The 72,089-nt window shown below is 37.5% G+C and overlaps 2 protein-coding genes across 2 annotated transcripts in view; both read right to left on the bottom strand.

The window, feature by feature from the left end:
- The window catches only part of LOC106881998 (tektin-3), a 59,408-nt gene extending 50,700 nt beyond the window's left edge, over positions 1-8,708 (bottom strand). The window contains exon 1 of the mRNA XM_014932538.3: positions 8,628-8,708. The gene's annotated coding sequence lies outside the window, so the exon portion shown is untranslated. The remainder of the gene's footprint in view (positions 1-8,627) is intronic.
- Positions 8,709-26,603: 17,895 nt separating this feature from the next.
- LOC106881995 (exosome RNA helicase MTR4) lies at positions 26,604-58,844 on the bottom strand. Its single transcript, XM_089355067.1, has 26 exons — positions 58,698-58,844; positions 56,135-56,233; positions 55,256-55,325; positions 53,516-53,691; positions 51,319-51,493; positions 50,264-50,354; positions 50,006-50,130; positions 47,694-47,792; positions 47,485-47,593; positions 46,491-46,622; positions 45,194-45,273; positions 44,326-44,436; positions 42,942-43,043; positions 42,136-42,261; positions 40,158-40,308; positions 39,247-39,419; positions 38,678-38,749; positions 37,403-37,522; positions 37,047-37,157; positions 35,012-35,104; positions 34,302-34,397; positions 33,436-33,599; positions 31,764-31,926; positions 29,959-30,121; positions 28,214-28,318; positions 26,604-26,767 (listed from the first exon to the last, which is right to left on the bottom strand). Exons 1-26 carry the CDS (start codon positions 58,811-58,813, stop codon positions 26,715-26,717), a joined length of 3,075 nt encoding a protein of 1,024 aa, XP_089211193.1. The 5' UTR covers positions 58,814-58,844; the 3' UTR covers positions 26,604-26,714.
- Between the last annotated feature and the right edge of the window lie 13,245 nt (positions 58,845-72,089).

Here is a 72,089-nt window from a genome sequence, read left to right as displayed (position 1 = left end):
GAAAAACCTGGTGAGAGCTTGGTATGTATTTGTCCTCAGTCCTTCCAGTCTTTGTGCACAAAAGTACCATTTTTGTTACCAGTCAGAAAAACAGCAGAGAGGTTTTCACAATGGGCTTTGCTAATAACCAGATCTGTTCTATGTGTGTCTATAGCTGTTCAGCATAGCTCTGTTGATATCTCACAAATGCATGCAGATAGTTTCACTAGCCTTCACAGATTTCAGACAGATCTATCAAATGTTATTTCCATGCCTATAGAGTTTCCCTAAACAGGAATTATTCCTGGTAGCACAACCAGAGCAGAAATACACAGGGCCTGAAATTTGGTGGGAGGGGGCTAGTCAATTGCATTGACCCCCAATGCTCAATGGGTACTTATTTTATTGACCACAAAAAGAGGAACAGCAAAGTTGACCTTAGCAGAATTTGAACTCAGAATGTAAAGACACAAAATGCTGCCAAGCATTTTGTCCAGCATGTAAATGATTCAGCCAACTCACTGCCTTAATAATAATAATGGTTTTAAATCTTGGCACAAGATCAGCAATCTTGGGAAAGCTCATAAGCTTACTTTGACTTACTTATTTTGGCTTACTTATTTTATTGAACCTTAAAGGATGAAAGGAAAGTCACCTCAGAGAAATTTGAACTCAGATTATAATGAGTCAGGAGAAATATTGCTTAGCATTTTGTCTGAGACTCTAATGCTTCTGCCAATTTCCACCTTAATAATAATTTCAAATTTTCATGCAAAACCAGCAAATTCTAGGGAGTGGGTAAATAAGTTCATCAAACCTTGTGCTCAACTGGTATTTATTTTATTGACTCCAAAAGGAAAAGCAAAGTTGGCCTTGGTTGGCTTTCAATGCAGAATCTAAAGAGCCAGAAGAAATGCTGCCAAGCCATTTTACCAACATACAAACAACTCTACTGGCCCACCATCTTAATAATAATAATAATAATAATAATAATAATAATAATCATTTCTACTATAGGCACAATGCCTGAAATATTGGGGGAGGGGGACTAGTTGGTTACATTGACTCCAGTACTCAACTGATACTTCTGTTATTGACCCTAAAATGCTTAAAAGCAAAGTCAATTTTGGCAGAATGTGGACTCAGAATGTAAAGATAGACAAAGCATTATGTCCAGTATGCTAACAATTCTATCAGCTCACCATCTTAATAATAATAATAATAATAATAATAATAATAATAATAATAATAATAATAATAATAATCCTTTCTACTAAAGGTACAAACCCTGAAATTTTTTAGGAGAGAACTAGTCGATTACATCGACCCTAGTGTTTCACTGGTACTTAATTTATCAACTCCGAGAGGATGAAAGGCAAAATCAACCTCGGTGAAATTTGAACTCACCATGTAAAGACAGATTAAATACTGCTAAGCATTTTGCCTGATACGTTAACAATTCTGCCTGCTCTCAGCTTTAAATAATAATAATAATAAGAAGAAGAAGAAGAAGAAGAAGAAGATCGAAGCTATCAACACCTGGGTGGTTCATTCCTTAGATATGGAGCAGGGGTAATTGCATGGGCTGTAGATGAACTAAACAGCTTAGACAGAAAGACAAGGAAGTTGCTAACTAGATATGGGTCGTTCCACCCAAAAAGTGACACAGACAGACTGTATGTACCAAGAAAAAAAAAGGGGGGGGGGAAGAGGACTTATTGGATGTGAACACAGCATTAGAGCAGAAGAAACAACATAGCATGGTATGTAAAAAATGCCACGGAACCGCTATTATAAGAAGTAAGAGGGTCAGGCTTGTATAGGATGAAAGATTGCAAAGATAAAGCACTATACAAGAAATTGAAAACGAATGAAACTGAAAATAGGTGGGTAAAGAAAAGAATGCATGATCAATTTCATAGAGATTTTAAGACAGACAGAGAAAAAAGATGGCTGTAGATGACTAAAAGTGATTTAAAACCAGAAACGGAGGCTCTAATCTGTGCTGCCCAAGAGCAAGCACTAAGAACAAACTACATAAAATACAGAATAGACAGCACATCAGAAAGTGATAAGTGCAGAATCTGTGGACAAAACGGTGAAACCATATGACATACTACCAGCCAATGTACGCCACTAGTCCAGAAGGAATATAAGAGAAGCCATGACAATATAGCCAGGCTTGTCCATTGGACACTTCAACAAGTATAGACTTGACAGAGCAAAAAATTGGTATGACCACAAACCTGAAGGCATCACCGAAAATAGAAATGCAAAGATCCTATGGGATTTTATGATTCAGTGCGACCATGAGATAGAGAATAGGAAGCCAGACATAGTCTTAATTGAGAAATAAAACAAACTATGTTGGATCATAGATATAGCATACTCGGCTGACAACAAGGTATGCGATAAGGAAGAAAGAAAAGTTGAGAGATGTGACAGGTTAGCTTGGGAAGTTAAGCAGTTGTGGTCAATGAAAAAGGTAGCAGTAGTACCAATAATTGTTGGAGTCCTGGAAGCAGTGCGAGAAGTGTGTGGAACAAATAGGGGCTGCAATAAGGGTGGAGCAGAAAACAGCACTGCTTGGAACCGCTCGAATACTCCAGAAGGTGCTCGAAAAATAAGAGGTGTTACCTTACTTCACAGGTAGTGAACAGCTGACACTGTAGTACATCTCCAGTATTAGAAGCTGTGCAAAGGCAATAATAATAATAATATGATGTCATTCCATCAACATATGGACACTGGTTGCTCTCGTTCATACTTTACGTTTGTGCATATTCTCAAAAAATATAATAATAATAATAATAATAATAATAATATTTTTAAAAAAAGGGTTGACATAACTCTTCACGAAGGTAAATAGTCAAGACGAAGAGTGCGATTTTAGATGTTTTATTTTTTGAACAACATTTCGACAGAACGTCTGTCTTTCTCAAGTTCAAACCAAAAGGTGATTGAAAATTCAAAATTTCAGAAACCAAACGTAAACTATGAATGTGAGTAACCAGCGTCCATACGTTGATAGAATGACATCATCAGCTTTTGTCAGTTTTTTAATAAGCAGAAAGAAAGAAAGAAAAAGGAAGACAACAGAAAAAGAAAAGAAAAAGAGAGAAAGAAGAATATTCAATCAAACAGTTTTGTATAAATTTGATGATATTCTCCTGTCATCTTATCCTCCAGGGCATGATGTCAATAACCCGCAAACATATTTCTCCTCATACATTCTGAGAAGTGAAAGTGGGGTACATTCAGGATATTTTTTGAGAATGTGCACTTTCAAATCTTCTTCAAAATTGCAGCTGCTTGAAACGAAATGTTCAGCAAGTTCTGTTGAACTACTGTTCTTGTGCCTGACGTCGAATCTGTGCCCATTAAACCTTTTGTTTAATTGTTCTGTTGTACAGCCAACATAAATCAAGTTATGTTTCGTGCATTCTGCACCGTACACTAAATGGGAATCTTTGCAGGTTCCCCCTTCTGTATAAATCATAACATTTCTATTATGATTTTTGATGGTATTCACTTCACTCATGTTGTTGCACAATGAACAGGGCTTACCTCTCTTGCGGCTGTTCTTTAAGGTACAGCGTGTAGATACTCCAATGTTCGTTTTCTTGGAGTCAGATATAGAGGTCAATAATTCTTTTATGTTCTTATTCCGTCGAAAGGCTACAATGGGCGGCTGAGGAAATGTTTGTTTGAAACTGGGATATTTTTTCACCACATGTTGGTAACTTTCATGCAACACTTTTGAAATGCCAGCGAAACGTCGGTGCCAGTTAATCACTAAAGGAATTCTGTAATCTGTTGTATTTTGTTTGCTAAGATTAGGCGTGTAGGTTTTACTATCTTTGCTAATCTTGGCTATTTCACTTGCTATTTCCTTTAAACGTGATTCACTGTAACCTCGTTTAACATAATGACATACAAAAGCATTTGCATGTTTCCAGTAATCCCCTATGTCAGTGAAAATCCGTTTTATCCTCAAAAATTGGGATTTCGGATTTGACCGAATAAGATGATGTGGATGATTGGAGCGGTGGTGGAGATATATGTGGGATGACGTTGGCTTGCAAAATAACTCTGTCATTATTCTGCCTCCAGAAAACTTGACTTTCGTGTCCAAAAATTCAACGCTAGTTTTTGAAAAACTAGACGTAAATTTTATATTGGACTGTGATCCTTCCCAGACAAAAAATACGTCGTCAATGAACCGTAACCAGAGTATTGGTTCATGAAGGGATTTGAATGTCTTCAGTAACTTTGTCTCAAAATTTGTCATAAAGACATTAGCGAAATTAACTGCCATGGGGGTACCCATGGCGCAACCCTTCATCTGGTGGTAGAATCTTTGTCTAAACTGCATTGTGTTACTTTGTAACACAAACCTCAATAATCTACAGAGCAAATTTGTTGGAACACTTTTATTTGACCGCTTTTCAAAGGCATCCATGCATGCTTCTACCCCTTCATTGTGGTCAATATTAGGATATAAGGAGGAAACATCCATGGTTACCAAAAAGCAGTTCTCAAAACGGCCTCGGCGTTTAAAAAAATTATTGATTTTAGATACAAAATCAAAAGTGTCCCGATTATAGGAACTTGATCTTTTTGCGACGGGGAGTAGAAAGCCATCCAGCCATTCCGAAATTTTGGCCATACAGCATTCATATCCGCTGCAAATTGGGCGCTTTGGAGGAAATTTTTCGGACTTTTTGTGTATTTTGAAGAAGATTTGAAAGTGCACATTCTCAAAAAATATCCTGAATGTACCCCACTTTCACTTCTCAGAATGTATGAGGAGAAATATGTTTGCGGGTTATTGACATCACGCCCTGGAGGAATGAATAAGATGACAGGAGAATATCATCAAATTTATACAAAACTGTTTGATTGAATATTCTTCTTTCTCTCTTTTTCTTTTCTTTTTCTGTTGTCTTCCTTTTTCTTTCTTTCTTTCTGCTTATTAAAAAACTGACAAAAACTGATGATGTCATTCTATCAACGTATGGACGCTGGTTACTCACATTCATAGTTTACGTTTGGTTTCTGAAATTTTGAATTTTCAATCACCTTTTGGTTTGAACTTGAGAAAGACAGACGTTCTGTCGAAATGTTGTTCAAAAAATAAAACATCTAAAATCGCACTCTTCGTCTTGACTAATAATAATAATAATAATAATAATAATCCTTTTAAAAATAGGCACAAGTTTTGAAATTTTGGTAGGAGGCAGATAGTCTATTACATCAACCCTGGTGCTAAACTGGTACTTAATTTATTGACCCCAATAAATTAAGATGAAAGTCAACTTCAGCAGAATTTGAACTCAGAACATAGAGCTGGAAGAAATACTACAAAGCATTTTGTCTGGTATGCTAACAATTCTGCTAGATCACCAACTTAAAATTGATAATAATAATAATAATAATAATAATAATAATAATAATAATAATAATAATAATAATAATGATGATGATGATGATGATGAGGATGATGATGATGACGATGACGATGACGAAGACGAAGACGACGACAATGACGACGACGACGACGACGATGATGATTTCAAATTCTGCCACAAGAGCAGCCATTTGTGTGGGAGGGGATGAGTCAATTACATCAAGCCCAGTGTTTCACTGGTACTTAATTTAGTGACCCTAAAAGCATGAAAGGCAAAGTTGACCTCAGCAGAAATTGAACTCAGAACATAAAATTGGAAAAAATGCTGCTTATTATTTTGTCTGGCATGCTAAGAATTCTGCCAGCTCACTAGAACATAAAGACAGATGAAATGCTGCTAAGCATTTTGCCTGGCATGCTAATGATTCTGCCAGCTCACTGCCTTAATAATAATCCTTTCTGCTAAAGGTACAAGGCCTGAAATTTTGTGGGAGGGGACTAATTAATTATATTGACCCCAATACTCAACTGGTACTTAATTTATTGACCCTGAAAGGATGAAAAGCAAAGCTGACCTCAGCGGAAGTTGAACTCAGAACATAGCGACTGACAAAATACCACTAAGCATTTTGTCCAATGTGCTAACAATTTTGCCAGCTTGCCATCTTGATAATAATAATAATGATAAATGTTGCCACATTTGTGGATTTTGGAAACACTTGACATGTGTGAAATAGCTGAAAATGTGTGTGCACTGATTAAGAACAGCATACCTAATTGGAAAACATGTCTTTCCTGTAACAACCAGCACTTAGCTGAGGTAATAATCAAAAGAGATATTTTCCAAGGAGACTCTTGTTCACCTCTGTTATTTGTTATAGTTTTGATCCCACTTTCTGTAGTCCTACACAAAGTCAATGCACACTATGAGCTGAGAAAGAATGGACCTTGTCTCAACCACCTTCTCTTCATAGATGATTTAAAACTATTTGTAAAAACAGAGCCTGAAATGGAGAGGCTGATTGAGACTGTGCAAATGTGCAGCAAGGTTGTAGGAATAGCCTTCATTATCATGAAGTGTGCAGTGCTTACTTTGAAGCAGGGGAAGTGAGTAAATTGTAGGGGCATAGAATTGTCAAACGAGGAGAGAATGGAAGACCCAGATGATAATGGGTACAAGTACCTTGAGATCCTAGAGCTGGACAATATCTTGCATAAAGAAATGAAAGACAAGGTCATCACTGCATATTTTAAGTGCCTTAAACTTCTCTTAAAATCAAAATTCAACTCAAGGAACTGCCATCAACATATGGGTGGTTGCTGTAGTCCGCTATAGTGCACCCATCCTGAAATGGATACAAGCGGTGATTAACCAACTTGATCACATTACCCAAAAGACAATGACAATGTATGGTGCCCACCACCCTAAGACAAATATAAACAGGCTCTACATGAAGAGGGGCAAAGGTGTACATGAGTTGATTAGCATACAGGAGTGCATCAACAGTGAAAGAAGAAACATGACAGAATATTTGGTAAACAGCAAACAAGACCTGCTACAATATGCTGCTAATGCAGAAGGATTTAACAAAAATGGACTTAAGAGTGCTCATGAATTCAAATCAAGAACATCCAACAAGAGAGAAGAAACCCTACTCTGCATGGAATTATATGGTCAGTTCCACCGTAAAACCAACAAATTAAAAGACCAGGAAGCATCATGGAAGTGTCTTAATAAGGGTGACCTAAGAAAGGAATACTGAAAGCCTAATCATCACTATCCAGGACTAGGCATTGAATACTAACTCAGTGAAAAAGAATATATACCACAAGTGCAATGGCCCTCTGCAGAATGTGTGGGAAGAGGGTTGAAAATGTGACTCACATTGTTAGTGCTTGTGAAAGTCTGTGCAGAAAGAGTACAAGCATAGACATGATAAGGTAGCCCAAAACCTCCACTGGCTACTATGTTACCGGTGCTTGGTACCAATATACACTGGAAAAGGTAATGGACGAAAAGGGGAAGGCAAAAATCGTCTGGTACTTTGACTTCCAGACAGACAAGATATTAGAGCATCAAAGCCTGGATACAGTAAACTTTAAGAGGGACAAACAAGAGTGCCTAATAATTGATGTGGCAATGCCAGGAGATCAACATATCATCATGAAAGAAAGAAAAAAGGTTGATAAATATGGAGACCTGAGAATTGAGATTGCTAAGATGTGGCAACTATGAGAGTCAAACATAAAGGTTATCCCTATTGTCATCGGAGCATTGGGTTCAATACCACCCAATCTGAAAAAAACATCTGAAAACCTTAGAAATAACCTACAATCTAGGTGTATTGAAAATGTGGGCATTACTTGGAACTGCACACATATTGCATAAAGTACTGTCTGTCTGAGGTCCTTGTTGTGACTTGACAAACAGTACAAATGCCCGGTAGACACCATATTTTCAATCAACAACCTCACGATATTGTATACTGTGATATCTTTAATAATAATGATGATGATGATGATGATGATGGTGGTTTCAAATTTTGGCAGAAGGCCAGCAAGTTTGCAGATGGGGTAAGTCAATTACATCAATCCCAATGCTCAGCTGGTATTTATTTTATTGACTCCAAAAGGATGAAAGGCAAAGTTGTTTGACCGTAACCAGTTGAGCATGTCCCTTGGTGGCTGACGATATGTGCATCTCTGATCATGGGCAGAAGTAGTAGGGGAGCATCATAGCCATGTGTTGAGAGGAATTCTTTGGGATCTGAATAATTCACCTTTGGAAACATGGGTGCTTTGCTCAACATCCTTAAACAAACCTTATTCAGGGACCTTTTGAGCGAGATGGGCTACCCGACCTGAAGAAAATTCTAACTGGGCCCCACCTGCGAGGTCATGTGCTGTTTATCTTGATGTGAGATCACCATGTCACGCACATATGGTTGTGATGCATGTGCCTGGTGTACCCTTATCAGACGGGTAGTCATGATGGGTATACTGGGCTTCGTATATTTTACACCAGTGTCACTTTGATGGCATGCACTGCTCTCTCACTCAATAATAATAATAATAATAATAATAACATATAACAAATAAATAAATACAGTAAAAACTATGATGACAAAAATTAAGATGTTATGTCATTTAGAAATAAAAAAGCACAATAAATGTCAGTTAAAAAAATTTGGTAGAAATATTTTAAAAAATATATAATAAAAAAATCTGCTTTACTCACTACTTAGTTTCTTGATCTGGTCTCTTCTGTTAATTATATAATTGTCAACAAGCATAGAGCCTGTTGGCTTGCTATGGTCAGCTGGTGGCTATAGCAACCCTCTCCCCTCTACCCCAATCTCAGCCTCTCTTTTTGGCTCTCTTCCATTCTCTCACGTTCTTTTTTCTGCTCTCTCTCTCTCTCTTTCTCTGTCTCTCTCTCTCTATATATGTATGTGTGTGTGAGTGTGTGTGTGTATTATATTATATATTTTTTTCTCTCTCTCTTCTCTCTTTTTTCTCTTTCTGTCTCTCCTTCTCTCTTTCTCTGTCTGCATGCATGCATGTACGTATGTACGTATATATGCATATATATGTGTGTGTGTGTGTGAGTATATGTATGCATATATGTATGTGTATGTATATATGTCTGTTTGAGCCTGTATATATATATATATATATATATATATATATATATATATATATATATATATATATGTATATTTAGGATAAATATGATATAGATGTAACCCCGAAAAACTGGTTCACGAGTCAGCATCATTAGACTGTGGCTGGCGTAACAGAATAGGAGCTTTATTTGCATATTCAAAACGTTTCCCATGAACAAATTTAAAAGATATTTATGTATATATGCAGGGGTGGACCCAAGGATGGGGGAGGAACTGGGGGGCATGTGCTTCCTTCAAGAAAAGAAGTGTGCCCTTCTAAATAATGTTATTACGCCCTTTTCTCCTGGAATTGTATTCCCTTCTGACCTTGTGTCCTCACTTCAAAAAATTCCCGGGACCACACCTGATATGTATGCATGTATATATATATATATATATATATATATATATATATGTATGTATGTATGTATATATGAATATATGTATGTTTGTATGCATATATATATATATGCATACATACATACATGCATGCATACATACATACATACATACATACACACATGCATACATACAACACAAGATGCAATCCTTGGACCCAGCAGATCCTGTCAAACTGTCCTACCTATGACAGCCTGTAACAAACACTAAATGAGAGTAACGATGATGATAATGATTAATATCTCCCACCACAATACGTACCTGCCTCAGTTTCAGTGCTTAAGTCACTGGATCAGTCTTACTTATACTGTTGAACACAGAGCATATTCACTGACTTGCAAAGAAAGCACCAAAGCAAACAACTTTAATCAACAGGGAACTAGTTCAGATAAAATATTTATACTGCCTATCAATTAGGCTGTAAGATTATAAATTATAACTATACAAAACTTTTTAATCCTCACATGTGGCTATACTTATTCAAATATAGACAGACAGATAAAACTTGACGTGAGGTGGTTTTTTCATGTGTGTAATTGTATGTTTGGTGGGAAAACGAGGTGCAAGAAACATAATCCCTAGTGACGTATTTGTCCATCTTGTCTGTTTATATATATATATATATATATATATATATATATATATATATATATATATATATATATATATATATATATATAATAATATATTTTATTTCTTGTTTGATTCACTAGTCTGTTAAACAGCAGCATAGTCAAGATGGTATGTTTTCCTCTCTTACTCTTGTTTTTTGCAAATATCTTCAAAATGACTTTCGAAAATGAAATTCCATTATGCAGCTGAGGAGTACATTTTCATTGTAAATTCTATGTGGTGTTCTCACTACATGAATAAATGGAGCTTGTACGAAACGTACGTACTGCTATAACCTATTGAATTTTTATTGCTTATCTTCAAATATATATATATATATATATATATATAAGGAAAAAAATAAGTTCAAAAAAGAACAATTCAAACTTTTTGAGAGGTCCAAAAAGAGAGAAAGAATGATTTCTAATAAAGATTTGTCATATTCATAAGAAACAGCCAGAGCAAGTAATAAGAATATGAAAATAGTAGTTGAAAAATATCGTTATAGGTATAAATATACCATAAACAATTATAGAAAAATGGAGGAGAAAAAGATGTTGCATCAAAATTAGATTTAATACAAATTAGGATAACATCAGAGAGTATCTCATAAAACCAGATCTACTCATGCAGCAGAATTCGTTCTAGGGAAAGATAGTGCAAATAAACCTTCCCAGATTTCACTATCAGATGATACAGTCAAGGGAAGGATCAACAACTTGTCTCAAGACATCAAAGATTGACTACTCGACCAAGTAAGAGATTAACCTGTTTTTACCATCCAGTGTGATGTAATGACTGGCATCGCTCAGTGTTCTCAGCTACTGGTATATTCTCGTTTTGTCTCAGGCAACTGTGTAAAAGAGGAAATGTTGTTCTGTCGCCCTATTGATAGTTGTACAATAGCAGTAGCTATTTTTTGTGATGTATCAAACTTCTTTCAGGAAAACCAACTTTCGTGGGATTCACTGGTAGGGGTGTGCACTGATGGGGCTCCAGCTATGCTTGGTCTGCAGTCTGGATTCATTACTAGGGTGAAAGAAAAGAATTTATCTGTTGTAGGTACATACTGCATACTTAGTGTAATGTGAAGGTGGAAAAAGACGGAAGCAAAGAGAGAGTTGCAGTAGTCTTACCTGTCGATCTGGAAAAGGGTCGCTCACAACATCCATGTGCTCTGTCTGCCACCATACCGTCTAACATGTCTGCTCTCATATGCTGTCTGCCGCCAACTGACTGCTCGCTCCTCACTGACCCCGCATACCCATCGTGGCCCTTCTGGTGGGACCCACAGGCCCCAATTCCAACAGGACATACGTACTCCCTCACGTCCGGTCCTTCCCTACAACACAGCCTGGCTCATAACAACACATGTCCCCCCTCCCCACTGATCTGAAGATCATTCAATCAACCTGCTCCCATCCTCTCCTCAACCCTGACCACACGCCTTAACTTTCTCATAATCAGCCAACCATTGAGGAGGGCACCAATGCCTCCGCGACTACCGTGGGATTTCAGGACTGGCCTCAGTTCCTGGCATATTGCTGCTGGCTTCGTCTTCTTGTCTATTACTGTTGGCTCCATCCTTCTTTGCAGTAATAATCCTGCACACATCCAAAACATGACGTAGCATGCCATCTACAGACACATTGTTCCTTGAATTTACAGAGGTTATTGTCCCCTTTCTCCATTGTAATATGCACCGCAATTTTGTGGGTTTAACCCATGCTCTTTCTCTTCTGCAGGTTGCGGCAATGCGGTACATGGATGTCTCCACACGTACTTGAATATTGCCTTCTGTGGCACTGACTCCTCAGCCTGTCCTGACCTGGGCGACATATACCAAAAAAGACGGCCTTGACCTGTGAGATGTGGCCCCTCTCTGCTATGGTCTTGATGGTGCGATGATGCCTCTCCACAACCCCATTTCCACTTGGCTGGTATGGCACCCATGCTGGTTCCACGTTAAAAACACTCAGTACACTCTGTGGAGTGGTTGGTGTTTGGAAGGGTATCCAGCCATAAAAAACCTTACCAGAACAGACAATGGAGCCTGGCATGGGCCCTGACCGTACCAACTCTGGTCAAACACATGCCAGCAGAGAAAACGGACATTAAATCATGATGATGTTGATATGTGTGTTAGTTTACATCTCCATGTCTTGACATTGTGTGATAGTTGTAAATGAATATCACTCTCATACAGACAGCGTCATTCACTTCTAATATTCTGCAGGAACATGTCTGGTCATGGGAAAATATTATCTTGCTTGGAAACAGATTAGTGTTGGTGAGAAGAAGGGCATCCAGCTGTAGAAAATCTGTCTTAAATAAACTTCGTCTGACCCAAGCAAGCTTGGAAAAGTGGGTATTAGAACGATCATCTTGGTGGTGATGATGATGTTGATGATGATGATGATGTCCTGTTACATAAAACAGTGAGCTGTACAACAATGTTGTATCTTCTTATGGCTAGATGGACTGAATAATTGAAAGCTAAATGCTACAAACTTCTGACTATACTAGGTAGGTTGCCCTAACAACACAAAGATCAACAACTCAACAACTCTCCGAACATACATATGCAAGGACATGGGCACTTATTACTGAGTTAACTCTTCCCAGACAGCCTTGCTAGTCTGTTAGCAACTAAATATAATAACCTACCATATTTTCTTGTGTATCATCATCACCATCATCATCATCTTTGTCATTATCATCATTATCTTGTCCACTCTTTCCATGCTTGCATAGGTCAGGTCAGATGGAATTAATTCATTAAGGCAAATTTTCTACAGCTGGATGCCCTTCCTGTCACCAACCCTCACCTGTTTCCGAGCAAGGTCATATTTCCCCATAGCCAAACATGTTTTCGTGAGAGTCTGGAAATGAAGGACACCACTTATATGACAATGATGCTTGTTTACAATTATTGCACATCGTCAAGGCAAGGACACACACACACACACACACACACACACACACACACACACACACACACACATCTATATAATATGAAAAATTTAATGCAAACATCAGGGTCAAAATACAAGGTCACATTGTGCTCAAGTGTGAAAAGAAGATAAGAGATAATATTATTGATTATTGTGTACAAAAAGTGCAGGTCAAATTATATCGAAGGTCACATATACGTGACAAAGATTGTATGTGCTTGCATTTAAAATACTTTCAAGATATTTGTGAGAGCTGTGCAAGCCATGTACAGAGACGCTGTCAGTAAGGTGAGGGTTGGCAACGAGTACAGTGAAGAATTCCGGGTAGAGGTAGGAGTCCACCAAGATTCAGTCCTCAGCCCCCTCCTATTTATCATAGTCCTCCAGGCGATAACAGAGGAATTCAAGACAGGATGCCCTTGGGAGCTCCTCTATGCTGATGACCTTGCACTAATTGCTGAGTCACTATCAGAACTAGAGGAGAAGTTTCAGGTGTGGAAGCAAGGACTAGAATCGAAAGGGCTTAGAGTCAACCTAGCTAAAACCAAAGTCCTAATAAGTAGGAAAGTAGACAAAACACAAACCCCTTCAGGTAGATGGCCCTGTTCAATCTATAGAAAAGGAGTAGGTAGAAACTATATAAGATGTACCCAGTGCAAGCTATGGACACATAAGAGGTGCAGCAATATCAAAGGAAGGTTAACTAGGAAGTTAGTTTTTGTATGTGGCAGATGTTCAGGAGCAATAAACACTGAAAATGTGCAGAAAACGACTTTGGCCACATTCCAGGGAGAAAAACTAGACTTAGTTGATAGCTTCCGCTATCTATGTGACCAAGTGAGTAGTGGGGGTGGGTGCACTGAAAGTGTAGCTGCTAGAATAAGAATAGCCTGGGCAAAGTTCAGAGAGCTCTTACCTCTGCTGGTGACAAGGCGCCTCTCACTCAGAGTAAAAGGTAGACTGTATGACGCATGTGTACAAACAGCCATGCTACATGGCAGTGAAACATGGGCTGTGACTGCTGAGGACATGCGTAGGCTTGCAAGGAATGAAACCAGTATGCTCCAATGGATGTGTAATGTCAGTGTGCATACTAGATAGAGTGTAAGTACCTTGAGAGAAAAGTTGAACCTAAGAAGCATCAGTTGTGGTGTGCAATAGAGACGATTGCACTGGTATGGTCATGTGGCAAGAATGGATGAGGATAGCTGTGTGAAAAAGTGCCACACCCTAGCAGTTGAGGGAACCTGTGGAAGAGGTAGGCCCAGGAAGACCTGGGATGAGGTGGTGAGGCACGACCTCTGAACATTGGGCCTCACTGAAGCGATAACATCTGACCAAGACCTTTGGAAATATGCTGTGCGTGAGAAGACCCAGTAAGCTAAGTGAGACTTAAATCCAAGGCCTCTGCCAGGGGTGTAGCCAGCCCACTTATGCGTACCTTCCTTCATTGGACACTAAACTCGGCTTGCGAAGACCTGTTGGGGCAAGCGAAAGCGAAATCGTGATGGCACCTGTGCCCAGCATTGCCTTCCTGGTACTTATGCCAGTGGCACATGTAAAGACATTCAAGCGAAGTCGTTACCAGTGTTGCTGGACTGGCTTCTGTGCAGGTGACACGTAAAATACACCTTTTTGAGTGTGGCCATTGCCAATACCGCCTGACTGGCCTTCATCCTGGTGGTACATAAAAGCACCCACTACACTCTCAGAGTGGTTGGTGTTAGGAAGGGTATCCAGCTGTAGAAACTCTGCCAAATCAAATTGGAGCCTGGTGTAGCCATCTGGTTCACCAGTCCTCAGTCAAATCGTCCAACCCATGCTAGCATAGAAAGCAGATGTTAAACAATGATGATGATGATTGTTCCATCAAAAATCCACTCCCAAGGCTTTGATTGGCCTAGGGCTATAGCAGAAGACACTTGTCGAAAGTACCATACAGTGGGACTAAACCATGAAGCATGTGGTTGGGAAGCCAGCTTCTTACCACACAGTCACACACACACACACACACACATTAAAACAAAAAGGATTTAACTTTTTGTTTTGATACTTACTACTCTATTCTTTAGAGTGTGTGTTTTATTGACAATATATATATATATATATATATATATGTATATATATATATATATATATATATATATATATATATATATATATATATATATATATTGTCAGTAAAGTACATACTCTTAAGTATAGAGCAGTGTATATATATGTGTGTGTGTGTGTGTGTGTGAAGGTGCATGGCTCAGTGATTAGAGAGTCAAGCTTATGATCGTGAGGTTGTGAGTTTAATTCCAGGACCGGGCTGTGTGTTGTGTTCTTTGTTTCACGTTGCTCCAGTTAACTCAGCTGTAGAAATGAGTTGTGACATCACTGGTGCCAAGCTGTATTGGCCTTTGCTTTTCCCTTGGATAACATCAGTGGTGTGGAGAGGGGAGCCTAGTATGCAGGGCAACTGCTGGCCTTTCACCAACAACCTTACTCGGACTTGTACCTCAGAAGGTAACTTTCTAAGTGCAATCCCATAGTCATTTATGACCGAAGGGGGTCTTAAATATATATGTATATATATATATATATATGTAGTGAAACTACTATCGCCATTATAGACAAACAAACCATCTTCCACACTGTCATAAATATATTCAAGTTCGGGCGTAGTAGAGAACAGCCTACTGTATCCATCACGTGACTGATTATTATTTGAAGCGGCAACTGCTTCGTACCGTTCCTGCCAGAACGCAAACTGACCAATCACAGCCCTTAATAAGGTCACGTGATAGTGTTCTTCTAATGCCTTCTGTGGAGCCTACTTTCAGCTATAAATAGACTAAATTATACCCACCAAATCGTCGTGCCTCAGATCTCCTAGATCTGGCTGCCGGCCACACACGCGTAACACAGCCAGCCAGTTTCCAGCGACAACATCAACACCACTTCAACTACGAACTACAAAATTCGCCACCGACGTCGCCAACAGCGTCAACACGACACTACGTACTACCAGCATCGCCAACATCGTCAACATGATTTCTACATACACAAGCTAACCAAACTACCGCAGCACTTCTCTTCGATTCTGTTTGTGTGATTCATCTTCACCACGATAAATAATAGACAAGAACCCCAGCCTGCGAAGAACATCTGTATACAAGAACCCGGCTCGGCATGGAAGCCCTAACATCACAACGAGTGATCGCCCTGCCCCACACGCCTCAACTTCTTACATACAGACTCTTACTATTGTGTACTCTAAGAACTAGCAAATTCTTATATGTGTTACTGACTCTTTTTCTATCTGCTGTATCTCACGCATACACATGCATGTATCACTTACACACTCTTTTCTTTACACGACGGCCTGTCTTTTATTATGTTTTATTATGTCGCATACACTCACACACAGACATACATTTTAATGCTATAATAAATATTACTGTTATTCATCTTTATCGGTTGTGTTCTATCGTCTTCATTACTGGCATTTACAAATTCACTATGCTATCGAAGTATAACATATATATATCATTTGATATATTTTGTGTTCGACCGTGTGACGCGTTTAAGAAAGGAGCCCTGTTTTTCCATTCGTCACCATTTCTCCTTTTTGGTTCGCACGGTCGTTCTTACATATATATATATATATATATTGCTCTCCCTCTCTCTGACGGGGGTAACCATGTATCTCCTCTACAGCAAGATACTTGTTTCTGTCCCTCTGTCACACTCTAACTTCACATATTTTCACAGAAGGGTGGAAACAAGGGACATCATTTGCATGACAGTGGCCCTCATTTACAACTATCATACAATGTCTAGACAAGGAGATAGCAACATACACACAGTCATGCACTCAAATACACATATACGACTAGCTTCTTTCAGTTTCTGTCTGCCCAGTCCACTGTGTCCATATTCAATGCAATTATTTTTAGCTTTATTCATTATATCCTAATAAAATGCATGGTTACTGTGACTTTGAAGTTTTTAGCCAGCAGTAGTTCATCCAATAATGAAATATAAGAAATGTTTAGTTTCTTTAGTGAATATTAAGAGTGGTGGTTAGTAACACAGTTGGGAGGCATATGAAGTAGGACAGGGGTTGATTAAAGAAAGAAGTAGGGAAATAATAGAGGAGTTGTCAAATGTGCACAGAGACATGCAAATAACAATGTGTTGAGTAAGAAGTAATTCAATAGACCAATATGTAAATTTTTCAAACAATTGTGTATGTGCATGGCATAGAGTATATATTTGCGCCTTCAAATGAAGACATGAATAGGCAGGCTAATATAAAGAATGTACCTCTTGAATTATGTGTGTGTGTGTACACGCAGGTATGTGTGTGTGCATGCAAGTATGTGTGTGTGTGTGTATGTGTGTCTGTGCATGTGTGTATGTATATATATTTTTATAAGTGCTTATGTGTTCATATACATAGCCATATCATCGTTTAACATCCGCCTTCCATACTGGCATGGGTTGGATGATTTGACTGAGGACTGGTGAGCCAGATAGCTGCACTAGGCTCCAACCTCTGATCTGGCAAAGTTTCTACAGCTGGATGCCCTTCCTAACGCCAACCACTCTGAGAGTGTAGTGGGTGCTTTTACATGCCACCGGCACGAGGGCCAGTCAGGCAGTACTGGCAACGGCCACGCTCAAATGGTGTTTTTTTATAAATACACATGTAGAAATATACATATGTACCTATATATATATATATATATATATATATATATATATATATATATATATATATATATAATAATTTTTTTCCAGAGGATGTAGCAACCGTTACATGCCACCGGCACGAGGGCCAGTCAGGCAGTACTGGCAACGGCCACGCTCAAATGGTGTTTTTTTATAAATACACATGTAGAAATATACATATGTGCCTATATATATATATATATATATATATATATATATATATATACATATATATATATATATATATGAGGTGTTATTAAAACGTTCCCAGACTAGTTATGTTAAATAAAAAATAACTTATTTACCTAAGTTTTAATATCATCTCCTTCAAAATAGCCACCTTGTGCAGCAATACATCGTTTCCAGCATTTCTGCCACTTTTGGAATCTGGCCTGGAAGTCAGTTTCTGTAAGCAGTTGAGAATCTTCTGCAATTCACTCTGGATCTTGACAATGATGTTAAAATGGCGACCTTTCAACTATGTTTTCATCTTGGAGAGGACACGGAAGTCTGCAAATGCTAAATCTGGTGAATATGGTGGATGCAGAAGTGATACCATGTTGCTTTTGGCAAGAAACTCATGAGTGAGGAGAGCTCAGTGAAGAATTCAATTCTTTGCGCTCCACAGATCCAGTCGCTTTAGCCGTATATCCTCCCTCAAATGCTTCAAAACATCACAGTAGAATTCTCAATCAATGGTCTGGCCCTGGGGGACGAATTCTCAATGCACAATACCACATTTCTGGGGGTGACACTCATGGCAGGTCTTCCAAATTGTTCATCATCTTCCAGAGATGTTCTTCCATTTTTGAAGCCCCTGTGCCACTTGAAACATTGCATACGACCCATTACCTCATTACCATAAGCTTGCTGAAGCATGCTCAATGTCTCTGTAGCAGACTAAGTTTAATGCAAAATTTCATGTTGGCTCTTAGTTCCTGTCCATGACAAAATTGCAGACTACAACATACATACAATCACAAAAACACAAATTTCACAACTTGCGAAGTAAACACAGCGATGTCACTCACCACACTGCCTCTTGAAAGTCACTGCTAGCTCTCATTGTGCATGCAACCGTGTGCTGCCATCTGTTGGTGTGCTACAGAATTAGTCTGGGAACATTCCGATACCACCTCGTATATATATAGCCTTTCTTTTGACATCTCTCTATGAGGAAGAAAAATCTGATGTAACACCTGTGGCTTTGCATGCATTGATGTAGACATGGTTTCTGTGGCTGGAGGTCCTTCCTAATGCCAACAGTATGAACTGGATGCATTTTTTATGCCAACAGCACTCCTGAGGTCATCAAATAATTTGAAAAACACAAGAAGGAAAAATCCCTCTTGACTGAGTGGGGCAGGGAAGGGCTATATGAGATGGGGAACTGGTGTTGGGAGGTTAAAGTATGATAAAGAGTCAAGCACAGGTGTGTTGCTATACAGGAGATACATGGTTATCCAGCACTATATAAGGATGGGTTGGAATTGCTAGAAAGAAGATAGAGATAGTAGTGAAAACATGCCAGAGAATCTCAAGGTACAAGAAAGAGAGTTTAAGAAAGAATGCAGAGTGGATTGGGGAGAGGGGACGGTAATTTCATTAGAGTATCAAAGGAGATTAACAGATGATTAGAGATGGGTGTAGAGGTGAATGTAGTGTGTGATGAACAATGGTGGAGGTATGTTTGAGGGGGAAATATCAGTATGAAGGTTTGTTTGGTGAGGTGTAAGAGATAGAAGAGGTTCAGGAAGGATGATAGCTGAGAAAGCAGGGGAATGATGAGCAAGGTGATGTGCAGTAATGGAGATGGAGATAAGAGGTACGTAAGGGTGGCCATTGTAAGTGGGGTAACAACAGTGGACGGGGTCATCAATGATATTTATGAGAGTGCATAGAGAATGATAGCAAATATGAGAGACAAGGTATGGCAGGTCTAAGATGTAGCTCAGAAGAGGGAGAGATAACTGAAGGCAAAGACAAAAAGTGATCAATGGAAAATGATGATGTTAATAGAAAGTGGTTTTGAGGAAGGAGGCAACTGGTAATTCAAAACAAAGGGGACAGGGAAATGTACCAATTCTGCTTGCAAATAATTACAACAGCTGAGTGGTACCATTAGTTAGAAGTAGGATGGGTATTAGGAGGATGCAGTGTAAGCAATGCTTGATGGTGCAGAGCCTGGCATGTATAGGCCTTAACTAAATATTCTCAAGGCCTCATTTTCCCCATGGTGGAATAAGTCTCCTTGAGCACAGTGAATCACCAATCACCTTGGTCCTTTGTCATCTCCTCTGTGAGGCTCAACATTTTGAGATCAGCTTTTGCTACTCTAACTCTGTACATCTGAGGACGAAGGTGCATTTTGTGCCAGCGTATAATATGGAAGTAAGTCAAACTGTTATTCAATATTTACAATTCCAACTAAATATGTTGAGTTCTACTCTTACTCCTCCTGGTTGTAAATGTGTGTTTGTACATACATGTTTGTATAGAGTATATAACAGGAAATTTTGCTGAGATCCCATCTGCTAACCTTTTGATCCACTTATAGTAGAGTTTTGACCTAGCTTCCTATTGTTCTTATTGTGACCAACCTTGTCTTCTAAGATAACAAGAAATCTCTCAAAAGTTTTGCGAGACCTTTCCAACTTCTGTCATATTAAATTATTTTCTTGAACTTCAGACTACAATTTGTCAAGATTGGTAATGCAGCATTTATTTGCAATGTTTACATTTATATGTGTGTGTGTTTGTATACATATGTATGTGTGCCCTAGTATGGCCATAGCCTTAGGGCTGAAACATATAAAAGAATATATAAATATATATATATTCCTGTACTGCCACTTAACACTTCTATCATTCTCACCAGCCCCCACTTCATAGTGATATTTATCATCAACCACATTTCCACCTTTGTTCATCATTTACCACCTCTAACCATTTGCCACTCTCACGAAATTCAGTCATTCTTTCCTTCCCACTTGATCCATATTCTCTTATACTCACCTTCTTGTACTCTGAGAGTTTGCAAGCTACTTCTACTCACCCTTATATAATATGGGGTAGCCATGTATCTACTCCATGGCAGGACACCTGTGCATTTCCCTCCATCAGTTTTAGCTTAATACCTGACATGAAACCACCTTCCCATCTCTCAAATACACTCCTACACAGTCAATGGGGGTTTTCTTGTGAGTTAATTAGTGACCTCATTAGTGCCTGTGTCATTTAAAAAATATCTACTGTACACTATAAAGTGGTTAGTATGAGGAAGGGTATCCAGCTGCAGAAGCCACGCCATAGCTGACATGGAAATTCAACACAGTCCTGCTTGTGAGATCCTGTCAAACCATCCAAACCATGATAGCATGGGAAGCAGACATTAAATGATAATCATCATTTAACGTCCGCTTTCCATGCTAGCATGGGTTGGAAGATTTGACTGAGGACTGGTGAACCAGATGGCTACACCAGGCTCCAATCTGATTTGGCAGAGTTTCTATAGCTAGATGCCCTTCCTAATGCCAACCACTCCGAGAGTGTAGTGGGTGCTTTTACGTGCCACCGGCATGAAGGCCAGTCAGGCGGTACTGGCAACGGCCATGCTCGAAATGGTGTATTTTACATGCCACCTGCACAAGAGCCAGTCCAGCGGTACTGGCAACGAACTCGCTTGAATGTCTTTTCACGTGCCAGGAAGGCGACGTTGGTAATGGTCACGCTCAAATGGTGCTATTTACATGCCACCGGTACGAAAGCCAGACAGCTGCTTTGGCAATGATCACGCTCAGACGGTGCTCTTAGTGTGTGAAGTATTCATATATAAATGTATTCTAGTAAATCAATACCAATTTCCAAAGTGACCTTCCTTGTTTCATTATTAATCAAAATATTGCTTAGTTACTCAAAAGCAAACCATTCTATGATTGAAAACTGAACAAATGCCAAAACTATTCTAGCAGCAGCAAAACCAGTTGCAATACAACAGCAGCTCATATCAAGGTAGAGTTACAAATCTTCACCAAAGACTAACCAATTAACACCGCTAATGAAGGCATAGGGATGGCTGTGTAGTTAAGAAGTTTGTTTCCAAACCACATAAATTTTGTCTCAGTCCTACTGCATGGCATCATGGTCATTGTAAACTGAAAGAAACACATTGCATACACAAGAGGGTGCTGAAAAGTTCCTAGCTTTGGGTAAAAGAAAATACAGGAGGATCAGTTAATTATGATTTTATTGAACATATTCCCCTCTCAGTTTCACACTTATTGTAGTGGTCCTTCAGTTTTTCTAAGCCCTGTAAAAGAACTCGGAAGTTTGAGCCTCCAACTAGGCCTTTTGTGATACACTTAAAGCCAGGAACTTTACAGCACTCCCTCATATATATATATATATTGTGTATGTGTGTAATGTAGAGTGCTTATCTCAACCTCACACAATAGTTGTAAACAAGCATTGTCATACATTGTCCTTCATTTTCTATATTCCATGAATACATCTGGCCACGAAGAAATATTAACCTTACTTGGAAACAGGTGAAAGTTGGCAACAAAAAGAGCATTTGGCTATAGAAGATCTACTTCAATAAATATTTGAACTATATCACCACTGTACCGAAGCATATTGTAGCAACTGGAGATATCCATAAACTGTATCAGCTCCTGCACAGCCTATGACAAATAGTAGGCAAAGTATAGATAACAACACTATTAATGATGTTATCACTAATCTGGCACTTGCTGTTTTATGTGCAGTAGGGTACAGAAACAGTGATGTTTCTAATACTAAATGCCTTAAGGGATTTATTTATATTTCATACATTTTGGATTAGAATCCCATCAGGGTGGACTTAACCATTTACTTCTCAGAGTTAATAAAATACAGGTGTTTATCCATTCCATTATGAAATCCCACCAATCTACAACGTGATCTTGTGTCAAATCAAAGCAATCCGGCTGAGGTTGACTTTACTTTTCATCCTTTCAGGGTTGATAAAATAAGTACCAGCTGAGCACTAGGGTTGATATAATCGACTTCCCTCTTCCCTCAGAATTGCTAGCCTTGTGTCAAAAATTAAATTATTAAGGTAGCCAACTGGCAGAATCATTTGCATGCCAAAATGCTTAGCTTCACTTCTAGCTCTCTCATCCTTTTGGAGCTGATAATATAAAATATCAGTTGAGCACTGGAGTCAATTTAATTAACTAGTTCCACCCCACTAAAATTTGCTGGCCTTGTGCCAAAATTTGAAACTATTATCTATATAATAATCTGCTTGCCCATTATACTTTAGTTAGAGAGGTAGAATAAAAGTGAAGGGGGGAGAAATGTGAGTAGAGAAGAAAGAAGAGCAGAGTATAACAATAGACTAAGGCCAAATGAATCATGTGGTTAGTTGAAGGGAGAGGCAAAGGACAAGAGAAAAAGATGGTGAGAGAAAAGTGGGAGAGAGAAGTGTTAAGGATATGCTGTAGGGTGGGAAGGTGAAGAGAAAGAGAGAAATGTTAAAGACATGAAGAGGGGAATTACATAGTTAAAAGGTTTGTTGAAAAGGTAGAAAGAGAGAAACACAAACCACTTAGAGGAAAATTTTAAAATTATAAATATTATTGTGACTGGAAGTGAAATAACTTAACAAAATAAAAATAATCCTTTCTTTCTTAAATAGCTTCTCCACAGGTCCCACTAGTTATCATTAAAGCAACAAACTGGCAGAATCATTACAATGGAGGACAATGTACTTAGTGGCAGTTTTTCCAGCTCTTTACAATCTGAGTTCAAATGCTGCCATGGTCACCTTTGCTTTTCATCCCTTTGGGAGTCAATGTAATCAACTAGCCCCTCCCGCAAAATTTCAGGCCTTGTAGTTATAATAGAAATGATTATTATTAGGCAAATTAGCTAGTTAGAAAATCTCTATAAGAGATGAAAGCAGTAACTTTACTAAGAAGTAATGTTTATCACCACCTCATCATGACTGTTCCGTAGGAACCACCATGTTGAAGACTATATTTAATTATTAAGGTGGAATGCCATCAGAATTGTTACAGCATCAGGGAAAATGCTTTGTGGTATTTTTTCTAGACCTTAATGTTCTGAAATCAAATCCAACCAAAATCAACTTTGCCTTTCATCTTTTTCAGGATCAGTAAAATAAAGTACCAATCAAGGTGGTGAAACGGACTAATACCCTCAAAATTGCTGGTTTGTGCCTAAATTATAAACAATTACTTTTAATCCAAAATAATAATTCTTTACATTTGACAGTTATAGAGGATGTGTGTAACTGAATGAATCAATCCTAAAATACAATTAATGGAATAATGGACTGGTAGAATCCTTAGAATGACAGACAAAACAGCCTGTGGTATTTAGTTAGATCATTTTACATTTGAGTTCAAACCCTGCCAGCTGACCTCATCTTTCCTCCAAACAGTGTCAATAAAATAAAGTACCACTCAAATACTGGGATGGATATAACTGACTAAATCCTTCTCCAAAATGTGGCCTTGTGCCAGTGTTAGTAATCCTAGAGTGACAGAGTCAAGGATTAAACATCTAACAGCTTTTAGTTTTGTTCCTCTACTTATTTTGAGTTTAAATTTCAACTAGGTTTAACTCAGACTTTTATTTTAACAGTGCTTTATAGAATAAGACCTAAGCATGTTATGAGGAAGCATTCATTCCAGAGAACCACACCTCTACAAAATTTTTGTGCATGTGTGAATACTAAAAATAATTATTGGTTTCAAATTCTGGCACAAGGCCAGCAATTTGGGGGGAGGGGGGTGAAAGTCAGTTACATTAACCCCTGCTCAACTGGTACTTATTTTCTCGACCTGAAAAGGATGAAAGGCTAAATCAACCTTGCTGGAATTTGAACTCAGAACATAAAAAAGGGCAAAATGCTGCTAAGCATTTTGTCCAGTGTGCTAATGAGTCTGCCAGTTCACTACCTTTAATACTAGGAATAATGACTGATTACAGAAAATTGGTTGAAACAAGTCAAATTAAAATGCTGTGCAGGCATACTTAAACCTTGCGAGTGGATTTGGTAGTTGGAAACTATAAGAAATTTGTCATATATGTATGTGTCTCATCCTGACTTGTAAATGAATGCCACCATCATACAAATGGTGTTGTGCATTTCCAATTTCCCATAGAAATGTGTCCAACCATAGGGAAAAAATATTTTGTCAGGAAATAGATAGCGACTGGTGACAGGAAAGTCATTTTGTCATAGAAAATCTGCCTCAACTAATTCCATCTGACCATGCAAGTATGAAAAAGTGAAGGTTAAAATGATGATAATATACACATACATATGTATGTAAAGCTATGTACTAGGCACATACAAGTCAAATTTACCCATTTCCCTATAGATTGAAGAAAAAACAAAGACATTTTAATTTTTGACCCTTATTGAGGTCTCATCAAAGTTGTCTACATCACTTGACCATTCTCAGAGAAAAAGCAGCTAATCTGTTTATATACACATCAAATCTAGCAGCTCAAGCCAGTAGGCCTGTCAGTAGGGAACCCAATCCACACAGTAACAAGGTATGATGTATGTAAACCTTTGTAGAAGATATACTAAGTGGCAAATTTACTTATGTATCTGTGTTTGTGAGTATGCATGCTCACGCATGTACTGTGTGCTTGCTTCTATAAGTCACAATGTATGAACAGTGATGCTTTTGTCAATCCTTCTATAAACAAATCACCTGCGCACTTCATACCTTCAAAGATGTGAGAAATAAAAGGTTCCTTAATGCAAAACAGGTAAGGATTAGCTACAGGAAGAGCATCATACTGTATAACAATACTACAATAACATGTTCATCTAACCTATTCTAATATGGAAAAATGGATTTGAAAATGAACAAACGGGTAATGATTTGTTCTGTGTTCAAATCTAAGGATACTGAAAAAGCTGAAGTTTCTTAATCAAGGATATATCACAATCTTAATTGAGAGGAAATGCTCCACTAACCCTTCAATTTGCAATTTGAAGTCCTATTTATAAATATAATCAAATAAGAGAACAAGCCTAATGGCATTACTAATGATGTTTTTGTAAAGAATTCTGTACTAATGGCATCAATGTTTTTTATTAAATACAAAAATGCAATAGTCCTTCCCCATCTTTAATAACACAACTATCACTACCATCATCTGCCAAACTTAATGGAAAAGGTCTTTCATACTTTTAGTGGGAGCAACTGGCAAAATTAGAGATAATTGGCAACCAATAAATGCAAACTAACTCCTAATGAGTTAGTTGTAAATGAAGTAAATATGATATAAATAATGCAAAAGTGGGAGACGTATAACCAGAGTAATAACAAGATGGCAGACGTAGTGTTGATAATAATGACTCAGAGCTTAGGTTTGGTTAATAAATAATTTACAATTAGGTTATTAGTCAGTAAATGATTGAGAATTTTAGACTGGTGGCAGCGGTGATGGAGAGCAGAAAAAATAAAACACCAACTTTTCGTGAGTTATTTCATTCCATCTATAAGGGAGAATGAGGTAAAAAATGTGGCTTTCATGCCTTTCTTTTAAGCATGAAAGCCACATTGTAAGTGAACTGGCTCCAAAAGGAAGGATAAGATGAGCCATAAACTCATACACACTACAAGTCCTAAAAAAAAGGCCATACATTTTGGGGTAACCCTCAGTCAAGGCATGAATGGTACTTACCTTGTCAATCTCAAAAGAACTAAAGACAAACTTGACCTTAGCAGAGATAATCTTTTTTTTTTTTTATTATCAGGTACAAGACACAATCCAAAAGACACACAGATATTCAAATTGTAAATGTTTACAATACAAAAGAAAACACAATAATGGTAGAAAGTATGATTTAATGTAACAATAAAAATTTCCTTTTCATAAATGTTATTTACAATGAATATAAAATCATTCCAGTTTAGATGTGACAGGAAAAGAAAGGTACTATAGGTACAAACTGGCTGCAAATACAATATCTCTTTTTATTTTCCTGATCCCTGGAAAAAAAAAAAGAATAAATAAGTAAATATGTTCTGTTATAATTAGTGTATGAAGTATACATTATCATCATTTAACGTCTGTCTTCCATGCTGGAATGGATTGGACAGTTCAATAGGATCCAATAAGTTGGAAGGCTACATTGAGCTCTAATGTGTCATAGTTTCTACAGCTGGATGCCCTTCCTAATGCTAACCACTTTATAGTGTACTGGGTGATAGAGCTGCGAAATCTTGCATGCATTAATTTCAACCCTTATTAATAACTGCATTGTTTCTTTCCTGGTAAAATGACATCTGACTCTACAAAGAAGACTACAAAAGTAACTCGTAGCGACTTCTCTTGAAAATGGACAAAATTTGATATTGTGCTGTTATCAAGTACTTGCAGAAAAAGGGTTTAGCCCTCAATGACATTCATTACTAGTACTTATTCTATTGGTAACTTTTGCCAAACCGCTAAGTTATGGGGACATAAATAAACACACCAACATTGGTTGCCAAGCGGTAGTTGGGGGGGGGGGCAAACACAGACACACAAACATATACATATATATATATACAACAGGCTTCTTTCAGTTTCCGTCTACCAAATCCACTCTCAAGGCTTTGGTTGACCCGAGGCTGTAGTAAAAGACACTTGCCCAGGGTGCCACAGTGGGACTGAACCCGGAATCATGTGGTTGGTAAGCAAGCTACTTACCACACAACCACTCCTGCACCTATGGAATATTTTTTTACATCTAATATCTATAAAAAATATATTTAATTACTAAATCTATATATAGATATATAGCCATCTTCTTTCTGCGGAGGTATCCCCTAAAAACGTCTCTGTGCTGAATACTTTGACAAAAAGTATGTTTCAGCTCACTTTGTTATAAACAGGTACTAAAGGAAGCAGTTTACTCTCATTACAAACAGCATATGAACTGTAAATGGAGCAGAAATCCACTTAGAGAACCAGAATAAGATATGTTGATATGGGAATTGAAACACATGGAAAGCAGCTGTATTTTTGCAAATCTGTCCTATTTATGTGAATAATGGAGGGGAAAAGAGAAAAAAACAACAAACTCCCATAAATTTGATGATGATGATGATACATTTGTTTCAATAGTAACTGATTTTACTATAATTGCAATGACTTCAGTCGTTTTCTGAAGGAGTGTGTTAGTTGAGTTTATTCACCACCAACTGGTAACATTTATCACAAAATGACATTAATTAGATAATAAACGTTCAGCTCTAACTAAAAGCTGCAATTACTATATGATATATAAATAGATTTGCTCTACATAAATCTGGCTGATGATTCCTCCAATTACTCAAGGTCAGGTCAATCACAAATTAAGATATTAATGTGGTGAAAATTAGAGTCAACAAACAGAAATAGCCACACATAACACATACAAAGCCAATACAATAGAGAGTATTTTACTATACCTTCTGAAAATTTACTTTCAAGTTCTGTATTTCCAATAGCTTTTGATGCTTGACACATTTGTCTCAACATTTCCTCTAATCGCCGCATGATTCTTATAACACTTCCTGTTAAAATATTTTTATTAAACCAAAGGTTATTAATTCAGTAAGTGGGATGTAACACCAATCACAACCATTGGTGGAAGGCAATCCTTAACCCTTTAGCATTTAAATTGGGCATATCAGGCCCAAATATTCTACAGCTGGTCAGACCTAGCCTCTCATACCTGCCCTACAATGACATTCTAATAAGCTACCACTACATCCAAATTCGTGGAGGTACAATGGCCCAGTGGTTAGGGCAGCGGACTTGTGGTCATAGGATCGCGGTTTTGATTCCCAGACCGGGCGTTGTGAGTGTTTATTGAGCAAAAACACCTAAAGCTCCATGAGGCTCCAGCAGGGGATGGTGGCGAACCCTGCTGTACTCTTTCACCACAACTTTCTCTCACTCTTACTTCCTGTTTCTGTTGTGCCTGTAATTCAAAGGGTCAGCCTTGTCATACTGTGTCACGCTGAATATCCCCGAGAACTACGTTAAGGGTACACGTGTCTGTGGAGTGCTCAGCCACTTGCACGTTAATTTCATGAGCAGGCTGTTCCGTTGATCGGATCAACTGGAACCCTCGACGTCGTAAGCAACGGAGTGCCATTACATCCAAATTCTAAAGCTATGAAATAATGCATGATTAATTCAAAACAATGTGAATAAATAAGCATTAAATCTGACAGAGTAATCTGAATGCTAAAAGGTTAATACAGTTAACAAAATCAAAAATCATGATTAAAAGGAAAACAAAAAACAGTTCATATTGAAGTTTTGAGATAGACAGCTGACCATGTTAGAAATAACACAAATAAAATGGCTTTGTAGATATGGTATCAGAGGGCTATCAAGTAAAAAGTCTTCATTTTAAAATCACTGTAGGTTATTTTATTGTGTATTTGGAGATTTCATTGAACACCATGTACCTAAGTTTACCTAACTGGTGGAAATATGTTCTGTATTCTATCATAGAGGAGACCCATCTTTCTCCAACTTCAAGTTAAGGATTTGTAACTAAGCACTGCTTCTGAAAAGCTATTTGAAGCTTCAGAGATATATTTTGCATTTAGTAAGTGTCCCAGCTGTAAATAGGAACTAAGCAGAGATACAGTAGGCTGCTGTAGGTAGTTTGGTAAGTTGTAAATTAATTACAGTTGTATTAGCTTACTGTAGGAAGATCATGTCCTGAAATTGCTTACTGAAAAAGAAACAGATCCTAATGACCACCAACAAGAATTCTAAACGTCCATTGAGCCTCAACATGAAAATCACTTTATCTGTTGTTAGAAATAGCAGCCAAATCTACAAAAATGACACTCTGCTCTCTTAACGAATATAGTACTAATGAACAAAATGGTCATGACTAGAACGCTTTGATCATAAGACTGCTCATTCAGGACTCTCTGGTGCTAAATAACCACCATCACCCTCCTATAGACACAACTTTATTTGCTTGATTAACCACCTTTTTTAGTCCTGATTAACTAACTCTCACATTGATTAATAGTAATTGTTAACCTAGTCAGTGGCCATAAGGCAATCTGTTTTTTTTAGTTAATAAGAGTAATAATTTTGTTTTTAACAATTTTTGCATCTTCTTCAAACTGGGATAAATAAAGGAAAACAGAAAACATCAAGAAAAGCTATTGTTATCTTATACCTTCAAATATATCAGTCATTTTACAAATTTGAGCAAACTCAGCACCATTGCACCAAGCATTCACAACATCCATCATATGGGGTTTGAAAGAATCAACATAAGTTTCTTCATCCATCTCTATCTTGGCTTCTTTGCTCACTCGGGCAATTCTTCTGGCAGTTTCCTGTAAAATAAATAGACCAATTCTAAAAAACACCAGCATCGGAGTAAATACAGAATGGTGTGTGATTCTTTAATCTTGCTGCAGTCAAACACTTCTAATACTGGTAGTACAATAAAACTACACCCAGTCCACAGCCCTTGTTATAATGTGACTAGTGACAGGAAGGGAATCTACCTGTTTAAATAAAAATAACATGCACAACAACAAAGATTAGTTGTTTTCTCTGTGGTTGTAAATACCAGATGATGAAAGACTCATGCCAACTTGGAAAAACAAATGCAAAACAATGATGCCAACTGTGAATGATTTTTTACAAACGTTTATTTTAGATCATATTTTGATCCAGTAAGCTAAATAATTAGCATCATCATTTCTTAATCTTTATCTTCCTTACTAGCAGGGATTAGACAGTGTGACAGGATCAAACCTGTTGGAGGACTGAATCATGCTCCAATGTCTACTTTGGCATGTTTTTTTATGGTTGGAAGCTCTTCCTAACACCCACCACTATACAGAGTGTACCAGGTGTTTTTTTTTTTTCATGGCACCAGCACTAACAAGATTACTATGAGCTCACAAGATGAAGTAAACATGATATAAATAATGCAAAAGTGGGAGTCATATAACCAGAGTAATAACAAGATGGCAGACGTAGTGTTGATGATAATGACTTAGAGTTTAGTACAGTTGTGTTATTAGTCAGTAAAAAATTAAGAATTTTAGACTGCCTGGTGGTGGTGATGGAGAGCAGAAAAGATAAAACACCAACTAAATACTTTTCACGAGTTAATTCAGTCCTGCTATAATATAAGAATTTGGCTTTCATGCCTTTCTTCTGGGCAATAGTGGCATAACTGAACTGGCTTCAAAATGAATAAGACAAGCTATAGACTCATTGAGAACATGGTGCCACACATACAAGTCATAATAAAAAGGCCATACATTTTGAGGAAACTCTCACTCAGTTAAGACTATAGCAGAGTTAGCTAACAGATAAACCCATTCCATTAGATTTTAAGCTAGGTTGGCTATAATCCTGAAGCTTGTAAACGGGAACAAAAAGAAAAAAAAATGCTCCATCTTTAGAGAAGAATAAAGAAGTCTAGTCATTTTAGAGGATAGAGGTGAGAAGCAAAATGTCAAGAAATCAAAGGGAACATAGAAGATAATTGAAAAGCTAATTAACCCTTGATATGTTTGACTAGTGATACTAGTAACAGCAGTAAATTTGTGAGAGCTGATGTACAAATACACTCTTTTACTCTTCTCCAAATGACATTCTATACTACTAGCTTTGATATAAAGATAGATAATATTAGCAATGCTAATCCTTCCCATAAAATAGCAATGGTTTTGTTACTCGGATGTACTGAACCCAAGTTTTGCCAGGAAAAAAAAAGCCATAACAGCAGCAAACAATTTGCTTCTATATTTCATTTTAGTTTATAAACTCCCTGTTTTTTAACTGCATCACCATCATCATCACTGCTGCTATTGCAACTGCTATCACCATCATCATCATCATCAACATTTTAATATTCACTTTTCCATGCTAGAATGGGTTAGATACAATTTGTGAGGCAGGCCAAATCTCTTGTTTATTTGGGTAATCACTAAAACTAATGTAATTAAGTGCACATACCTGCATGATTCTTAATGGCCCACGAAGTGTTTCTGTCAATTTGGGAGTTTCTGATGCTTTTTCTTGGCAGACAAAACAACTGAGGAGGGCACAACTCTGTTGGACAGTGAGGTCAGTGAAAACTCCATGGAAAATCAACTCAGTAAGAAGAAGTTCTTGACCACTGAAAATTTAAATATGAAGTTAAGTCATGAAACAGTGAGTTATTTTTGAGAAACAAGATAACCCAATAAAAGGTAAATAATTTATAATAACCGACAATTTAATTTATGAAGTTGAAAAAAAAAAAAAAGAAAACTTTATTTTTGATATATTCACAAACTTATAAATTTTGTCTACAACCAAGAATTAAGACACAGGTTAAACCAACAGATTTAAAAAAAAATTAGAATAACCCTCTATAGGTCACTTTCCACATTTTGAACATATTGCTTTTCTGGGCATCAACACAAAAGTTCTAATGTTTAGCAGCTGACTTTATAAATGCCCACAAGATTATCCACCATCTTTCCAACTTCAGCCACCTTTTTGAATTCAATAACTCTCCTGTATATGGATATGCTTATAAAATCAGAGTAGTGCCCATGACTTTCAGAAACATTGCTTTCACACTCAGTATTGTCAAAGCACAGAATAAACTATCTGCATCAGTCATTAGCTATCAAGACCCTGCATCATTTAAAAATTCCATGCTTTCCAAAATTCACTAACACTATTTCTAACAAGCTTATGTACCCTTTCATCTTTATGGCTCTTTTACTAATTCACTTTTCTATCATTGTTTTCTTTCTTTACTTGACCTATTGCTACTTCAGGTTCATTCCTGTGGCATAGCTCTGTGAGTAGGTGTTATCATGACATTTGCATGCTGTGCAGACAGTGTTAGTGTTTACACTTGTTGCAAAAACGTGTCCAGCCACTGAACAGTTTGTCGTTTGAAAGACCACTAGTAGCTTACTCAAAAAAACAATGTTGGTTGGTGCCAGGAAGAACATCCAGCTACAGGGGTATGACAAATTGGAGTACTGTGTTATTACATTGTTTATATATTACTGTCCTTACATATGTTTCAGTTGTACTACAAGATGCAGCAGAAAAATCTCTTGTTGTGAGGCACATAAGCTATCAAAGTTAGACAGGTGTTAATGGTGTTCTTATGTAACTAATTTTTACTTCTTTTTTTTTTCAGTTACCGTTATGGATTGGCCTAATATGCACCATGGGTTTGCTATTTAACTCTTTAGTGTTCAGATTACTCTGTTGAATGTAATGTTTTTATTCAAATTGTTTTGAATTAATTATGCATTTTCTTATATCTTTACAGTTTCAGTGATGTGATTGTTTACTTTTAGAATGATACTGTAGGGTAAGGTGTGAGACCAAATCTGGCCAGTTTGAATATTGGGGCCAGATATGGCCAGTTTAAATGCTAAAGGGTTAAGTGCTTATCAGCCAGTAAAATGTGGGAGACTGCTTTTGCTAAACCTGTACATTTATTTTTGTGCTGTTGTTGTTCTACCATGTTCTATTTGTATATAACTGTAAATTCAACTTGAATTTGAACTGAAAATATCTGGATTTATGATTAAGTTTTATTCCATCAAAAATAACCAAACCTTGCAGATACCACAATACCAGAGTTATTAAACTTTAAAAAAATAAGTTTGACTACCTGTCAATTTCACAAGCAACTCTGCCTTTCATTTCAATAACATCTGAAGGTGTTGCATAACCAAGTCGCCTCAACACACGTTTCCGGCATTTCAACTCATCCATTTGCAGTAATGACTTCTTTTTCTTCATTTCAAGTTTGATTTTTTTAATTTCTTGTCCAAGCTAAAACACACAAAGAAATCTTTATATTGCATCCAACATAGAACACTTAAGAAAATCTTCATATTTTGTCCAAGCTAAAATACATAACTCTTCTTCATAACATTATATATTGTGCAAGCTACATAAGGAAATCTTTAAAAGAATGTAATATGTTGTGTGTGCTTTCTACCAAATTTCTAACTGTCCACTTTTGTGTGTTCCTATTAAATGTACTATTCTCAACCCACCTAGCTGACAACATTTTTCACACTAATTTCCGAGCTGTTTGGTTAAGCAAAAGACAGAATTCAAATGTAAAACAAGAAAGTGAAGTATGCTACCGTGGAACATGAATGTAGAGAGAACAAACACCATTTGAATGAACATTTTGCATACAAAGATTGTGCAACATGTCGAGAAACTTGGATATCCTTTTGAGATTGACTGTAAGCAAAGGACACCATCAGTATTGATAGTGAGATTGTTGTTTACTATCAACAAAAATATATTAACTCACACAACACTCACAAATACTCATGATAAGCTTCTTCAGTTTCTAAACCAACTTCACTCACAATGTATTGGTCAATCCATGGGTGTAGTATAGAACATCAGCTGACAACATTCATGCAGGCAACAAAACCCCTAACAACATGGCTTCAAAGACAACTTCAAAACTACACGGGCATGCCTGTACCTACTGGTGCATTTGATTTTATTTACCTTAGCTTTTCTTTCATACAGTGAATAATATTCTTCCAGTTTTGGGTCTTTATGAAGAGGATGGGAATACATACGGTGTTCAAAAGCTTCAATTTTCTGAAAGGGACAAAAATACAATCAAATATAAATTGCCTGTAGCAAACATGTAACAAATTGCACATAAAATATTACTTGTGTGTGTGTACATATGTATATACATACATTTTAACTCAAATTTGACTTATTTGTATGTTATTAGTAGAAAAAAAAATATATATATATATATAAATTTTTATATTGTGGGTTTTATGTTGTATTTTATTTTTATATATATTTTCTTATGTATTTGTGGACTTTGATGTATTTCTTTATATATGATCGTTTATTGAGGGGACTGTTGTATGTTGAGTCGTTGACCCAAATGTAATGCTTTTATTCTGTAACTAATAATTTTTTATCCGTCTCAATTAACTTGACCACTTCTCTTTGCAGTCCTGTAAAAAACTAATTTGTTTCCTAATAAGAAACAGTTACCATTATCTATATATACATACATTATATATATTTATATTATACATGTGTGTATATGCACACACACATACATAACATACACAATGTTTTGTTACAAGGAAGAAAACTGTTATTCATAGTTCAAATCTGCAAAGGATAACAACTGGAATAATGTTGATGTTCACATGAGGAATTATAGTAATTTCAAATGTTGCTGATACCTTAATGTTTTCCTTCAAGCCTTTCTCTCGGATACCCATATCATCAATTGGGTCTAGCAAGGGTAAACCACATGGAAACCTGCGTTGGACTTCCTGAAAGAATGAAAGAAAACACAAGTATTTCAGTGAAGTTAAAATTTAAAGTGATTTTGCAGTAAGAAACTTCATGAAATATAAAAAAATGAATCCAGTATGTAGTCTATCATTAGGCTTTCAAGGCTTTACTGCCATAGACACAACGAATTCCACCTCATACAACATAAAATCACATTATTACTGAAACGTGTCTGTATACATGATAGTGTGTTTAACTTAGTATAAATTGTACTGAACTGACCTCAGTACATTGCTAGTAATTGTTACATTAACTTTTAAGAATCCACCCACCCAATCAGCATTAACCTCTTCCCTTTCTTGGTCATACTCCTCCACCCCAATTAATGCCTACTATATCATTCTGTTATTCTCTCTACTACCACCCATCACAACTGTAAATCTGTTCCTCTCATCTTACCCTGCGCCATCCTGCTGTCTAGAACCCTAAAACCATTGCCTACCCTCTCTTCTGTTCTTCCTCAATTTTAGGGATTACATTAGCTTCTAATCTTGCAAGGCTGGCAAGGATTGAACTAGTCACCATGATCTGAATCATCTCCTGCTTCTCAACTCTGATGCTCATATGTGTCATTTGGCTTAGTTTATGTGGTTGGATACTCTTCCCACTTTACAGAGGGTACTGGGTGTATTTTTGGCACCAAACATTAAAGAAGTTAAATAATGGAACCTCAGAACCCTATGTGTTCTCTGCTCAGTTTGCCTATCTTTTTACAGAGTGTACTGGGGTGCAATTTGTGGTACCATAATTAGAGAGAATGTCTCATTCACCTGTCACTTTATGGTGATATTTGGATGTGAATATGAACATGGCTGTGTGTTAAGAAGTTTGTTACCCAATCACATGGTTCTATGTTCAGTCCTACTGTGTGGCACCTTGAAAAGCATCTTCTACTATGGACCCAGACTGACCAAAGCCTTGTGAGTGGATCTGGTAGACAGAAACTGAAAGCCCATCATGTTTATATAAATATACATTATATAAGGTAATATTTATCCACACATAAAAGTGGATGTTGTGTTACAACACAGAATACTGTGTTATTTACCAAGAAGACAAGTACTCCGCAACAGAAGTGTTAAGACTGATCCTTCTGGTGGTGTAAAGCACTTGTGGTGGTGCCACATAAAAGCGCCTGTGTTGTGCTGCGTAAAAGTACCCAGCACACTCTGTAAAATGGTTGGCATTAGGAAGGGCATCCAGCCAAACCTTGCCAAATCAGACAAGAGTCTGGTGCAGCTCCCCAGCACTGATCAAACCATCCAACCCATGCCAGCATGGACAACAGACATTAAATGATAGATGAGAGAACCTCTTATATAGACTTGTGGTGCAAAAATGTAACTGTGTTTATATTGGTAGCAGGTGATAATTGTCCACCGGAACTGCCAAATCCCATGATTTCAGCCCCTCTTGACCTTATCAATAATAGGCATCCATGGCTAGGTACAGCAGCTTTATCATCTGTCAGCAATATAAACACGAGTGATTTTATGCCCCACAAGTCCATATAAGAAGTTCTCTCATGGTAAATAATGCAATATTCTGTGTTCTGATACAACATCCAGTTTAAGTAAGAGATAAATATTTACTTTTTGGTATTAGTACTGCTTGTCACTGTTAATTATTTTACGTGTGTGTGTGTGTCTTTGTCCCGCACCATTGCTAGACCACCAGTGTTGGTTTGTTTACATCCTTGTAACTTAACAGTTTGGCAAAAGGGACAAATAAGATAAGTACAAGACTAAAAAAAATAAAAAGGTACTAGCATCAATTTGTTTGACAAAACCCCTTCAAGGCAGTGCCTCAGTATGGCCACAGTCTAATAACCAAAATAGGTAAAAGATAAACTCTGGTAGCTTAATGAAAGAGATCAATGGTAAAATCATCAAATAGGAGGAGTCATGAAATGTGGAGTACCTGAACTGATTTTAGGATGCTCTGCCTGCTGTCCAGTGACCGCAAGTCTTTAGGAACATATAAGCGTACGGAACTTATTGAAGATATCAAATGAATGAGAATAGGTACAACCTAGAAAGAAAAGACAAAATAAAATATAGTAACAACATTTAGAAATGACAAATAGATAGATAAATAAATAAATAAATATGCAATGAAAGCCGGTTAGAAATCCTTTTAATCCTCCTTATACACATCTATATTAAAATATGCTTTCAGTTTTAGCATTCTGCCTTATTATTATTTTTTATTTTCCTATATATATATGAGAGAAAGAGAGAGAGAACCAATATGAAAGATATTAAAACAAGCAATACCTGCATCTCTCCTTTCTGTCCAGGAGGACATGGTTTAATGGATAAGCTGCTATGAGTATGAGCAGATTCTGGACTTAAATGGAGAAGGACTTCACAAACGTACTGAACATCTGATTCCAACTGAAAATATGACGACGACAGAGATTTTGAATGCAGGTTAACACAGAGGAATTCAAATTAGAAAAAAATTGTTTGTATAAAAAAAAACTTAACACTTTAATAAGTTGATATTTTGTCGTTGAAGAATTGTTATAATTTACTACTGACTATGGTGTAACAGTATATGGATGTCGGCTGTTTTAATTACCAATATTGCTTCGAATAGCATAGTGGGCTTCCTAAAACTCCCCCACCACCACCACCAAATACTACCGATGTTTCCAATGTTTGATAAAGAGAGAATGCTGATGCATTTAGTAAATCTCAAGAAATCATGAAATTAGCTACAACATAACAGTGGAGATTGCAATGAGAAGAGGCCTTTTGGGTTAAAGTCCCTCGTGTTACCTTGGAATATATATATTTTTTTTTGCAAACAACTTGCTGATACAAGTGCTACCAGTTCAAAGCTCTGCAAACTGGATGCTAGCAAGTTTATGGGGTATCGGGAGAGAATGTGTGCTGTTTCTCGATGGCATCATCGCACACTAGACCCCACTCACTAAATCAACTGGTTATCAGGTTTCACTCAATATTCTTCTATCCATCGCTCATCGTCTCTTTTTAACCAAATCCAGTGGTTTGCCTTTTCCACTGTAGTCTGGATATCATTCATGGTGGTATTTGCTTTACGATGAGTAAGGCCTAACGATAACAATGAATCTCCTACATCCAACTTCAATTAAAAAATGCTCTGCTTTCCAGCCTGCATCTTGGAGGTTTTCATAACAGTCAATCTTTCGAGCCCCAGCAGCATCCATGTTATCTTCATGAGGAACTGTTAATTTGACTAGATGTACCACTTTTTTTTCATGAAATTAGCTACAACATAACAGCAGAGATTGCAATAAGAGGCCTTTGGGTTAAAGTTACCCAAGTCACCTTGGAATATAGTTCAGACACTAATTTAGTGAAAATAAAACATACTCGAGATATTTTCCACTTAACTGAATCTATATGCTTTGCAATGCTTTCTGGATTTAAAATTTCACTGAGTAGACTCTCTCCAAGATGGGTAACAAGTTCGAACAAACCATTCAAATCTATTGTTTTCATTTAACTTGTTCTATTTTATCTATTTTTTTTTTATTTTAAAAATTTTGTAGCTAAGTTTACCTTGCTTTGATCAGCCTTTTTCTGGACATTGACAACAACTCCCCAACCAAAATCATCATCAGTATTCTTTACCTGGAAAAGAGAGGCTGATAAGTTAATAAAAAATATCATTTCAACATTTAGCCACTTAGCATTTAAAGTAGCCATTTCTGACCCAAACATTCTACTTGTTTTATGTTCAAACTGGCCACATCCAGACTCTCACACCTACTCTACAATATCATTCTAAGAATAAAACAATTCCTCATCATCATTTAGCATGTGCTTTCCATACTAGCATGGGTTAGATGGTTTCACAGAAACTGGTAAGCTGCACCAGGTTCCAATTTGATATGGCATGGTTTCAATGGCTGGATGCCCTTCATTATGCCAACCACTCCAAGAGTATAACGGGTGTTTTTACAAGCCAGTTGCATGACACCAGCAGTTAAAATCATGAGACTATGAGATAATGCACAATTAATTCAAAACAATGTAAATAAATAAGCATTAAATTTGACAAAGTAATTTGAACACTAAAGGGTTAAATATCAACTAAATATACATCACAAACTCCTGAAGGTACTTACTTTAATCAAACGGCCTGGCTGTAAAAACTGCAATATGTTTTGTGGTTTTGTGATATATCCTTGGAACTCAACAGCAAGGGCATCAAGCTGCTGCCTAATCTTATAGTAAGTTGCTATCTGCTCTTCATTTGGAATTTTCAGGTTAGTGTGATCTTTTTCTCGTTTCCGAATATCTACATGGTAAACAAAAGAAATATATAACATGGGAATGAAACAAAACATTTAAATATTGATATACTATTTTACCTGCTTCAGCTTGCAAGCTGTAGCCATCTCTGTTGGCCTGCATCTAAAGGTGCTGTAGAATGGGGCTGAACCCAAACCACTTGGTTAAGAAGTGAACTTCTGAACCATACACCCATACCTGCATCTCTTTCATATACATATATACATAAACACACACTTTCATACACACGTTCACACATGCTTCTACACATCTGTCTACTGAATTCAACTAACAAGGCATTGATCAACAATGAACCTATGATAGGCTAGAGGGCCACAAAGTGGGATTGATTTAGCAGTCACATGATTACAAAGCAAACCTTTTACCCACACAATCATATATTAGGATTTTCTAATTCCTCTTTGAATAGTCAAGCCATGAGATAATTAAAAGTATTAACCTTTTAACATTTAAACTGGTCATATCCAGCCCAAATATTCAACCTGTTTTACATTCAAATCAGCCAGATATCTCTCACACCTATCCTACAATGTCATTCTAAAAATGTATAATCACATGATCGAAATCTCAAAGCTGTTAGATAATGAATATTTAATTCAAAACAATGTAAATAGATAACCATTACATTTGGCAGAATAATCTGAATGCTAAAGGCTTAATGGTATAATTTGGTGAGATAGAATTCTTTTTCCAAATCAAGTGTAACAAAATTATGAATACATACTTTCAAGAAGTTGTGGTATGGTGGCATAGTTTTGGAACTGGTAGAAGGATCGTTCCAACATATATTCAGGATTAATTTCTTCGACTCTCAACAAATTCAGGACCATGTTGTACGTTAGATGAAAGGCACTATTCAAGGGATCAGCTTCTCCCTAAACAAAAAGGTTTCAATATTTTCCATAACTTATAAAATTATTACAAAAGGAAAAACAAAGTACACACATCATCATCACCTTTCATTAACATAGATCCTTCCATGCTGGCATGGGTTGAAGGTTTTGACTGGATCCAACAACCCAGAAGACTGTGTCAAGCTCCAAATGCTGCTTTGCACGGTTTCTACAGCTGCATGCCAATCCTAACCACTTCACAAAATGTATGGGGTGCTTTCTTTCATAGCACTGACACTAGTAAGGTTACCAAGTAACTTGCAAAACAAAGAAAAGGGAACAGGTCCCTTGACTGAGTGGGGGTGCAGTATTGAATGAAGTGGCTTCATGCCAGGTGTTGAAAGGCTCTAGTATGGTAGCAAGACAAGAACAGGTGTCTTGCTGAAGAGTAGATACATGGCTACCCAGCATTATATAATGAGGAGTGGGAATAGTTGGAAAGAGAGATAAAAAATGAGGGTGATGAGAAATCAGTACCTCCATTTAAAAACTGAGACTTTGAAAATAAAACGTTGCATAGACATGAAACATAGAAAATAGGAATTTTTGACATTCATGCTTTCCTCAAGTAATAGCACTCAATGATTATGTCTAACACTTCAAAGTAACTTACAAACTCTATTCTAATACGAAAACAGTTTTGCAGCACAAAATTTATTCAAAATTACATATATATAACTTAGGTGCAGATATGGCTACGTGCTTAAGAAGCTCACTTTGCAACTCAAGTTGACTTTAGGTTCAGTGCCACTGTACAGAGTGTCTTCTACTATAGCCCCAGGCTTTAGTGAACTTAGTAGATGGAAACTGTCAAGAATCCCAACACATATATGTATGAGTGTATGCTTCTTTATACTGACAATGCACGATAGTTGTAAAGAAATGCAATCATCATCCAAGCAGTGTTGTTTGTTTCCAATCTTCTGTGCAAATGTGTCTGGTCAAGGGGGAATTATTACCATGCTTGGGAAGGAACAAGTGAAGGTTAATCACAGGAAAGACATCTGGCCATAGAAAAATCTGCCTTGGCGAATTTTGTCTCACCCATGCAAGCATGGAAAAGTGATGATTATATGGTAGGAGTTCACCAAGGAATGGTTCTCAGCCCCCTCTTATTCATCATAGTCTTCTAGGCCATAACAGAGGAATTTAAAGCAGATTGCCCTTGGGAGCTCCTCTCAGCTGATGACCTCGTTCTTATTGCTGAATCACTACCAGAACTAGAGAGGAAATTTCTGGTGTGAAAGCAAGGTGTGGAATCAAAGGACCTGAGAGTTAATTTAACAAAAACCTAAGTCCTAGTAAGTAGGAAAACAGAAAAATCACTGATCCCTTCAGGGAGATGGCTCTGCTCAATATGAAAGTGTTGGTAGAAATTCTATACTGTGTACCCAGTGGACACATAAAAAGTGCATGCATAAAACAAGTTTCTGTACACTGCATCTACCAATCCCACTTTCACGAAATTGATTGGGCTGGCACTTTAGTAATAGAACAATGGGGCTGAACACAAAATTACATGGTTATGAAGCAAACTTCATAATCATATAGTCATCCAAAAAGAATATTTATATACACACAAATGGACAGACAGGCAGACAAATATAAAAAAACAGCCATGTATTTTCTATTTCCAACTGAAATTTTAGATTTAATGGACATACACTCTTATGAAAGGTCATTATTAATAACTTAATGAAATATTTTATTCTAGAGAAAAGAGCAGGAAACTGAATATGTCCAGAGGTAAACAAACAGTAGCAGCCAATAACAATAAATGACATTAAAATTATATTTTATATTTCTCACTTGAACAATATTTTTAGCAGCCATAGGACTCATTTTCTCATCAACCATCAAGATGACAATACCACGGTCATCAATTCCACGACGTCCAGCACGACCACTCATTTGAATATATTCACCAGATGTTATCTAAATTTACAAAAATTAATAGAAAAATTTAAAAAAATAAAACAATTATGTAAATATATGGAGCTTGTAAGAAAAAAGAAAAAGAAAAACCCATTTCCCAGCCTAACATGAACCAGAATGGTTTTCAAAACTAGATACTTGTATGCAACTTACTGAAACAAGAGCTTATACAACAGATTGCTTTAACCCTTTTGATACCAATCTACTTGAGAACACTTCTGGTTCAATGATAGAAACTTTGTTTTATAGTAATCTAAATTAAAACCTTAAATATTCATGTTGATCTATGCTTCAAACACCAGCTTAATAATGACAAAAACTCTAAACCAAAACAAAGGCAGAGTATATAAACAGAAATATAGTAACAAAAGGTTTAACCAACCAAGTCCTTATTGTCAGTATCTATTATGCATTATATTTTTGTAAGATGGTATAAGTTTAGTAGGTTTACATCAGCCTTCCAGACATCTTTGTTGTTTCGCGTGAAGTAGATGCAGTTTTCTCAGATCTATCCTACTATACTACTATTTCACAAATATTTCTTGCTTTGTTTCTGCTGTTATTTGATTATTTAGATACTACCAGCTATGTTGCAAAACTGCATGAGGTTTTGGTTCAAGCCTACATATAAGTAGATGTTTTTTATTTACAAAAGAACAGAAAGAAAAAAAAAAACTTACCCATCTAAAATCTTTACCATCAAACTTACGAGCAGAGGTGAATAAAACTGTCCTGGCAGGCATATTAAGACCCATGGCAAATGTTTCTGTAGCAAACAGAGCCTAAAAGGAAGAGAAAAAAAAATGGAGAAAAATTATCTATCATTAATACTGGACTATTTCTTGTACTAAATAAAACATCCAACTATGCTCACAGAAATGACCCAATTGTTTCAGTATTTAACTATAGAATTTATAATTTAATTCAAATCCTGATGAGGTCAACTATGTTTTTCATCAGTCTGAAGTTAATAAAATAAAGCACCAGTCAAATAGTGAGGCCAATGTAATTAACCTTCTTTCCTCAGGAATTGTCAGCCTTGGGCCTAAATCAGAAAGTATTGTTATTATGATTATTATTGAAGGAGTGGATTGGTACTTCTGGTTCCTTAAATTCTAATTTCAAATCCCACTGAAGTTTGATTTGCCTTTCATCCTTTCAGTACTGGGATTAATGATTACTGAAAACTACTGGTTGTGCCCCTAAATCATCATCATAACTCACATCTTTTTCCATTACTTGAATTCATTAACAGTAAATGAAACAACAGCCTTTTGAATACAGGCAGTGTTATATGCTTCAATCAACCATGAAAGCACGTCCAAGCTTCTTAACATGTTACATAGACTCATAATAATGACTAGGATGTTCATTGTTCAATAGAATAGGGGACCATTACCTTGCTTCAAAACAAGGGAGGGTTGATGACAAAAAGGGTATCTGGCTGTAGAAAAAATATGCCTCAATAAATTCCGTTTGACCCATGCAAGCATGAAAAACAATGGGTGTTAAAATGTTGATGAAAATAATAAAAAAATTACTGGGTTGGAGCTCCCAAATAACGAAGATAACAAGTCTGAACAATTAACATGTTTACATGTTTCATTGGTGATTGAGCTTTTAGCTAAGTTTTAAATGTTTTAAAAGGTAAAAAGGTAAGCAATATTATAAAAATTAATTTAACAAACACACATGAAACAGTATTAGGCCAAAATACCTGTGTATAAAACATTTACAAAGTATATGCAAATGTAGAACAGCACCAGCTGTAATATTTTGTCTCAGAGAAACTTTTTAAAGAGATCTGTTAAAAAAAAGAAGTAGGGTTTGCTCAGATTGCTGGCATATCACAAGATACAGAGTTTCAACCTAACTTGGTCTCCTCAGGGACAACACCTCCAGACAGTGTGAGCTAAGCCGCAAAATATTTGTTCCAATATAGAAATTGATGAACAACATTTACTGATCTGTGTTAGAAGCAGTACTAAAATACTGATGTGTAAATGTTACACATATCGGTATTTTGATTAGAAAAATTATATAAATTAAGCTTTAAATACAAACCTTGATGAGACCTTCAGCAAAAAGTATCTCAATGGTCTCCTTCAAAAGAGGAAGTAAACCACCATGATGGATTCCAATTCCCTTTTTAAGTAAAGGAAGTACATTTTCAACCTGAAAATATTAAGCCATAAGAAAAAGTTAGCAAAAAATATCATTTGATCCTATGATAAAACTGTTGTTTGATGTCAAAATACACAGTAAATATTAAAACTTCCTAAATTTAATAACATTTATTTTAGAACAAAAATCATTTCAAAACGTTTTCAGCTTATTAGCCAAACTGGCATACTTTTAGTCTGGCATCCTCTTCTTAAGATGTTTTTTTTATGGGCAGTGCATGATGAAACTTCACATTCAAGAATTAAGTTGTGAATGCATCATACTGGTAGCAAACAACAGACTCTAACTTGTAGAGATATTGGCTTTGATTATCTGTGATTTGCTGTGACTGACTGGTCAAAACTAAGATATCTTTATGCTACAGCAATGATTAGGAGCAGCTGCATTCTATATAATATTTGTGACATCCAAGTAATTAATCACTCACTGCTTGTTTCTTTGAGATTTCTCAGGGTTCCAGGAGTGGAGGAGAAGCAAGTTATGGTGACAGTTAGGATTAAAAAAGATTACATATTATATCAATGAGAAATGGACATCAGAATTGGAAGTCACCATACTTTGAGTTCCGAGTTCAGATCTCACCTGGCTCTATATTGCTTTTCATTTTTTCATGTGTTAAGCACTGGATTAGATGTATATAGACTACATCCTACAGGGTATTACTTGAAAATCCAAAAATGATTATTTATGAAATTACTCTTTATCATCACAACTGTGTCAATTAAAACAAAAATAAAACAATACTGACCTGTGGCAATTTCTTGTCACTGTCCGACAAACTGTCAATGGCATTATTGAACACTTCCACAACTAAATTTTTTTCCTCAGCTTCAATTGAATAAAAAGGATTTCAAAATCAATAACAGATAACTAAACTGTAACACTCAATAATACTTTATATTATTGAATAGAGCTAAGCAAATAATGTCTCTTTAAACATGATCACTGCTGTTTATTGAAATTACTTCACCACTCTTTTCTTAATAGAATTTAAAAGGTTAATGAACCTCCCTATTTGTCTTATGCCGCATAACAAAGAGATTATTTAGTTATAGTTCCAAAGTTATTAACTGATTGAAGGACAAATCATCCACCAGACAGAAACCTAGTGAAGCACATAACATTACAAATAAAAGCTGTTACATAGTCTCAAAATCCAAGTGAACTGAAATAAGTACTTCCTATGCTTTGTATATTCCAGAAAGAGATAAATGTTATTTCCCTATTTACTATTTTCTTTTTTAACATACGTATTTGTGAGCATGAACTAATTCATTTTTAACTGCTTCACTTTATTTAGTTAAGATATTGGAAGATTTTGTTTTTATAGAGCAACTGATTAATTTTTAACAGTTCCACTATTATAGGGGCTCATAAAGAACTCAAATCTTTAAAGTTCATACATGAAATGATATGAACTCATGGTCCTATAGTGTAATACAAACAGCTTTTTTGCATTTGCTTTGCCAACAAAATGTTTCTCAAAATACCCACAGTTCATTTAGCTGATGACTATGGCTTTGAATTAGGCAAGTGCAAATCATTTTAAATAAAGAAAATTTAAATGAAAATATTTCCCTGCCACTGATTTTATTTGATCTGCTGAGGCAAATGTTTCACAACAGAATGTTGAGGAAACCGCCATAATCTTAACTGCTTGCAAGAGAATATAACAATACCCATAGCAGCAACTTAAATATTTTTTGTTTTTGTCTTTCCTTTATTATCAGAAATCCAGTACCTAAACTATTTTCACTCACTGGAGATCTTCACAAAATTTTGGACCGATTTTCAATTTTATCTTACAAGAGCTCACATTAATAATTATTTGTACAGAATAACATGCTTATTGGTATTATTATCTATGGTTGACAGCTAATGAAGATTTGGAAGTTGTAGCATTACCTACCTACTCCAAACACATTCATGAACATGGAAAAAGTTAAAATAGCTTATACTGAAAATCAAAATTTAGTCACAACTTTAGCTCACTAGTATCATAACATATCACACCATTATGAAAAGAAAACCAATGTGGTATTTACCAGAGTTAAAATCCAGTTTGGTCAGTTGGAGAGCGTAAGCTTCACAATCCTTCTTGCTAAAACTAAACACAATTACAGGAGCAAAGTTTCTTTCCATAATCATCTTCACAATTTTGTAGCAGTTGGAATTATCTGAGGTTTCAACAAAAAAAAGAAACTGTAGGTTTTGATTTGTTTTTAACCCTTCTGATACCAACCCACCCGAGACTACCTCCACTTCTATGACAAAACCTCTCAAAGTAGGCACATTTAAGCTAAAACTTTCCACCATAATTTTATGAAAAAACTTTTTCAAGTTATATGTTTCAAATACTATCTTAATAATGACAACCTTAGCTATTTTATTTAATTCCTTTTGATTAATTTAAACAAATTCATTAAAAATATGGTTATGAAAGGACTAATATATTCAAATGGAAAACATTTATGAGAAGGAAATGTTTTTAATAAGTTGCTCAACACCTACTAATATTGTTATTAAATAATAACTTTAAACAAATTAAATTGGAATTATATATATATAAAATCATCATCATCATTTTAATGCCTACTTTTCCATGATGGGGCAGTTTTCTCTGACCTGATTTCCTTTTTGTTGCTATCCCCCCGCCTATTTCCAAGTGATATAATAATCTCTCAGTCAATCAAAGAGTACCTTACACATGTTTACATGGAATACCAAAACGAAATAACACTGAAATAAGCGTTTTTTGTTTACAATTATTGCACAACTTCTCGAGAAGCTCAGATATGCATTCATAGGTGAAGGTGTTGCTTACAACCAAAGAATGAACACACACATACATGATGGGCTTATTTCAGTTTCCATCTACCAAACCCATTCACAAGGCTTTGGTTTGGCCAGTTAGCTTCCGTTGGAGATAATTATGCAAGGTGCTGTGCAGTAGGACTGAACCTGAAACTTCTTAACCACACAGCTATGCCAGTAACTATTATATATATACACACATACCCATATAGAGATTTAACTAACCTCTGACACTGCCTTTCCTTCCACGAAGTCCCATATCTCCTCGAGCGTTTCCTCCAGCTTCTTGTAAAACTTGCATGGCAGTTGCAAAATTCTCTTCTCTAAATTCTCCCTGGCATAATTATATAAGGAAACAGAATATTCAGTTAAACCATTATGTGTGTGTGTTTGTTTTAAGCTTTAAAATACCATTATAACAGGGGCATACTTACATTCTCATCTACCACTAAATGAATGCCATCACCACCTGCAGGAAAGATGTAATGTTGCAATGGTGTTGGTCGATAATCAGTGTAAACAACATGACATGGCTGTAAAAAAAAATACAAAAATACAAATATAGAAAGTTTTGGGACATCATTTTCCATATGGAGCTAAAAAAAGGTTTCAAATGTTAGTTATTTGTTAATTTTGGTTCTGCTATCTCTTACAAAATTTTACTGTGGAAGTGGTGCTTAATATGATTGATTTCTGACAGATTAATTTATCGAGTGGCCTGGCTCTCTCTGTTGGTTATGACGAGTGTTCCATTTAGCTCGATTAACGGAACAGCCTACATGTGAAATTAACATGCAAGTGGCTGAGCACTCCATAGACATGCATATCCTTAAGACAGTTCTCAGGGAGATTCAGCATGACACAATGTGACAAGGCTGGCCCTTTTGAAATACAGGTACAACTCATTTTTTGCCAGCTGAGTAGACTGAAGTAATATGAAGTATTTTTTTGTTCAAGGGCACAATGCACCACCAGGAATCGAACTCATAGCTTAATGATTGTGAACTAAATATCTTAAGCACTAAGTCAGGAGCATTTCAATTTATCAAGTAACTAAGATCAATAGGAGTTGAACTATTTATATGTTCACATTCATATGACATGTTCCTGGACCAGTTGGTCCAAAGAGCTAGTGATAAAGATAGTATGGATATTTCTCATATATCTAAGAATAATGTACAAATACAAACTTCATATTACAGATGAAAATATTTATTTGTAACAGAAAAACTGAAGGTTACAAAGGAAGGTGAGTGAGTATTTATTAGTACCATCATCATCATTAACCTCGCTTAACAATTTAGCATTTAAATTGGCCATATCAGGACCAAATATTATCAAATTAACAACTTCTAAGACGAACTTCAAAATCAAGCCCAAACTAAAAATAAAGCAATGTTTAAATGTTCACTACAGAAATGTCCATAAGTATCATGGAAGAGATGACAAAGCACCAGGATGACTCATAGCATGAGATTCTGTAAGATCGTGTATCTATGTATGCATATGTGTATACAATGAGATGCTGTAAAGTTCCTGGCTTTAAGGGTATCGTGAAAGGCCTAGTTGGAGGCCCAACCTTCTGAGTTCTTACACTGAGCTTAGAAAAACTGAAGGTCTGGTGTAGTAAGTGTGTAAATCTGAGAGAAGAATATGCTGAATAAAATCATAATTAACTGAGCCTCCTGTATTTCCTTTTACCCAAAGCCAGGAACTTTTCAGCACCCACTCATAAATGCACAACTGCCCCCATCCCTTTCCTACTCAAGACATTCCCACTGCCATGTACTAGTCTGCTGTTGTAGTTAAATGTGAGCAGAAAAGCATACTTCAGTTCTTCCCCACCGATACCACTTACCCCTCTTACCATCTGAAATCATTTCACTGTTATGCATCTTTCATTAACACTTTCTTTTCCATCTACATTTTAGATTGATCACCTTCCTCACCCACCAAATTATTTCTCTTCCCACCCATCAGTCACTTCCTTCTCCATTCACTACATCTCCCCCACACTCTTACAACCTACTCCTCAACCATACACCAATTTCCCTATCTCCCTTTCACTCCTCATCTTCTCTACACTATTCCTCACACCACCACCACCACCACCACCACTATGCCCTCTTTTCTGCAGTCAGTCAACTCCTCTCCCCTACTTATCATCCCTCAACATTTGTTCATAATATTCACCATCTCCCACAACTGCTACCCACCCACACTTTCACTCACCACATATCTTGAGGTCCACCCTGACAACTTATCACCATTATTTTTCACTCCAGTTCCACTGCCCACCCCCACCCCTTCTTCTATAGCTATGTAACTCCCCTACAGCAAGAAACTTGTTCTCTTCTGGCCCCTTCTCTTTCACTTTAACCCTTCATCTCATAGCATAAAGCTGCCTCCCTTTCTACTAATCTTCACACAGTCAAAGGGGATGTTAGTCTTGCAGGCTGCATAGTGACCTCACTAGTGTTTATGTGACAAAAAAAAAAAAAAGCATCCAGTAGACACAGTAAAGTAGTTGGTGTTAGGAAAGGGATTCAACTGTAGAAATTATGCTGGTGCAGACATCAGAGCATAATGCAGACTCTGGACCCATCCGATTCTGCCAGCTTGTCCAACCCATGACAGCATGGAACATGGACATTAAATGATAATGATAATTATAAGTACACTTACACAATTGGTCTATAAACATGAGAACATACAATCTCAAATATTTCCAGAATTCTTCACTTACCTGGTTATGAAGATGACATATCCACTCAGCAAATTGTCGTGCATTAGGGATAGTGGCTGATAGAAATACATAGTGTACATTATCAGGAAGGAGGATAATGGTTTCTTCCCAAACAACACCTCGTTCTGAATAGAAACAAAAGGAATTTAAATGACAGAAGAAAATATTACTGAGAGAGAGCTGCAACAGGATTACAGGCAAGCTAACCAACAAAATCATTGAGTCAAAGGTAAAAGAGCAATAATAAAAGTAACACACCTTTATCTCTCATATAATGAATCTCATCAAATATCACCCAAGCAACTTCTCTCATGATCTCTGATCCTCGATATAACATACTTCTCAAAATCTGTGGAGAGAAAGTTATTGTAATTACTATAATGTTTGTCAGTATTAAAATGTAATTGTTTATAATTAACAAAGAAAAATAAAGAGCTGATATATAGATGTATTGGTAAGGAGTGTCAAAGCATTTGAAGATGCAGAGAATAAGCCAACGGATAAGAAAACCTATCTATTTCATTGCCATGTTTCAAATGTAAATATTCAAAATTTCTAATGAAAATGCTTGAAAAATAAGCTTCTTACATAAAAATTATCATCGTAATGGAAGGTTTTAATTTTGATATGAATATGTAAAAAAAAAGGCAGGTTTTGAATCACAAAACCAGAAATGGTCTCAAGTAGGTTAGTATCAAAAGGGTTAATTTGATTGTTTTATAAGTTATATCTATATGACTTGAATCATTACATTTAACCCAAAATAAACAACAAGAGATCCTAATATGTTAAAAATAATTTGCAAGGCAGTAAAAATTTTATGACATGCCAACAATTAAAGTGTCTTCAATATCTCTCTGGTTCATTGACCTAGAGGTATAAAAGATAAAACTGAACTTCAAGATGCTATTTTAACGATAATTTACCTTATGTCCAAATGGCATCAGAAATATTTCAGAAAGCAAGTAAAACAATGATACCTTTCTCAAGGACAACAATATAAGTAAAATAACTAACTAATAATTAAAACAAGGCTGCTGATACAGCTTAGCTTCAGTTGTACTATAACCATAACAATTTCATACTTAAGTGCTAGTCAACAACTTTCTGAAGACCTAGGAATATGATGTTCATGACTTTCTGAAAGATTTAGACTTCAACTAGAAATTAAACTTTAACTCAATTCACAAAATTTCTTGCTCTACTGCAATTGTTACTAAGCTACAAATAACAACAAAATTGTTTCTCTGTACAATTAAATCTTCAGTGTAAATGAGCTTCTGCAATAAACAATACAAATTAAAGAAACTTACTTCAGTTGTCATGACTAAACAACTAGCAGTTGGGTTGATAGTTACATCTCCGGTCATCAAACCAACATCTTGAAACTCTTCAAACAATTCTCGATATTTCTGGTTGCTTAATGCTTTAATAGGAGATGTGTATATAACACGCTGCTTCTTTTGGAGCGACATTGCAATGGCATAGCTGGAAATATAAATTGATAAATTCTCATTCTAACTGAAGACAAGAATAAATTTATCAAAGCATACTCAAACATGGTGGTTGTTGCTGCTACTCCATTGTCAAACCCGATGCAGCTTTCTAGCTTGCCAGCTCGTCAAACCATCCAACCCATGCCAGCATGGTAAATGGATGTTAAACACAATGATAATAATTTTTTTCATCTGGTTTGGGTTGGATGGACTAGCAAATACAGCATTTCACCATGAATCTCAATTCTACATCTTTTCTTTGAGGCTCAATGCTCTGATTTCTGGCTTACAATAATTTCATCCTCAGCCATCCTTCGACTGCTATACCACTGATCATTATCATAATTTAACATAAATGTTCGAAGCTGACATGGGTTGGATGGTTTAACAGGCTCCAATGCTTCCAAAATCTGCACTATACTCCAATGTGCCCTTTAGCATGGTTTCTACAGCTGGATACCCTTCCTAATGCCAACTATTTTACAGTGTTTATTGAATGCATATTTCATGGCACCAGCACTAGTGAGGCTGCCATACAGCTTGCATTACTAGGAACCCCAAGAGAGGCAGCTTTATGCTAGATGAGGGGTTAGCATATGAAATAAGAAGCCATAGCAGAACAGGTTTCTTGCAGTAGAGGAGCTACATGGCTACTCACATTATAGAAAAGATGGGTGTGATTGGGACAGGGCTAAAGAGATAAAAATAGTGATGATGAGGTGTTTGAGCAGACCCTCAAAGTAGGAGTGAAGTAGAGGCTGTAAGAGTGTATGGAGGATGACAGATGGGTTAGGGTGAGGGGTTGAATATAATGAATGAAAAATAAATGGTGAAGGATAAATAAGGGGAGTTAGGAAGAGTAAATAACGACTCTAAAATGGGGTTGAGAGATGAATGTAGAGAATGGTTGATGGGGGTGAACAGCAGCAGAATAGTAATGATCAATATAGTAAACAGAGGATGGATGAGAGATGCCATGTATTTGAATAGGTTGCAACAGTGTTGCAAGAAGTGGGGGAGACAGGTAGGCAGTGCATGGGGAGTGTGAAACATGGTGATAGGAAAAGAAAAATAATTTGGAACCCCCTGCATATCCAAACCAAATGCCGATATCTCTATATTTCTACTGCCTACTCATTTTCTTAACTCACACGCAACCTTAAAATATTTTGTTGTTTCTGGACAGGGCACTTAATTTCATATACTTCAGTCCACCCAATCGTGAAGATTAAATGCCAGAAACCAACAAAAACAGATCAACTGTTCTATCTAGTAAATTTACTCACACTAAATCTCTATTTTTCAGTCAAGGTTACAAGTTGGAATCTAAAGCAGGGTTATTTCTACTGCATGTTAAAAGCTACATATTAAACACCAATTTCCAATATTGGCACAGGTTTACAAATTTGTAGTAAGTACAATTGACTGAAATTATTGTATTTACTTGTGCTTAAGTGGCACTATTAATAACTAAGAGGTAATATTTATCCCCTCTTAATGTGGATGTTCTTTTAGAACAAACTATACTATGGTATTGTAGCAAGAGTATATTTTGTACCAAAAAGCCAATATGGGAGTTTCTCCCATGGTAACTACTACAGTATAGTTTGTTCTAATAGAATGTCCACGTTTAAGTGGGGATAAATTTTATTCTTGATTTAAGTGAAGAACATAGGGGAGTGGGGGAGGCAAATTATACATGGAGCAAAGCTAAACCTATAAAGGCAAAAAATTTTGTACCAAGATTTAACACTAAATTAGGTGTACAACTTATACATGAGTAAATACAGTACCTTAGTAGATGACAAATACTTATTTCAAGGATACTTGTGAATGAAACATTTCAACATCTAACTCACAAATAAATGATTGTTGTAAGTCACCCAAGGAATTAATGGTTTTTGTTAATCTAAAATTTTTTATACACTTGTAAAAATAATAATATCAGATTATCTGGAATGTCAAAAAAAAAAAAGTACTGTAAATCAAGGAGATCTCAAACTGTAATACTTACACAGCAACAACTGTTTTGCCAGCTGATGTGTGTGCAGATACCAATACAGACTGGTTGTTTTCTAAACATAAAAGTGCTTCCTTTTGGAATGGATCAAGAATAAAAGGAAATTCCTGAGCAGGTTTTTCAGGGGGAGGTTTCAAAGGAACAAATTCTTCATCAGGAGGTAGAGCAACCTGTGCAGAGAGGAAGAGAGAGAAATTTAAAACACTCTCAATGTTATTATGAAAGCATGATCATTTAAGAAACTGTTGTAATAAATTAAATGCTGAGATACGTGATTAAAAAAAAAAATGATTAATAACAGCATTTAAATTATAATAAGTGATCCTCTATTGCGTTTTTCAATAAGAGCATTTCAACAAATTGGTATTTTAATGCTTTTTTTTACCATAATTTTATTGAAATACATTATCTTTCTAGCAATTAATTTCAAAAATAATGAAGTATTTAGTAAAATAATTGTGGTTGTTAAGCTGGTGTTTGGAACATAATTTAACAGGAAATATTGATAGAAAGATGGATTGTATCTAAGAAGCAGGAGTGGCTTTGGGCAGGGCAGTATCAAAAGAATTAAATAAAGTGGCAAGTTATGTAGAAAGACAAAAACATGTCTTGAGCCGTAACTTTAGTCAGCTGTTTTATTGTATCAATTTAGAAAGGAATCACCAATACTGTAACGCCAAAGGTAGGCTGCAGCAACATAGACCAAATGGTAAAGAAAGTCAAAAGAAGCGGATGTTGGTGAGCTGTGAGAGAAATTAAACTAACATTTTAGGTTGAAAGCCTCAATTGAAGGATTATCAAATCATTGCAGAGTATGCCTGCTTGTGTGTATGCACACATATAGCTAGTACTTCAAAGTCTGTATCAACACTGGAGTGTGAAAAATACAGAATTTCTCTACAGAAACTTAAGGCATCATTGTCATTTACCATCCACTTTCCATGCTTGCATGGGTCTGATAAAATTTGTTGAGGCAGATTTTTAACAACCAAATGTCCTTCCTGTCACCAACCCTCACCTATTTCCAAGCAAGGCAATATTTCCCATGCCCAGATATGTTTTTAATGGAAAACTGAAAACAGACACCACTTGTATTATGGTGATGCTTGTTTATAACCATCATGTAATGTCAAGACAAGGGTACACAAAAGCATATGTGCATGCAGACACACACACATATATTAACAAGCTTCTTTCATAAGGCAGTGAGCTGGCAGAAACGTTAGCATACCAGGCAAAATGATTAGCGACATTTCGTCTATCTTTACGTTCTGAGTTCAAATTCCGCCAAGGTTGACTTAGCCTTTCATCCTTTTGGGGTTGATTAAATAACTACCAGTTACGCAATGAGGTCAATGTAATTGACTCCAGTAATTCCTTTTGTCTGTCCTTGTTTGTCCCTTCTATGTTTAGCCCCCTGTGGGCAACAAAGAAATAAACACGCTTCTTTTGGTTTCCATCTACTAAATTCACTTGCTAGGTTTGATTGGCTTTGGGCTACAACAGATGATACTTGCTCAAGGTGTCACACAGAACATAATCTCAAAGAAACTGATGAATTGGGTAAAAAGGGTAGAGACTGGACTATGTTGTTAAAAATAACTCAAGTATACAAAGGATTGCTTAATAGAGACAAATGATAAAAAAAAACTTAAAGAACTGAAGACCTGTTAAAAGAAAACGAACAAAAAATAATAATAATGGAACATCATCTAACTTTACAAAATGTATTACCTCATGTGTGCAAGACTCCAAAGTCTCAACTTTGTGGACCTGGATACGAGGCATAACTTCTGCAGCTGCACTAGAAACAGAAAATTAAAATCAAGTTCAGTTTTAAGAGTTTGTAATTATTACTGCCATCATACACAAATTGGAAAAATGAAATTAGAAAACATGAACATAAAATATAATGTCCCACTTAGCATCTCTTACAGAAACACTATATGTAGATTTTAAAATAAGGCTACTATACTGTCTAGACCTACACTTTACAACAATATCTCTTGCACACCTACTCAACACCTTTTCTGTTCCTCTATCTATATTCTCTCTCTAATAGTAACCTTGCAAAAGATTAAGTTTACCTGTACAAATTTATTAAAACATTGTATCTACAGAATAGAAATTAAATCCAAAATTTGTTAATATCTTAAAAACAGAATTGCTTCAACCAGATCTGCTTTCTTCATAGAAACCCTTAAATCTAATTTATTTTCAGTGATGAAATAAATAAAGCCAAGAAAAAAAAACAGTCGAATTAGTATTTGTGAAGTTATGAATTTTAATACATTATATTTTACATTTAGTTGGAGTCAGTATATTTTCACTGATTCCAGTAAAATACTAAATATTACCAACTTCAACTTGCACAGCTTTGCCTAGAACTAATGATAAACAACAGCTATGAGGTTAAGTGAATCAAATCCTTACATTCATTACTTTTGTTTTAAATATCTCCAAGAACTATTTAAAATGTTGCTGCTTATCCAAATCTTTAAAAGCTACCCAATTCATGTTAGCCTGGGAAACAGTTTTAAAAGATAGAAATGAAATTGAGTAAAAAATTTACAGATATTTTTACAAAATTGTTTTAAAAAACTCAATACTTACGCAAGATCCTCATGGTCAGCTTTTAATTTCTTGGAACTAATTACATCAGGGTTGTCAATCTCTCGCTTTTTAACGATACTCCTGAGTAAATCCTCAGCCCTGAATAAGTTAAATTGATGCAAATAATCGCAATCATTTTTATGAAATATTTAATTACTTTAAGAATTTACAAACTTTTTCACTGACATTTATTATAATGGTGTTTGTGATCATAGAGTTATTAATTCTAATCAAGCTACAGCTGGTGTCAGCCACCATTTCAAATGGTCTCACAAATTGCTATGTCTTAGGATGATGTATATGTACAATGTAAATATGAATGGGGAAAACAGTATGATTGAGGCAAGGTGAAGGAGAAATGGGAGAATAATGACAGAGAGTAAACGAGTCACTAATTAGAAATTGTTTGCTGGCAAGAAAGAGTGCAAGTGACAGGTTGTCGGGATAGCAATGGTAAAACAGTGATGTCAATGACAGAGTAATTTCAGGTGGCAAGCTGGCAAAATAGTTAGCACACCAGGTAAAAAGCTTAGCGGCATTTGGTCTGTCTTCACATTCTGAGTTCAAGTTCCACTGAGGTCAACTTTGCCTTTCGTCCTTTCAGAGTTGATAAAATAAATACCAGTTGAGCACTGTGTGCATGTATGTGTGAGTGGGGGTAGGGTTGACCTATCTACTCCCCTGAAATTGCTAGCTTTTTGTGTCAAAATTTGAAACCAATGACAGAGTGATCTGAAGGAGAGGAAGGGGTGGCTAGTAGTACAGGAAGTAAACAGAGGGGTGTATTGAAGAATGGCAATCCCTTGTTACTCAGGCAATGGGAGTACAGCAGTACAAATGGTGACTGGAGAAATGCATATGAACAATACACAGGTGGCCAAGTGTAGCAAGCAGAAGAGACCGATAACATAAGTGAAGATATTAAAAAGACAAGAGGGGCAGCAGATGGCGACTTAGAAAGAATAAACTAAATAAAAGTCCAAACCTCCACCATTATCCAAATTTTAATGTGCATTTCACCATGTTTGCACAAGTGGAAAGGTTTTCTTCAGCATTGCCAAATGTCATAACTTTCTATCATCTTTATGAGGTGTAATATCTTGAAATTAGTCTTCACCACTCCATCCCAAGTTTTTCTCAGTCTTCCTTTTCCCAAAGATTCCATTCACTTCAAGTGTGTGGTACTTTACACAACCATCACAAGTTGTGGGAGTCAAGTATAACATTTTCAAATAACCAATGCTTCTTTGCAATCTTCTGCAAAGACTTGATTCAACACTAGTGCATTCAACAAATTTTTGCCTGGGTATATTCAAGTTATGCAGTCTACTTTTCAGACATTGAGTAAAAAAGGCTAAGGATCTGACAAAATGTGAAGGTAGTCAACAACTCAAAGGGAAATCGCAAATATGACTTCAATGATTTCAAATCAATTTGTTGAATCTTAAACACCAAACCTTTCTTGCCATTATGACTATCTTCTTTTTTCTTCCCTCTCAGAACACCAGAAAGTTTATCAAAAGATGAGTTTGGATTCCTTCATCAATTGTAGCACTTTCGTTAAATCATATCTAGACGTCGAAGAAAGTCTAAGTAAAGAATTTGTGCAATTTGTAGCAATGTTTAAAGCTCATCTTATTTCTCATACTGACACTAAACAAGACGTCGCAGAAATGAAGTTTTACCGTTTGGTAAGTGGCAATTCTTTGAAGTCTTGCTTTGCAAATGTACAAAATGCCTTGTGCATTTATTTGTCACCCATGCTTACCAAGTGTTGTGAAGAAGTATTAAAAATTACTTTTTAAAAATTCCTAAAGCATGTAATTAAAAGAACTTGTCAAACATTCAAGAAGCAAAACAAAAAACAAAAACAAATACGAAACATTTAATGGAAAAACAGTTTAAATAAAATTTCATCATAAACAAACAGTACGGGAAATGATCCTATCAACAACCGATATTTCACAAAAACTATGCTAATATCCTTTAAAAGCTCTTAATCTTTGGATCTCTATTTGGTACCCATATGCGCTGTGTTTAGTATTTTTAAAAAATGGGCCTTCTAGCTTCTGAAACGCAATCGAAATGTACCTAAAAATATAAAATATACGCGACAAATTCCAGGGCCATTTTTATTTTTAAAATTCTTTCGTTACAAAACGACATAAAAAAAGCTTTAATACCCTTTCAAAGTCCTCAAATAAAAAACTACGTTTAAGCTAATTTTTGTATCAAAATTATTTCTTAAAAAATGTTTCCTTTTAATATTATATAATGGCAGAGTTGTCGAGAACAGAAATTTGTTCTTTCATTTTCGCTTCATCAGATAACTGTTTAATCGGCCGCTTCGAATGGATTAGAAACGGACTATATGAAAGTCAAACGGATGTTTTAATAAGACACAACTACTGAAATTTTACAAATTTGTATAAAATAGAATTAAAGCAAATTTAACACTTTAAATACTTGAACAAGGGGGAAATGGGACGTGTACAACACGTGACAATATGGGAACGCATAAACATGAATATTACTTGATAATTATTATCAAATTGAATCTTACCTTTGTGTATCCTCAACCGATATTTTCTCTTCTTCATTTTTTTTATCAGTTACTTTAGAATTCTCGGCTTTCGACTCAAATATATCGAAAAGATCGTCTCCGAAGGTGGACGCCATCTTCCAATTTACGGATGTGGCTTCCGGAAGTAACAGGAACAAGGGCGATAACCAAAGAGAATAAGTATTAGTTTCATATTAATATAAAAACCGTGTTACTTTATGGCTGTAGCTATTATTATTATAAGGCGGCGAGCTGGCAGAAACGTTAATACGCCGGGCGAAATGCTTAGCAGTATTTTGTCTGTCTTTACGTTCTGAGTACAAATTCTGCTGAGATCAACTTTGCCTTTCATCTTTTCGGGTTCGATAAATTAAGTACCAGTTGTGTACTGCGATCGATCTAATTGACTTAATCCTCCTCCCCCAAAATTTCGGGCCTTGTGCCTAGAGTAGAAAAGAAGGCTAATCTTCCAGTTTTGGGACGTAAAAAAAGTAAATAAAAATACAAGGGAAATAATTTAACGTCTTACTAGTATTATCCGTCCTCTCCTCACCCCACCCCACCCGTTCGTGAGCGCGCGTTTTTTTTTTTCTTTATATTTGTTCACAGCAAGTTGTTTTACACCTATTACAGTATTTTTTTTTTTTTAGCTCGGGTCAAACGCTTTAGTTTGACGTTATTTCCCTATACTGGAAGATTACCATAAGTTATTGTGCAGCCGGTACTATGATATTCAATCACGTGTGTGATTTATTTATAAACAGCTAAAAAAAACCCACATTTCAGAGTAGTACGTTAAGTTATTTCCCTTGTATTTTTATTTACCTTTTTTTTTACCTCCCTAAACTGGAAGATTACCGAAAAAGAAGTATTATTACTATTATCAATAAGGCGGTGAGCTGGCAGAAACGTTAGCACGCCGGGCGAAATGCTTAGCGGTATTTCGTCTCTGTGAGTTTGTTGGTTACGCGTCGCACATGTGTTCGTGGTGAAAATTGCTGGTTATTAGTGTTATTATTTATAATAACTATTCTTTTATTAACTGCAGTTTCTGTTAAAATTCTAACTGTTGGAGTTTTTATTGGAAAACACTAAGTGCTTGTAGAAAGCACACGTTTGTTCATTCCCCCGTTGTGGGGAAGAATGACGTCTAGCGAGAGGCCTAACGTTGGCACAAAAATATCTAGTGAGACGAAAAATTTGTTGTCTGGCGAGGAGCCAACTACAAGTGAAAAACCAGTGGATTCTCCCGAAAAAGGAATTTGTAATTCCCCAGTTACCAAAGCGCACAGTAGGATGTATGAAATATTTGGAGACGTGTCGGAAAGCTCGTCAGAGCTTTCACAAGAAGATTTCCCAACTTTGTCAGAAAGTATTGTGACCAAAAGGATTATCGATGCGCCTAGCATCCAGACTGAGCAGGCGAGAAAGGAAAAAAAAAAGAGCACTGTCATGGTATTAGCTGTCAGAAGTGAAAGTAGAAAAATCTGACAAGGAACGTTACTGCTGGTTTGAGTTGATTCTTTGGCTACTGACAGCTAATACCATGACTGGCCGGAGCGAGCTGTCTGTCTGTCTCTCTCTCTATCTATCTATTACTCGAAAGTTATTGGAACAAATTCGACACCTTTATCTATGCGTTTGAAAACACACAGAGTGGTCCCGAACGCGCAGTCGCGCGTCCGCGCTAGCTAGTCGTGAGTGGTCGATCCTATTATTTTTAAACTTCAAACTTCATTTGTTTTCTATTTTGATAAATTCTCTCTGTTGAAAATTATATTTTTATATTTTAAATAATTTGCAATTTCAGAAAATATATTTTTATATTAAATTTGCGTTTTCTAATTTGATAAATTCTACGGACACAGAGGTGAACGAGTGATAGATAGATAGATAGATATATATATAGAGAGAGATAGATAGTGAGATAGACAGACAGATAGATAGCTCCGGCTAGTCAGTAGCCAAAGAATCAACTCAAACCAGCAGTAACGTTCCTTGTCAGTTCTACTTTCACTTCTGACAGCTAATACCTTGACAGTGCCAAAAAGGCACATACCATGACAGTGCCAAAAAAAGTTTTGCGTTGGCAGCTGTCGACGAACAAGTCAGACTACATAAAATATTAAAAAATGATGGAAGTGAAAATTAGCGTGGTTCAAATACAACCACCGGAGCAATTTATGCTAGACAAAAAACAAAACAATTTTTAAAACTTATTGTTTACAAAAAAGAAAAATCGAAAGATTTACAGAAGAGAAGATTGAAAGGTGTTTGAAGGAAATATGGAGCGACGTAGTATATGTGACAAGAGGCAAGAAGTTTGGTACAGTGGAAGTAAGATTTGCCAACAAGGAAATGGCACAAAAGCATTCCGTAGAGACCCTGAAAACGGAAGACGTGGCGCTCATCCCCACCTATATGGGGATGAGAACGTCCAGAATTAATATAACAAGGGTCCCACCGGACGTGGATCCTATGTGGGTGGTGGAGGCAGTCCTAGTCAAAGAGGAAGAGAAAATTACCCTCCTCCAGGCTGCCGTTATCGAAAACGCTAACTGGACTGGTCAATCAGTTAGTCTCATTATCCAAGCTGAACCAAAAATAATTGAAGCAATTCTCGAGACAATTCAGATAGGGGAGGAGAACCTGGCGGTGTTTGTTGAGGGTCGAAAACCCCGGTGTTTTTTGTGCGGCCAATTAGGCCACATTCGAAGGAACTGCAAGGAAAATGAGGAAGAGGAGGAAGACGAAGAAGAAGAAAAAGAAGAAAACAACAAACAAAAGAAAAATACAATCAGCAGCTCAACCGAGAGTGGCGACTACTACAGAACAACGACCAAAAAAGACTGCAAGAAGAGAAAAAGAGGAGAAAGGCATAATAGCCGTATACAGTAAAGATACTGAACTAATGAGAGACATTCAATTAATTAAGACTGCAAAAAAAATAGATAACCTTTCGGAGAAATACAACAATTATGACGTGTATGAAGTCTCAAATAAGACTCATAGAATTTTACAAAAAAAAAACCGTAAGTCAGTATCATCTATGAGACTGGACTTTAATAAATCTATATTTAATGGACTACTAGCCCCGATAACGCGAGAAAAAGAAAAGGTGGAGACCCCACCTCCACCTGATATTTCTGTAATGAGACGGGATTTTAACAAACCTATTTCCCAAGACCTGCCACCCCCAACCCTGTATCAAGAAAAGGTGGAGAGTCCCTCTCCACCAGACAAGCCCTGATTAACAGGTAAGACATGTCTGTTCACATTGGTTGTTTAAATGTTCGTGGCCTGTTGTCTAGCTGGAAGCAAGGACGCTTCCTAAATGACATCAAGTCAAGAAAATTGGATGTGATTGTTGCAACGGAAACCCGAGTAAAGGGGCCAAGAGATCTGTCCCCCCTCCTGAACGGCTACGAGAAATACGTTTCTCTGAGTCGGGCGGGAGGTGGGGGTGGGGTGTTGGTCCTACTAAAAAGAAACCAGGTAACCGAGAAAAAGTTGGTTTTTTTCTGATCCAGAAGGCAGGCTGGTCGTTCTGGACCTGACATTCAGTTGTGGCAAGATAATCAGGCTAGTTGCTATTTATGCACCCAATATTATGGGCCCGCAAAGTGAATATTTTCGTGACCTGGGCAAGTTCCTGGCCACGTCGCATTCGCTAGTATTGTTAGGAGACTTTAACACAATATGTGAGGCACACACAGATTGTGTTGGCTCGAACACGAACAGAAAATGTAACCCAGGCTTACATTCGAAGGAACTGCAAGGAAAATGAGGAAGAGGAGGAAGACGAAGAAGAAGAAAAAGAAGAAAACAACAAACAAAAGAAAAATACAATCAGCAGCTCAACCGAGAGTGGCGACTACTACAGAACAACGACCAAAAAAGACTGCAAGAAGAGAAAAAGAGGAGAAAGGCATAATAGCCGTATACAGTAAAGATACTGAACTAATGAGAGACATTCAATTAATTAAGACTGCAAAAAAAATAGATAACCTTTCGGAGAAATACAACAATTATGACGTGTATGAAGTCTCAAATAAGACTCATAGAATTTTACAAAAAAAAAACCGTAAGTCAGTATCATCTATGAGACTGGACTTTAATAAATCTATATTTAATGGACTACTAGCCCCGATAACGCGAGAAAAAGAAAAGGTGGAGACCCCACCTCCACCTGATATTTCTGTAATGAGACGGGATTTTAACAAACCTATTTCCCAAGACCTGCCACCCCCAACCCTGTATCAAGAAAAGGTGGAGAGTCCCTCTCCACCAGACAAGCCCTGATTAACAGGTAAGACATGTCTGTTCACATTGGTTGTTTAAATGTTCGTGGCCTGTTGTCTAGCTGGAAGCAAGGACGCTTCCTAAATGACATCAAGTCAAGAAAATTGGATGTGATTGTTGCAACGGAAACCCGAGTAAAGGGGCCAAGAGATCTGTCCCCCCTCCTGAACGGCTACGAGAAATACGTTTCTCTGAGTCGGGCGGGAGGTGGGGGTGGGGTGTTGGTCCTACTAAAAAGAAACCAGGTAACCGAGAAAAAGTTGGTTTTTTTCTGATCCAGAAGGCAGGCTGGTCGTTCTGGACCTGACATTCAGTTGTGGCAAGATAATCAGGCTAGTTGCTATTTATGCACCCAATATTATGGGCCCGCAAAGTGAATATTTTCGTGACCTGGGCAAGTTCCTGGCCACGTCGCATTCGCTAGTATTGTTAGGAGACTTTAACACAATATGTGAGGCACACACAGATTGTGTTGGCTCGAACACGAACAGAAAATGTAACCCAGGCTTACAGGATCTGCTAAGTCACTTTCAGCTAGCAGACCCATATAGGTTGGAACATCCGAACACTCCACAGTGGACGTGGTCAAATAGTGACGGGTCTTCCAGAACATATCTAGATAGGATTTTAATTAGAGAAACAGATAAGTCTATAGCTAAGTGTCCACAGTTTTTTCTAGTCAGCTACAGTGACCACAAGATGGTTACCTGTAAACTGACAATAGATAAGTTACATAGTCAGGGATCTGGCTACTGGAAACTCAATACGTCCCTTTTGGCGATTGAGGAATACAGAAAGCGGATCAAGATGTTAATACAGAGGGCATTGACAGGTACCATCATTAATAACAAATGGTGGTACGCCCTAAAAAGAGCCATCAAATATGAGTCTATTAGGTTTAGCATAAGTTTAGCTAAGAAGGGACGTAGAATAGGAGATGGTATAGTTAAGGAACTAGAAGAAGCCTGGCGGACTGGCAACGCGGACCAAGTAAAGGTGAAAAGATTGGAGTTAAACCAGCATCTTGAAGCCCGACACATGGGAAGTATTGCCAGAGCTAAGTTACGTGCGATGGGAAGTGAAGGAATCAAGGCCGCTGGGTAGGCCCGAGTGGTGGAAGCTCGGCAAGGAAATAGTTCCACTATACGGTCTTTGACGAACCATAATGGCGTCTTGATAAACGAACCCGAGAAAATGTGTGAGGCCTTTCGGAAGTACTTTGCCCAGCTGTTCGGGGGTGACGGCGGTCCTGATGGTGGGAGAGCCCTCGAGGACTTTCTTGCCGGTCTGCCATGTCTCTCGGGGTCGGATAAGAGTCTTGCGAAGGGCCAATCACACCTGAGGAGGTGAAGGAGGCTTTGGCCGACTGTAAAGCGGGTAGGTCACCGGGACTTGATGGTCTTCCGTATGAGCTGTATAAATGTATGCCAGACTTGTTCGGGCATCTACTGGCTGACGTTTACGCGAACTGGCAACAGAATGGGTTTATCCCCAGATCTGTGCGCCGGGGAGTAGTGACATTGATCAGAAAGGACCCGGACAAGGGGGATGTTATAGAGAATTTCAGGCCCATCACTCTGTTAAATGCAGAAGTGAAGATTTTGGCCAAGGTCTTAGCGAAAAGGTTCAAATACAACCACCGGAGCAATTTATGCTAGACAAAAAACAAAACAATTTTTAAAACTTATTGTTTACAAAAAAGAAAAATCGAAAGATTTACAGAAGAGAAGATTGAAAGGTGTTTGAAGGAAATATGGAGCGACGTAGTATATGTGACAAGAGGCAAGAAGTTTGGTACAGTGGAAGTAAGATTTGCCAACAAGGAAATGGCACAAAAGCATTCCGTAGAGACCCTGAAAACGGAAGACGTGGCGCTCATCCCCACCTATATGGGGATGAGAACGTCCAGAATTAATATAACAAGGGTCCCACCGGACGTGGATCCTATGTGGGTGGTGGAGGCAGTCCTAGTCAAAGAGGAAGAGAAAATTACCCTCCTCCAGGCTGCCGTTATCGAAAACGCTAACTGGACTGGTCAATCAGTTAGTCTCATTATCCAAGCTGAACCAAAAATAATTGAAGCAATTCTCGAGACAATTCAGATAGGGGAGGAGAACCTGGCGGTGTTTGTTGAGGGTCGAAAACCCCGGTGTTTTTTGTGCGGCCAATTAGGCCACATTCGAAGGAACTGCAAGGAAAATGAGGAAGAGGAGGAAGACGAAGAAGAAGAAAAAGAAGAAAACAACAAACAAAAGAAAAATACAATCAGCAGCTCAACCGAGAGTGGCGACTACTACAGAACAACGACCAAAAAAGACTGCAAGAAGAGAAAAAGAGGAGAAAGGCATAATAGCCGTATACAGTAAAGATACTGAACTAATGAGAGACATTCAATTAATTAAGACTGCAAAAAAAATAGATAACCTTTCGGAGAAATACAACAATTATGACGTGTATGAAGTCTCAAATAAGACTCATAGAATTTTACAAAAAAAAAACCGTAAGTCAGTATCATCTATGAGACTGGACTTTAATAAATCTATATTTAATGGACTACTAGCCCCGATAACGCGAGAAAAAGAAAAGGTGGAGACCCCACCTCCACCTGATATTTCTGTAATGAGACGGGATTTTAACAAACCTATTTCCCAAGACCTGCCACCCCCAACCCTGTATCAAGAAAAGGTGGAGAGTCCCTCTCCACCAGACAAGCCCTGATTAACAGGTAAGACATGTCTGTTCACATTGGTTGTTTAAATGTTCGTGGCCTGTTGTCTAGCTGGAAGCAAGGACGCTTCCTAAATGACATCAAGTCAAGAAAATTGGATGTGATTGTTGCAACGGAAACCCGAGTAAAGGGGCCAAGAGATCTGTCCCCCCTCCTGAACGGCTACGAGAAATACGTTTCTCTGAGTCGGGCGGGAGGTGGGGGTGGGGTGTTGGTCCTACTAAAAAGAAACCAGGTAACCGAGAAAAAGTTGGTTTTTTTCTGATCCAGAAGGCAGGCTGGTCGTTCTGGACCTGACATTCAGTTGTGGCAAGATAATCAGGCTAGTTGCTATTTATGCACCCAATATTATGGGCCCGCAAAGTGAATATTTTCGTGACCTGGGCAAGTTCCTGGCCACGTCGCATTCGCTAGTATTGTTAGGAGACTTTAACACAATATGTGAGGCACACACAGATTGTGTTGGCTCGAACACGAACAGAAAATGTAACCCAGGCTTACATTCGAAGGAACTGCAAGGAAAATGAGGAAGAGGAGGAAGACGAAGAAGAAGAAAAAGAAGAAAACAACAAACAAAAGAAAAATACAATCAGCAGCTCAACCGAGAGTGGCGACTACTACAGAACAACGACCAAAAAAGACTGCAAGAAGAGAAAAAGAGGAGAAAGGCATAATAGCCGTATACTGTAAAGATACTGAACTAATGAGAGACATTCAATTAATTAAGACTGCAAAAAAAATAGATAACCTTTCGGAGAAATACAACAATTATGACGTGTATGAAGTCTCAAATAAGACTCATAGAATTTTACAAAAAAAAAACCGTAAGTCAGTATCATCTATGAGACTGGACTTTAATAAATCTATATTTAATGGACTACTAGCCCATTAAATCTATATTTAATGGACTACTAGCCCCGATAACGCGAGAAAAAGAAAAGGTGGAGACCCCACCTCCACCTGATATTTCTGTAATGAGACGGGATTTTAACAAACCTATTTCCCAAGACCTGCCACCCCCAACCCTGTATCAAGAAAAGGTGGAGAGTCCCTCTCCACCAGACAAGCCCTGATTAACAGGTAAGACATGTCTGTTCACATTGGTTGTTTAAATGTTCGTGGCCTGTTGTCTAGCTGGAAGCAAGGACGCTTCCTAAATGACATCAAGTCAAGAAAATTGGATGTGATTGTTGCAACGGAAACCCGAGTAAAGGGGCCAAGAGATCTGTCCCCCCTCCTGAACGGCTACGAGAAATACGTTTCTCTGAGTCGGGCGGGAGGTGGGGGTGGGGTGTTGGTCCTACTAAAAAGAAACCAGGTAACCGAGAAAAAGTTGGTTTTTTTCTGATCCAGAAGGCAGGCTGGTCGTTCTGGACCTGACATTCAGTTGTGGCAAGATAATCAGGCTAGTTGCTATTTATGCACCCAATATTATGGGCCCGCAAAGTGAATATTTTCGTGACCTGGGCAAGTTCCTGGCCACGTCGCATTCGCTAGTATTGTTAGGAGACTTTAACACAATATGTGAGGCACACACAGATTGTGTTGGCTCGAACACGAACAGAAAATGTAACCCAGGCTTACAGGATCTGCTAAGTCACTTTCAGCTAGCAGACCCATATAGGTTGGAACATCCGAACACTCCACAGTGGACGTGGTCAAATAGTGACGGGTCTTCCAGAACATATCTAGATAGGATTTTAATTAGAGAAACAGATAAGTCTATAGCTAAGTGTCCACAGTTTTTTCTAGTCAGCTACAGTGACCACAAGATGGTTACCTGTAAACTGACAATAGATAAGTTACATAGTCAGGGATCTGGCTACTGGAAACTCAATACGTCCCTTTTGGCGATTGAGGAATACAGAAAGCGGATCAAGATGTTAATACAGAGGGCATTGACAGGTACCATCATTAATAACAAATGGTGGTACGCCCTAAAAAGAGCCATCAAATATGAGTCTATTAGGTTTAGCATAAGTTTAGCTAAGAAGGGACGTAGAATAGGAGATGGTATAGTTAAGGAACTAGAAGAAGCCTGGCGGACTGGCAACGCGGACCAAGTAAAGGTGAAAAGATTGGAGTTAAACCAGCATCTTGAAGCCCGACACATGGGAAGTATTGCCAGAGCTAAGTTACGTGCGATGGGAAGTGAAGGAATCAAGGCCGCTGGGTAGGCCCGAGTGGTGGAAGCTCGGCAAGGAAATAGTTCCACTATACGGTCTTTGACGAACCATAATGGCGTCTTGATAAACGAACCCGAGAAAATGTGTGAGGCCTTTCGGAAGTACTTTGCCCAGCTGTTCGGGGGTGACGGCGGTCCTGATGGTGGGAGAGCCCTCGAGGACTTTCTTGCCGGTCTGCCATGTCTCTCGGGGTCGGATAAGAGTCTTGCGAAGGGCCAATCACACCTGAGGAGGTGAAGGAGGCTTTGGCCGACTGTAAAGCGGGTAGGTCACCGGGACTTGATGGTCTTCCGTATGAGCTGTATAAATGTATGCCAGACTTGTTCGGGCATCTACTGGCTGACGTTTACGCGAACTGGCAACAGAATGGGTTTATCCCCAGATCTGTGCGCCGGGGAGTAGTGACATTGATCAGAAAGGACCCGGACAAGGGGGATGTTATAGAGAATTTCAGGCCCATCACTCTGTTAAATGCAGAAGTGAAGATTTTGGCCAAGGTCTTAGCGAAAAGGTTGGCGCGTGTCGCGGATGGTATAGTCGGGGAGGCACAGACATGTGCTATCCCAGGCAGAACCATTCAGGATACCCTCCATCTTATCCGCAATACCATAGAGAGGGTTGGTAATAAATCTGACAAAGGTGGGGCACTGGTACATTTGGACCAGTCTAAAGCTTTTGATAGGGTTGACCATCAATACCTGGCGACTGTGCTTGCGTGGTTCGGCTTGGGCCTTGGCTTCCTCAGGTGGTTTATTGCTTTGTACCACAACATTGACTTGATAGTTGGGGTGAACGGTTTCCTTTCGAAGCCGTTCTGTATCAGACACTCGGTTCGTCAAGGATGTCCGCTCTCACCGGCTTTTGTATGTGGTAGCTCTCGAGCCACTTCTGCGGAGGTTGAGTGGCATTCCGAGAGAACCAGGTCTAGAGGAGTTTGTTACTGCTTACGCAGATGATATCACTATCAGCGTAACTTCGGTAGCACGCCTACGTGAAGTGGGTAAGACTATTGAGGCTTACGAGGAGGTGGCAGGAGCAAAGATTAACCGGGAAAAGTCGGTCGGCTTACAACTCGGCACCTGGGTTGGCAAGTCGATGCCTTCAGACAGCGCTGTTGGGCGCTGGACGGAGGGACCAGTTAAGTTGCTGGGAGTTTGGTTTGGACCAGGCCTCCAGATAGAGAAGAACTGGACGGAGGTATTGAGCAGGGTGGCTGCAGTAGTCAAGACCTGGTCTTGGCGGTGGCTATCCCTGAAAGGGAGGGCGGAGGTGGCCAATATGTTTATCGTATCGGTCATTACTTACCGCCTAACCGTTGTGCCTTGTCCAGATTCGTGGTTGATCAGGTTGGAGAGACAGCTCTTTCGCTTTTTGTGGAAGTGCAGGTCGCCACCTGTGAAACGCTCTGTCTGCTGTCAAAAGCCTTTAAAGGGAGATTTAGGGATGCCTTGGTTAATGATGCGCAGGCATGCGTTGAGATTGAGGCACCTCTGGATTCTCCTGGATAGTGAACGGGTGTGGTCTCCACTGGCCAGACAAATGTTCCCTGAGTTCAAAAGTTTTTGCGAACAGGAAGCCTGGTGTTCTCGTAGACCGAGGTCGAGTGAATGGCATAAAGAGTGTCGTAAGGCCCTCTTACTTTTCTGGCGCTCGAGCAACGCCAACGGTGGGGGTCCCACACGGATTTTATATAGTAGGTTGGTAGAGTCTGAATGCGACGATGGCCTGGGGGCGACTCTAGGTCTCGGGTTTATTCAACTGGACAGCCTGTTTCACTGTACATTCGGGTTGAGAATGTTGGACAATTTCCAAAAGTCCTTAACCTGGCAATGCTACAGAGGTGCCTTGCCCATTTGGGATAAGCTTGCAAGACACGGTAAGCGTCAGTCGCCGACCTGTCCAAGATGCGGGGGAGACAGGGAAACCGTCCCTCATGCTATTGTTCAGTGTCCGGAGATATCTGAAATGTGGGCTTATGCTGAACACCTGTTGTCCGGCGAAGGAAGAGTACAGCTGTCGACTGAGTCAATTATAAAAATTGACCCACCGGGAGTTTTAACAAACGAAGGTAAGAACTGTTTTCTCACGGTTGTAGCAATAGCGAAAGAGGCAGTATGGAAGACGAGGATAAAAGGAGTTAAGACAGGCAACTTTATCTCTGGCCACAATTTTCGTTCATTTTTTACTTTTCATTTGAAAAGGAAAGTGTGGCTGGAGAGGAGATGTCTGTCGGAGTGTACGTTCCAAAAGAGATGGAAGCATGTTGCACGAGTGTTGTGCGTGCAAGGAACCGTGTGAATAGTCAGGAAAAAAAAAAGGTGCCATCGATAGATTGGGGCTTGTGGGGTCGGAGCGTGGCCTGATCATCACTTCATTTGTGTTGTCTAAAGTACTGTTAATATCATTCGATTTTTTTATATTTTATATAATTTTTAAAGTCATATTTTATGTAAACCATTCGCATTACTGATCCCAATCAGTTGTTTTGTACCATTCTATGTTTAGCCCCCTGTGGGCAATAAAGAAATTGGTATCCCGTCTGAAGTTATTGCGTGAGTTTATGTTGAGTGTTTATCGAATTATTGCCATTGTGGATCTTTCTGATTTGGCGGACACCATTTTTTATTTAGTGTGTTTTCTACCGAAACACTTTAAAACTTCGTATACTTGTATATTTTGTCTTATAGAATAGAGATAAAATTTTATATTCGAAGTTATTACGTGTTAAAAGTTGTATTTCGGTAATTTCAACTAATCACTGATGTCTATTGAGGTGAAAACAATTACTGCTGTGGTTTGTCAACAACACATTGTGGCGGTGTAATGGGATCTTTTCCCTTGAATAAAATTACTGCCATTGTTTGTCAACAACAACTATCGGCGGTACTGTTATTTATGACATCGTTCGTGCGTTTGTACTGGTTTTAGCTTTAGGGTTTTAGGGTTAGGGTTCTGAGTATTTTTGCCAAATTTGGTGAAAATCTGTTCAATACACCGCCACAAATTTTTCACCAAATTTGGCAAAAATACTTATAACCCTAATCCTAAAACCCTAAAACTAAAACCAGTACAAATGCACAAACGATGTCATAAATAACAGTACGGCCAATAGTTGTTGTTGACAAACAACGACAGTAATTTTATTCAAGGGAAAAGATCCCATTACACCGCACAACGTGTTGTTGACAAATCACAGCAGTAATTGTTTTCACCTCAATAGATGTCAGTGATTGGTTGAAATTACCAAAATACGATAACTTTTAACATGAAATAACTTGAATATACAAACTTTTCTTAACAAGGCTAAGAGAAAAATATGTTTTATATGACACATTCTACCAGTATCCCAAGTTTGAAAGTGTTTCGTTAGAAAACAAATGGTGTCCGCCAAATCAGAAAGATCTGCCATTGTTATTGATTTGAATTGTTGTTTGAATTGTTGCCGAAGTTGTTAATTCGTTAATTGTTGTTTTGTTTCCCATTGTGGGAAAAATGGAGAAGGTGCCGGATGCAGGCTCAAGTTATGTGGCCGCAACATGCAAAGGAGTAGACATGCAAGAGTTGGAGGTCTGTGAAATAAAAGTGGAGCCTAGAAAGATGAAGGAGAGTGAAAAACTAATCACTAAGGAAAGTAATATTCTGAAGCTAACGCCACCTGAAGATTTATCGGCCAACGTGTTAAAAAGAATGGTAACATTTAAAACCATGAAGGTAGCCACAAGAAAAACAGAGATTGCGCCAATAGAAGCCATAGAAGAATGTATAAAGGAATTGAAAAGATTTACAACATGTTATGAGAGGGAAGAGATACGCCACTGTGGAGGTGCACTTCACAACAGAGGAAGAAGCAATAAAGTACTCCACAAAGGCAATAAGAACAGAGGAATGGGTGCTCTTGCCGTTGTACTGTGGCAAACGTGTGGCCAAGGTGCGAGTGGGTAAGGTACCACCCGAATTGAAAGAAGAATGGCCGATGACAGCATAACGTATAATATGAAAGATGGGAAGATTCTGAAGGCTACAAGGACCCAGGAGGTGATCTACTGGGGATATGGTATCAAAATAACGATTCAGGCAACAACGGAGGACTTGAATAGTGTGGTGGATGAGATTGTGCTGCCAGAAGATATGAAGCTGAGAGTTATTGTGGAGGGTAGGCCGCCAGTATGTTTCTCA

The sequence above is a fragment of the Octopus bimaculoides genome, chromosome 7 (genome assembly GCF_046866305.1).
Source record: "Octopus bimaculoides isolate indiv1 chromosome 7, ASM4686630v1, whole genome shotgun sequence".
Lineage (NCBI taxonomy): Eukaryota > Metazoa > Mollusca > Cephalopoda > Octopoda > Octopodidae > Octopus > Octopus bimaculoides.
The sequence above is the reverse complement of the archived record's forward strand: the minus strand, read 5'-3'. Positions and strand labels throughout refer to the sequence as shown.

What these genes read in the sequence shown, in the direction of transcription:
- LOC106881995 (XM_089355067.1), bottom strand. Translation starts at nt 58,813, where the DNA reads ATGGCGTCCACCTTCGGAGACGATCTTTTCGATATATTTGAGTCGAAA. An exon ending in TATGTCATCTTCATAACCAG is followed by an intron (nt 47,793 to 50,005) that starts GTAAGTGAAGAA and finishes TTTTTTTTACAG; the next exon opens with CCATGTCATGTTGTTTACAC. An exon ending in ATTTAGTGGTAGATGAGAAT is followed by an intron (nt 47,594 to 47,693) that starts GTAAGTATGCCC and finishes TAATTATGCCAG; the next exon opens with GGAGAATTTAGAGAAGAGAA.